This window comes from Oryza glaberrima, chromosome 5 (assembly GCF_000147395.1).
Source record: "Oryza glaberrima chromosome 5, OglaRS2, whole genome shotgun sequence".
NCBI lineage: Eukaryota > Viridiplantae > Streptophyta > Magnoliopsida > Poales > Poaceae > Oryza > Oryza glaberrima.
In genome coordinates, this window is record NC_068330.1 from 16,479,167 (window position 1) to 16,548,601 (window position 69,435).

At 41.1% G+C, this 69,435-nt stretch overlaps 7 protein-coding genes across 8 annotated transcripts; 5 read left to right on the forward strand and 2 right to left on the reverse strand.

Moving 5' to 3' along the window:
• Window positions 1-3,409: 3,409 nt before the first annotated feature.
• On the reverse strand, window positions 3,410-15,496 carry LOC127772531 (E3 ubiquitin-protein ligase KEG). Its single transcript, XM_052298464.1, has 15 exons — window positions 14,626-15,496; window positions 12,593-12,943; window positions 12,286-12,516; window positions 11,926-12,051; window positions 11,520-11,853; window positions 11,288-11,445; window positions 10,884-11,041; window positions 10,412-10,533; window positions 10,129-10,263; window positions 8,815-8,939; window positions 7,644-7,748; window positions 7,287-7,520; window positions 6,113-6,446; window positions 5,396-5,584; window positions 3,410-5,293 (listed from the first exon to the last, which is right to left on the reverse strand). The coding sequence occupies exons 1-15, from the start codon at window positions 15,387-15,389 to the stop codon at window positions 3,740-3,742; spliced, it is 4,920 nt and encodes a 1,639-aa protein (XP_052154424.1). The 5' UTR covers window positions 15,390-15,496; the 3' UTR covers window positions 3,410-3,739.
• A 3,651-nt stretch (window positions 15,497-19,147) lies between these two features.
• LOC127774093 (NAD-capped RNA hydrolase DXO1) lies at window positions 19,148-26,766 on the forward strand. The gene is made up of 13 exons (XM_052300366.1): window positions 19,148-19,687; window positions 20,729-20,961; window positions 21,044-21,109; window positions 21,244-21,322; window positions 21,918-21,997; window positions 22,082-22,105; window positions 22,235-22,356; window positions 23,396-23,603; window positions 23,695-23,748; window positions 24,453-24,499; window positions 25,407-25,491; window positions 25,785-25,848; window positions 25,981-26,766. The coding sequence occupies exons 1-13, from the start codon at window positions 19,285-19,287 to the stop codon at window positions 26,100-26,102; spliced, it is 1,587 nt and encodes a 528-aa protein (XP_052156326.1). The 5' UTR covers window positions 19,148-19,284; the 3' UTR covers window positions 26,103-26,766.
• A 2,430-nt stretch (window positions 26,767-29,196) lies between these two features.
• Window positions 29,197-31,584, forward strand: LOC127772875 (uncharacterized). Its single transcript, XM_052298860.1, has 8 exons — window positions 29,197-29,593; window positions 29,810-29,923; window positions 30,013-30,081; window positions 30,232-30,251; window positions 30,357-30,409; window positions 30,508-30,538; window positions 30,621-30,702; window positions 30,931-31,584. The coding sequence occupies exons 1-8, from the start codon at window positions 29,380-29,382 to the stop codon at window positions 31,143-31,145; spliced, it is 798 nt and encodes a 265-aa protein (XP_052154820.1). The 5' UTR covers window positions 29,197-29,379; the 3' UTR covers window positions 31,146-31,584.
• A 477-nt stretch (window positions 31,585-32,061) lies between these two features.
• LOC127774034 (cyclin-dependent kinase D-1) lies at window positions 32,062-38,216 on the forward strand. Its single transcript, XM_052300304.1, has 7 exons — window positions 32,062-32,414; window positions 33,129-33,427; window positions 33,495-33,603; window positions 34,291-34,416; window positions 36,635-36,870; window positions 36,963-37,283; window positions 37,443-38,216. Exons 1-7 carry the CDS (start codon window positions 32,295-32,297, stop codon window positions 37,504-37,506), a joined length of 1,275 nt encoding a protein of 424 aa, XP_052156264.1. The 5' UTR covers window positions 32,062-32,294; the 3' UTR covers window positions 37,507-38,216.
• A 3,401-nt stretch (window positions 38,217-41,617) lies between these two features.
• On the forward strand, window positions 41,618-47,371 carry LOC127773833 (SNF2 domain-containing protein CLASSY 4-like). 2 transcript variants are annotated; one of them, XM_052300023.1, is made up of 5 exons: window positions 41,618-43,923; window positions 44,472-44,624; window positions 44,713-46,684; window positions 46,776-46,945; window positions 47,072-47,371. In XM_052300023.1, exons 1-3 carry the CDS (start codon window positions 41,671-41,673, stop codon window positions 46,648-46,650), a joined length of 4,344 nt encoding a protein of 1,447 aa, XP_052155983.1. In that variant the 5' UTR covers window positions 41,618-41,670; the 3' UTR covers window positions 46,651-46,684; window positions 46,776-46,945; window positions 47,072-47,371. The 2 variants fall into 2 exon arrangements, with proteins under 2 accessions (XP_052155983.1, XP_052155981.1); XM_052300021.1 differs by having other exon boundaries at window positions 46,842-46,945.
• A 7,768-nt stretch (window positions 47,372-55,139) lies between these two features.
• On the reverse strand, window positions 55,140-58,925 carry LOC127774539 (peroxisomal adenine nucleotide carrier 1-like). Its single transcript, XM_052300799.1, has 5 exons — window positions 58,480-58,925; window positions 56,824-57,055; window positions 56,587-56,733; window positions 55,742-55,908; window positions 55,140-55,623 (listed from the first exon to the last, which is right to left on the reverse strand). The coding sequence occupies exons 1-5, from the start codon at window positions 58,632-58,634 to the stop codon at window positions 55,332-55,334; spliced, it is 993 nt and encodes a 330-aa protein (XP_052156759.1). The 5' UTR covers window positions 58,635-58,925; the 3' UTR covers window positions 55,140-55,331.
• A 5,172-nt stretch (window positions 58,926-64,097) lies between these two features.
• On the forward strand, window positions 64,098-69,278 carry LOC127774970 (leucine-rich repeat receptor-like serine/threonine-protein kinase At2g14510). The gene is made up of 8 exons (XM_052301264.1): window positions 64,098-64,859; window positions 65,257-65,705; window positions 66,293-66,428; window positions 66,514-66,585; window positions 66,651-66,719; window positions 66,808-66,879; window positions 68,698-68,769; window positions 68,869-69,278. Exons 1-8 carry the CDS (start codon window positions 64,216-64,218, stop codon window positions 68,909-68,911), a joined length of 1,557 nt encoding a protein of 518 aa, XP_052157224.1. The 5' UTR covers window positions 64,098-64,215; the 3' UTR covers window positions 68,912-69,278.
• Window positions 69,279-69,435: the final 157 nt, after the last annotated feature.

The window sequence follows — 69,435 nt, forward strand, 5'->3', positions numbered from 1 at the left end:
GTATCTAATTCGTTTTAGGTGATTAAAAAAACCCTCAATTTCTTCTCTTCTTGTCAAAAAGAGGACCTAATGTGGCCTTTAAACCAAAAAAAAAAAAAGAAAAGTGTGTGGTCATGAGTGCAGTTTCATATCTATTATATACTAAAAGTCCATGAAACTTCATACAAATGCTCCCAAGCCGCCACGTGGCGCTCTAATAAAATAGAGAAAATCCTATAAATTCTATGAAAAAAAGCAGAACATCTATCCCTTGATTTTCACTTAAATTGGTAGGTCCAATATTATACACCGTTAGATAAAATTGATTTTAAAACAAACTAAATACCATGGGTCCCACCTATCCTCCTCCCGCGCATTGGCAGGTGGAGTATATACGTACGTTCCTCCCCCCTTCCCCCCCCCCCCCTTTTTTTTTATTTTTTCTTCTTTCTTCTTCTTTTTTCCATTTATATATATAATGGATATATTTTTAAATAATTATAATTTTACAAACAAAGAATCTACCATCATATAACTTAAACCGGTTTACTTTGTACTATTATTTTCAAATAATGCACTATTTTAAAATAAATTTTACACAACTATATTGTGTACCTATCAAATAAATAATATCTATATTAAATAATTTATACGTGCACTTAAGTGCACTTAAACTGATGGCCCCATTATATAAATCATCGGATCTACTTTTTATTACATTGATCTATTATTCTCAAGTAATGCACTGTTTCAAAATAAGGTGCACACCATGTGTACCCATTAAAATAACAATTTAAAATATATATTAACTAATTTACACTTACACTAGATCTGGTGGACATATTATTATAATCATCGGATCTATTGTTTGCTTATAAATAAAGCATCCGAAATTCTCTTTTTGCCCGCTGCACAATGCACATCTGCACCTTTGCCTTTCACACGTGTGACAAAGCGTAGTATCTGAGACATCTAAGGTGATCACAACCGATGTAGCGCTACCACTTTGCCACATATCAAATCATATATGGAGATGATTAATTTTGTTAATAACATGAAAAGAAAATTAAAGGTGTGATGCAGCGAGAGAATAATTAAGTACCATGGCTTATGTTTTTCTCAACACTAATTAGCTCTATTTAAGTTGAAATCAAGAATTGATTAAATAATAATTGTAATGTATTTGTGTTATGTCGTATTTGGATTTTGTACTATTTATTCGTACAGGTGAAAGGAATCATTATGTTATAAATGTGAGCGTAATATTGACGAATATCCATAGAACTCTTACTACGACAAGGGTAATAAATAGAGTTTAAGGCCCTCTCCTTTTTTTCCCCGATTCTATATTTTGGATTTTTGTTTGCACGCTTTCTAAGTTTCTAAATGGTGTCTTCTTTAAACAATATTTTAACTTTTTAGAAGCCAATTCATTCGTTTATACCCTCAAATAGCTATCACATAAATTATATAATTCATCAATTTCATCTATCCTAAACCTTACTATATATTTTTTCATGCAAGTCATGGTGATTAGTAAATTGGTGATCAACGGATCATCGAAGTCGTAAGATAAATATGTAAGAGTTACTCTGAACAATTGTAAATAGGTATCAAAATTAATTGCTATTAATTAGACATCTAATGGTTTGCTAGCCACAAAATTAATTTCTCTCTACATGTATATAAACATGGACGAAGCTGGAACAAATACTACCATATGTCCCATACATATATATTGCGCAGTTAATATTCTAATTAGTCATTTAAAATTTCTTAAAATGCTCTCAAGCTACCACGTGGTGCTCTAATAAATTAGGGCAAATATTAGAAATTCTAAAAAAAATCAAAGTATCTATTACTTAATTTTCACTTAAATCGGTAGGTCCAATATTATAAACCGTTAGATTAAATTGATCTTAGAACAAACTAAATACTACAAGGTCCCACCTCAGCATAGGTGCGTACCTACGTGCGCGGGTTCGTACGCCTCCCCTCCCTTTTTTCATTTTTCTCTTTCTTCTTTTTTTTTCCCATGCATATGCTTCCCTCTGCATATGCTTCCCTCCCTTTATTACTATATCATGCACTTTCATAAGACGATTTAATCAAAGAATTTTGAGTATCTTGCACTCGCATTTTTTATTTGCAGCCACACTACATGATATGTATATAGATGGACTGCATGATAATTAACTACCAATAGTCTCTTATTTACTCGAGAAAAAAAAACATGATTCAAAAGTTGTAAATACTTAATTCATCTCCTACTCGAAAGTTCGTACTCCTACTCAAAAGTTCGTAAATGGTTTTCTAAGATACCTTAAGAAAAATAGAACCCTTAAATTATTATAAAATAAAATTATCTAAACTTTAGTTTGTCCTAAATCTATGAGACAAAATTTCTGAACAAATAATAATCTTACCTTTCAATAATATAAGTGCCTGCGCACATTTGCTAGTGATTAGGGTGACAGGAATCAAATACTAAGCAGCAATTAAATGGGATAATGCATACGAGCACATATCTGCAGGAAAGCGAGCGGTTCAAGGCTCTTCTTTTCAGGTCGAAAGGTCCCTTGCAGATGAATTGTCTTCCCCTCTTCAATGCACATATGAAATCATGAGCCAATCATGCATAGGATGAATACAATAGGTCTACAATTCCACGCAGTGTGGTCAAGAACAAGTCGGACCTTATCGGTTACTATAGTATCAATTCCATGTAGTGTGACCAAGAACAAGTCGCACCTTATCGGGTGCTTGCTAGTATGGCAATGCTCCTAGGAAGAAAATAAGTACCATTTTTGAACCATGTTTTTTTACTGTGTCAGATAAATCTAGCATACTAGCTGCCGATTACTATTTCCCACTTCTTGGCAAAAATTTGACGATGAGATGAACTAAGAAATAGTGTACGTTGCCTTACCTGTTCAGAGGCCCTTTTGTTAATGTCCATCCATCCAACCTGCAGTGAAGCAAATCGTCCACAATGCCAGAAACCTACTGTTACACTGGCACATTACGTAGCAAACCGGGGTCCAACTAGAAGTACTTTATTTTTGTACAGGTAAAAGGAACTGAAGTACTGTATGGTATACTGGGCTACTGGCCCGTTCCTAAGAGCACAGAGTTTTTTTTTTTTCTCTTGGCAACCAAACTGAAGTTTCGCATAGCTTGCCATGCAACGCATAGCATTACAGTCTGGAATGGCCGGTAAGTACCAGAACTGCGCAACCGGAGGCAGCAGCAGCAGCAGCAGCAGCTCGGAAAAACACACAACAGCATCAGATCTGTATCCCAGCAGGATGTAGACACAGGGCACCTCCTGGACATGGGGCACAGGCTTGGCACTCCACAGTCCACACTCCAAACTCCAAACTCAGCCAGAGAATGGAGAACCTATCAGCACAGCCGCCAAGAGGAAGAGTAAAGATCCAAGGACACTATCAATTAAATTAATGTTCAGGTCCAAACCTGTACACGGGTAATATGATACAAAAGGAGTCAGGCCCATAATTATACATGTAAAAAACCTAGGTGGTGGTTATCATGTCTATTTCAAAGTTCTTTTTCAGCCTTCATTTCGTTCTTTTCCCCCTGCTTTATCAACACGAAATACAACCCGCCATGCCTATGCGATGGTGCCTATGTGCAACTTGCAACTCCATTGCATGATTGGGACCTTACAAAATTTGAAATACTGCACAATGGAAGGGAGCAAGAAATCAGGTAATGGGGTCAAAAGAATACTGCGAGACTATGAACAAAAGCCATTAGAAGCCTCTGTCAGTGATGGGATATCATCAAGAACGATATCGGCAGGATCTCCAATCCAAAGCCCATCCCTCCATCTGAACTTGATCCTCAGTTTCCCATTTGCATCAACGCCTACAACCTCACCTTTACTCTCATATGTCTCCTCCCCCCATCCCCAACGTGGGGTTACAAGGCCAGGTCGTATCCGTACTCTGTCCCCTAATCGGAATGGCCTCACCTTCTCCACTTCCCACCTTTTGCACAACCATTGTCTTTCACAGAAACAGAAGGCAACCCAAAGTTCACCATCCTCGGCCCGGTGGACTACCCCTATGCTATTATGGTTCACGTCACCCCACTGATATGTGGGGGTCGCAACACAATCCTTAACCTTTACCCAGTCCCCGACACAGACTTCTTCCTCTTCCTCCACCTTTTCAACCTCCGCTGGGTCTATCAACCAAGCTCTCGCACCAGCGGGTGTATGAATCCTAAGCTTCCCATCAGCATCAATAGATGAGATGGTCCCTATACTAGAATGATTATGATTAGACCAGCCAAATCTTGGCTGGCGGATACAGAGTTTGACCCGCACGCGCTGCCCAACGACAAACTTGCTGACTCCTTCAAGCTGGCTTGAAGGCCCTATCCACCTTTCCTGCTCACCACAAAATGCCACATGAATGGTTCCATCCCAGACATCATCTTCATATCCAATCCCATGTACCACGCCAATGCTACCTGGTTTGAGCGACTTCCAATCATCTGCATTATTTCTCAGCCTAACCCATTCACCCACCTCATAAACTTGCTCAATCTCAAGATCTGCAGGATCACCTTTCCACAGCCCAGGCACACCAAAGAAGGCTACTCTTACTTCTCCATCAGCATGGACACCAGCAATTATGCCTCTGGAATCAGGCTTTGCATCTCTCCATCCCCATCTGGGCTCTGTAATTCCAGCACGGAACCGAACATGATGACCAATCTTGAGAGGCTCTACTTTATCAATTTCTGTGTTATGAGTTAACCATTTCCCTTTCCTGAAACAACCAGCCAACTCCAGGTAACCAGAGTCTTGAATGCTATGAACTACTGCAATACTTATTTTCCCAACACTCCAGTCATAAGTAGGCCTGCTCCCAATACTAGATTTCAACCGCACCCAGTCTCCAACCTCAAAAGCCGAAAGCCTCTCAGCATCACCTGGAGCTACCTTCCACAAGCTATTTCTGCCAGACACCTTGACATTTAGAGTCCCATCCATGTCTATCCTTGAGATAGCCCCAATGGTTGCTGCAGTTTCATTTGACCATCCAAGGCGAGGCTGAGATATTGAAGGTAACACATGAATTTTTTCTCCTACCTCAAAAGGCTGTGCCTTCTCCACATCTGCAACTGAGCAAGAAAAAGGCTTGCTTCTGAAGCAGAAAGCAACACCCATATCTCCATCTTCTTCTAGACTATGAACCACCCCAATACTGCTACGAGTCACATCCTCCCAGCCATATTTAGGGGATGGTACTGTTGCCTTCACTCTAACCCAATCACCGACCTGCAAATAAAATGATAAATAGAAAATGAGAGTCCAATTAATTTGCTGTGCTCCAAGCAGAGCAAATGCTGGTTTGAAAGGAAAACCCAGTAAACTTCTAACCTTAAACTTTTCTATCTTTTCCATGTCTGATGGATCTGCCTGCCAATGTACAGCCCGGTTAGGAATATCAATTATGAGTAGCCCATCACTCTCAATGTCAATTATTTTTCCCACGCTATGATGGGTTTCACCACCCCAGGCATATCTAGGCTCTGCAACAGACCTTTTTACGCATACTTGGTCACCAATCTGGAAATTTGAAGAAACATGAGCTTCACACTAAACAAAACAAAAAAGCAGAGCAAACAAGCACAGATACATGCAAGGACAAGTTCATAATCACTGTGCCATGGAATCTAATCAACTACAAGAGTTTACAAAGTTGAATAACCAATTCTAGTAAATAAGAGGCTATCACATATTAATGTATCTGAAAGTCCAATAGAACCCTCAACATTCCATCATCATCAATACAGAATGCTACTCATGACTGACCATACCATCCAAATCTGGGAACAGAGGATTTTATATGTGATTCACATTTCTCCCACAATAATTGATAACCTACTAAGATGAGTGAATTTTATTTTTATGAGACATTCCTCAAACATTGGTATATTGATGGTAAGAACTTTAACATTCACATGCAAATGGCAAATCCCAAAATCATATTTTAATTTTGCTTTTTGCAGTAAGCAGAAGAGCAACTTCAGACTTATAATAGGTAAACATATTAGTACAGGAAACAAATGGTAAGAGTAAAAGAAACAGAACTACCTTGAAGGGATCAACATGTTCAACCTCCTCTGGTTCACAAAGCCATGGACTTGACAAATAGCAAAGTCCCAATAGAAGACTGCTGTCTGGCCTGATTGAGTAGACAATACCAACACTTCCAGGAGTAATAGATTCCATGCCATGTACAGCAACCGTTAATGAGGGACGAATCCGAACCCAGTTACCAACCTTATATTCTTCAACCCTTACAATTTCAGCAGGATCAGCTCTCCATCCCCTAGAAGCTCCCGGAAAACCAACCCTCAAGATTCCATCATCATCAACACAGAGAACTGTCCCAATGCTATCTCGTGACTGACCACGCCATCCAAATCTGACAACAGAGGATTTTATATGGTGATTCACAATTTTTCACATAATAAATGATTACCTACTAAGATGAGTGAATTTTTTATTTGATCCATGAGACATTCTCCACAAATCTTCGGTTAGTATATTGATGGAAGGAATTCTAATTAACATTGACATGAAAATCAGAACAGTGGCTCCTATTATCAGCTTTTTAAAGTTTGCCTTTTTGCAGTAGGCAGAAGAGCAACTTCAGATTTTGAAAAGGTCAAAAATCAGAAGCAAATCACCATTTGCAGCGAGCATCATTTTCTTTCTTTGGGACGACCAGGATGCCATCATTTTTGACAACATCCAGTACATCAGTGTAAACTTTTAAAACCTTTTAACAGTCAAATGCAATTGCAAGTCACTGAAAGGACAGATCACCTCCCAGGTTTTGGGTCAATGGATCTTGGAACTTCAACTTACAATCATGATCAGCACAGAGCGAAACCTAGCATGGGCTGCATGGCACACAGAAAGTATAAACTATAAAGTAGAGACGAATTTATTAGCTGTATCAATAGGCCTTTCACTTGCAAGTATCAATAAATACATGGGCAGACATCTAATCCAGTAAACCATGTATTTATGTCAGAATAAAGTAGACATAAGTCCCCATTACTTTTATAATCTCGGTGTCCAGATGAATCAAACAGGCTAATGGATTTACTGACTTGGTAATGCAAATCGTTTAAGACAGTCACAACTTGCGAAGTTGTTTTTGCTATGTAGTAAGAACCACATTCTCCACTTCATAGAAAGGCACCATGCACAAAAGAGAGTTCAGTGATGAGAATATGAAGGATTAAATTTCACTTACCTAGGCTCCAAAACATCAGGTTTGAGCTGCACATGTTGGCCCCTATTTAATGGAATGACTTTGATAACTTCACTCGTCAAAACGCGGGCTTCTCCAGAACAAAATGACACAACAAGGTGGTCATGGTCTACAACAGACTGAACAAAACCAATGCTTCTGGGTCCTGCACCTTGCCAGCCAAAAGCTGGTTCAGTAACTGTTCTTCTAAATTTCACCCAATCTGCGAACTCATATCTGGTAACAGCATCAAGTAAACCATTCAGATAACTTGAGGTCCAAAGCAATCATAATTCCAGCATGAGATCAAATACGGGACAGCCAAAAAATATCGACAACATTATGCCTCGAGTTCCTTACATGGTTGGGGTGAGATGAACTCCTTTTTCTTCTAAAGTTTCCATCAGTTCTTCAGAAATCCATTCTCGTGGGAGCCTCTCCAGAAAATCTCGCAATGTCCAGCCTCTGTAGTTGATAGAAACAATACCGAACATGTAAGTATGTAATAAAAGAAACAAATTCTGCACTGCACGAACTAACCCATGAGAGAGTTTTCAAGCAGCCTTGCAATAAAATGAGAGAATACTCGATAACCAAAATTTGCTTGCTATTTACTTCTAAGATACCATTCAATCATTCTACATTCCTGGCAGAAGGACCCATCTGAAAATTTAATGAGCAAAATACTGGCATAATACACTACCTAAGAAGAGGAACTAAGAGAATCTTCACTCAATCAAACCTCAACTAAGAATCACTGATACATCTGCCAACAGCTATTCCCGTACACATAAGGAGTATCAGAATATCTATACCACTTAAAATGTGTGTAGTGGTGGTGTCCATTCCCACACCATCTCTACCACTGATGTGTGGGCCCCACAATCTATACTATTACACCACCTTTCAATGAGTCCTCCCCCATTTCACTGTTGGTTCTCCCCAAATTTTAAAATCACCTACTGGTTTTAATAAGAAAAAACATAGTACTTGGACTAAATAAGTGTTTATTAATTGATTTAATAGGTTAGAAACTCAAATTGTTGTCCGTTGCAACGCACAGGCTCTTGGCTAGTATTGAAGCATTTAACATTTAAAATTAAGTAAATTGCCCATTGTAGTGGGTAAATCGCACCCTGTTTTGCTTTGCACAAGGTTTAGCACATACCTTTTACTTTGCATCACGTTGTATTGAAGTAAGTTTAGCTTAACACCAGATAAATCATAAACCTTATAGAAATTTCACGTAATTCACAAAACATAAACAGAACTCCATGAAACAATCTAAAAATTTAGGGAGTATCATAAGTTTCACTCATATTTTACAAGAATTTCCTCCATTTTTATGACACAGCCTGGTGCAAAGTGAAATTTATTCGAGACGCCCTGGTGCAAAGCGAAATAAGGTACACTTTACCTGGTGCAAAGGACAATTTAATCGCTGTATCAACATGTCCTAATATTTGGAAAATTCTGTATTGCAGTACCGGCATCCTATATCAGTGAAACATAGCATTCAAGAATTACTTGCCTGTGGTTTCTCACATCAACAGCCGGCGATGGCTGTTGTAACATTTGAACAATCCATGAGAGGTTTTCACGTATCATTTTAGCCGCATCAGCAGCTATGTGGAAAGCGTTATCGCCGTCGTCATCCTGGATAACCAAATAGCACAACATTAAGCACATAATAACTTGGTCCTGACATACAATGGAAATTGAATAATGTTCGAAGGAAATAGGAGCAGTGACAAAACAAAATGAACGCATGGATTTTAAGTTATTGCACCATAATTACAGACCTGGAACAAGTCCAGCAGCCAACCCACCATAACACCTCATATCAGACAAATTAGAAGGAAGAATAAAGGACAAATTGCAGAACAGGCCTTCCTATTCATTTAAACTTAACAATAATAATTTGAGGAAATGGAGAATCTATTCCTCCTGATGATCTAGAAAAGCATGCTGGGGCCTTATACTTTATGGTGAGATAATACAGTAGAACTTGATAAGGTTCAGGGTGCAAAATCACTGGGAACTACAATAAAGCAATATTGTTGGGCATGACACATTTCAATTCTGAAATATCAATAGATACCATAGCGCCTCCTGGAAGGTTTTTACGTAAAATAAGCTATTGTTAAGAGCTGCAGAGGTCTACAAAAGCAGAGTTTTCCCTCTTCTGGGTAACTATATCCCAGTGGTTTCATTTTTTTCATTCCCATTCCTGTTTTTTGTTCTGCTATTACTATCCATTCTACAGTTGATTTTGTTTCAAGTATATACATAGGCTCCCGCTGCCCTCCACAGTGGCTCCAAGTAATGAAATGAAAACTAAATGTTTTCTTAAGTATTTCAATTCTCAATAACAACAAAAAAATTTCTTATCATGCATCAATACACAACTATGACAGTGCCTGACAGCAAATTGATATCATGATGACTTTTAGGATTTGTGCACATCATAAGAACAGGAAAAAACATATTGTAGCCGGATATCGAGAAAAAGATTATTCAAACATAAAACATCTGGAATCATAAAACATTATTCAAACATCACATTATCTTGCTATCTCAAAAAAAATATCACTTTATTTTATTTATGTTTATATATATATGCTTCATGAGAAAACATGATGACAATTGCATAAATCCCCACAAGTACAAAATAAATATAAATTACTAGTAAAGAAATGAATCAGAATTCAGAAGGATAACAGGATCAGACAGGTTGACAGTTTACAATTCCTAATACCCAGTTGCACAAGAGATCATGTTACTGAACTATGCTTTCAGACCAACACACTGCTATCCTTAAAAATGATCAATGAAGCCACAGTACCTGTAGATTGCAGTTTGCTCCAGCAGCTAAAAGCAAACCAACACAGGAGTTTGCACCTCTGTTCAGTGCAACGAGAAGTGGTGTTGTATTCTGAGCATTTCTTATATTTACATCAACTCCAGCTTCCAAAATAATCTGTCAAAGAAAATATAACAAAGGGAATAAAGCATATTTTCATATAGAATTAAAGCAGAAACAGCAGAAAAATGAAGTAAAATTCCAACCATCAGACAAGAACAGAAAAGCAAAGGAAAAATAATAATAATAAGTAGATAACCTTTACCTTAACCAATTCTGCATCATTGATCATTGCTGCAGTATGCAGTGCAGTTCGACAGTGTGGGTCATCTTGTGCTGTGGGATCAGCACCAGCAGAAAGCAATACCCGTACTAACTCTCGACCCTCTGTCACATATATATGTCAATATTACTATTAAAACAGACACATTTTCCAGTAGATAAAAAAAAATAGACTTCTGTCCTCATCCTTAGTGAACTAAAACATGTAAGTTTGTTTGTGCTAAGTGTGAATGAGATAAATATGAATTAATCTCTAGGGTGCCCATGTGAATCGCATTTAAAATACAACTCTCGTTAGTGGAATAAGAAGCAGAGTTGTGAATATCAAAGTTCTCTTCTCTAACATGATGCTTCTTCTATAACAGCATTCAGTGGATGTAAAGAACCAACGAGATGGCTCTTGATATTTGACTATTTGTAAGTATGGATGTGACATGAACAAAGTCAGGAATAACCTTTCTCGTGCTCTTTTTTAAGAGCAGCTGCCATGCACAAAGCAGTCCCAACAGGGCTAGGTACATCAATTGCTTCAGCTATCTCCTCTTCAGATGCAACTTCAACCCATCTTTTCACCACATCCGCATTCCATGTTTCAATACATAAATGCAATGGCCTGTGCACCATGACAAGAATGAAATATCAGTTGATGAATCAAGCAGGTAACGGATCCAAAAGGAAATATTTCATGATTCCACAGCACCAACAGCATAAGGAAAGCCAATAAGCCATATAATAGAAGAAAATATTTCATGATTCCACAGCATAAATCAACCAATAGAAGGGCGCCAACAGCATAAGGAAAGACACATCAATAGAAGGGCATCAACAGCTTGCCATTTCAAACAGAAATCATTCTTACGTTTTATTCACAGAATTTGGTATGCCCATAGACCTGCAACCACCATTTTCCAATAAGACGATAGCACAATCAGTATATCTCTTGGCCACAGCAATATGCAGGATAGATTCGCCTTCTCCGTCTACTGCATTAGGATCAGCTCCAGCCATGAGCAATTCCTGCATGAGACACAGAGAATTTAAATCTAGGAACTTGCAAGCTGAAGTCATGAAAGGTGAGCATAATAACATACCCGCATGCACTCTGGTTGGCCATGATGAGCACAAACATGAGCAAGAGTAGGACCAAGACCTTCTCTAAGCCTCGAATTAACATCAGAAGATCTCCTTACAAGTGCGCGAACACACTGTGGAGAGCCAGCAGCCATAGCAAATATTATTGGAGGATTTTCATTCTTATCTAACAAGTCCACATTCTCTTGATAAGCCACAATAGCTTCAACAATTTCTGCTGAGCCTCTTCGGCATGCTAAATGTAGGGCAGTATATCCATCTGCATTCTGTGCTTCCAAGAGCGAACGAATTAAACGGCCATTTCCATCTGAGGCAGCTTCTGCAAGAAGATTCCTGACAAGCAAAGGTTGTGTCAGACAGTATAGGCTATACGATGCAGCAAACAAAAAGTTGTCAAAGACTAACCTAACACCAGCAGCATCTCCTTCACATACAAGATGATGCAAAGCATTTGGATTGTCCTGGACCATGTCCAGAACTGAGGCTGGCGGCACATCCGTACCGTTGGGCATGCTTGCATTTGTGAAATCACTGCTTGAGCAAGTAGTGCATTAGAATCCTCTGTATCAGCAAGTTTGCATACTTCAAAAGAATAAGTTGGGGAAAATAACATGCGCCTTACTGCAGTTGATATTATAGTAAATCAGGTTAACTCAAATATATTTCACTATATGTTTTATACACTTTTAGCTAAATTTCTACAAACCTTAGTTCCATTTATAAAGCATTGTAGTTAACTAATGAAAAATCAGGTAAGAAAATTACTTTTCAGGACTTGCAGGTGGGCTCCTTGGTATATCTAGAAGATGCCTCAGAAAAGTTTTTAGCATGTCCTGGAAAGATGGTCTTCTTGAAGGTTTGAACTGCAAACAGTCACCAATCATCTTCCAGAGCTCCCCAGGAAGTCCTACACCGACTACCCTTGAATATTGAGGCGGTGGCTTCCTCTCTTTTACAACAGACTTACAAATTTCCTCTGCACTTAGCCCAGCCCATCTGCATTTCAATTAGCATCTAACCACACCATTCGAGGAGCATTAAGAAACACAAATGAAATAATCAGGCTACTTACGGAACAGCACCAGTACACATTTCCACAAGTGTACATCCAAAACTCCATGCATCTGACTCTGGTAATATTCCATTTGCACTGTCCCAAAACAGATTCATTGACTTCTTCAATGGCACCCAAGCCTCAGGAGCTGTATAATTGGGGCTAAGAAGTGTAGCATCCAAGCCAACCATGTTGGAATCATCAGACACTCTACGACTAGTGAGGTTCTTAAGAATGGCCGAAAGACCATAGTCGGAAACAACTGCATGCCCATTTGTATCCAAAAGGATATTTGACGGCTTTATACTCATACAAACAATACCTGCTGCATGGAGTTCTGCTACTCCACGAGCAATATCTGCTCCATATCTGCAAAACTCACGCTCGGAAAAAATATAATCAGAAGATATAAAGACTTGAGTAAACAAAAGGGAAGGTCAAACATAATTAGACTGATGAAAAAACTAAATCCTTTTGATGTGCTCAAGAATAATAACAACAGTATACTAGGAAAAATGAGGTGGCAACTCTTATAATGGAAAAATAAGTAAAGAAATTGGCATGCTGACAAAATAAGTTATTTTTTCCCTATGTATGGCATGGGCTATTTCATGCACTTAGTACAGAAGCAATTCGCGCCATGTAGCTACCAGACAAAAGAGAAATCTGAGTTCAGAATTTTATGAGTTATGAGTCATGGACACTTGTGATTGTATATCACTTTCTATTAGACAACTACAGTTCACAAAGTTCCACCAAACTATAACAGAAATACAGGATGCTCAGAAATTAATTTGCATGGTTAGTTTGACAATGTGCTGATGAACTTTGACCCACATTTGTATTGGCATTCGCATCAAATGCTAGCAGAGTGTGTTGAGACAAAGTGCTTCTTGTTAGTAAAGCTAACTAGCCCGATTCGGCCATTAACTTATGTGGCACCAAACTCCCTTCTTCAAAAAGAGTAAAAACATGTATCAAATTGTTTAGATCACAGGATAATCATTTCTTATTCTTTTTAACCCATGGACTAATGGTACAGTTATTTGATATCCGTTGCAGCACACAGTGAGTGTGCTATTATAGTAAGAAACTCTACATCAGGTAAACACAAATGAGTGGCCCACACTATTCCACTGCACAAAAGTATTCAACAGATCTTTGGAAACTAAAGTTTGAGTTGAGAGGAACAGAATTAATGCAGCAGTGAACAACCATCTTTGCTCCAATCCCTCCATTCTAACAGCCATATGAGTTATATCTTTTATGGAGAAATGTCCAGGGTGCCAAATATTACAGATATGAACCAGAAAGTGTTGGCATTTCATTCATCGCCGTCACGAACCTCACAATATTCTAGGAATTATAATTTTGGGAATAAACGATTGCACATTGTATAGTACAAATTCATAGCACATACAAGTGATCATTTTGTTCACAAATTAAAGAGAACTCAAGCTCCACATCTAGAATGATTGATGTGTGTTAAATCAACAAACCAATTGCAAAACAAAACTATGTTATTCACTGGACACTGAACTTCCTGAGCAGCCTGGCTTGAATTTTAATCGTAGTACAAAGAGTGATCTTTCATTCCTCCAAGCACTAAGTGTGATAATTGTTAATAATAGACCTAAGCACTATGTTACAACACGACAAAAGATGCAGGACAGATGGAATAACAAAGCTGCCGACAATCACCCAAACATTGCCGAAACGTACAAATACTACAAACTCATTGAGATCAAATTTGGCACTACTAATCGCAAAAACCGCTTTCCACGTCAGTACTCAAACTACAACATTTTCCACCTTTTATGATCCTTCTAGCTAGACATGCAGCTTAGCGAACCACCATTGAAACCCCATGCATTTGAACACATACAGTTAGCGGACAAACTGTCGTATAGCGCCCCAGCTCAACTGTATTTTTAGGGTTATCATATTCGGCGATCGATAGTTTGATAGCAGCAACTATAACCATACATGACTGCAGCAAATATAACCACGCAAATAAAACTTAGTATCCATGTTTGGATGCAATGCCACACCTGAGGATCTGCTCCAACGTTAGGCGACCGCCATTCTGTCGCATTTCTGTCTGCACAGACCCCGCGTACCGATCCATCACGAAGCAGAGGTGCCCGCCGACCCTCACAGCACCATGGAACGTGGTAACATTCCGGCACCACGTCGCGGCGCGCCTCAGCCGCTCCACCTCCTCCTGAACGCCCTCAAGCACATCCCCCGCGGTCACGGGCACCCTCTTCACCGCCACCGGATGCTTACACCTCTTGGCCCCACCTCCCCCACCACCACGAGACAGCGTGCCGGACCACACCTCCTGCCCCGCGGGGCCCGGCGGCCCGCTCCCGATGCGGCGGGCGAGCTTGAGGTCCGGATGCGAGGCGAGGTCGAACGAGGCGCAGCCGGCGGGCTGCAGCGACGGCGCCGCCGCCCCCGCCCCCGCCCCCGCGGCGGAGGATCGGCGGCTGGGCCGGCCGAAGAAGTCGTCGTCGTCGTCGTCGGAGCCGTCGGAGGAAGAGCCGCCGGAGTCGGAGTGGAGGAACGAGGGCGACGACGGGGACGACGACAGCAGCGAGAGGATGGGGAAGTTCTTCCGCAGCGCGGAGACGGAGTTGCCGACGGCGGTGGGGTGGCGGCACCGCGGGCACGCCAGCACGGCGCCCGCGGCGTTGGCGAGCATCCGGGCGAGGCACGCGCGGCAGAAGCCATGGCCGCAGTGGAGCAGCAGCGGCGCGCGCTCCTCCTCGTCGTACCGCACGTGGCACAGCGAGCAGCACGGCACCCGCATCGCGGCGCGGCGCGGCGCTGCCCTAGCTAGGGCGCCGCGCGGCGCGTCGGGGAGGAGAGAAGGGGTAGATCTGGGGGGGCGGTGGTGGTGGGGAGCGGCGGTGGGGAGGGGAGGGGGGGGTTTGGGAAGGAGGAATGGGATTTTTTGATGGGGGGGTTGGTGATGATGATGCGGTGGGAGCCTAGGAGGGACGACAAGCAAGGCTCTCTCCTCTTCGCTCTTGGGAGGGGAGGGGTGTGCGGTGGTGTGTTGGCCGTTTCTACTTTCTGTTCCGGTTTTGTTGAGTGTTCTCGCCTTCTCGGGGGGATTTTGGGCGATGTTGGACTAAGTTCTCCTCTTTGGTTTGGGATTTAGTACTTGAGGCTTGTTTAGTTTGATGTCATTTTCAATCTTACCAAATTTTAGTAAAGTTATCAAAAAAAAATAGCTACATTTAGTTTACTGTCAAATTTTGGTAACTATATAAGAAATCCTGTCAAAATTTTGGTAAGTTGCCAAAATTTTGACAAAATTTTTTTTATCAAAGTGAATAGGCCCTTGGTTAGTGTAAATGAATAACTAAAATTGCTTTGTTATGTTCTCTTTTTTATTTTCTTTTTTTTGGTGAGCTAACTTGCCACACCGATCAAGAAAGGGCTGAGCCGACGGATAGACCGGTTTGGAGCTTGCTTGTCCTAGATGTGCTTCCCCGCAACGTGCCCGTACACGTTTCAGTGATATGCTAACTTTTTTTTTACCGATCGTTTGGTCCACGGAGTGATATGATTCTCTTTGTTGGTTAGATAGGTATAATGGTCAAATAGGCAAGATGTTGTTTTGATAATTATTTTTTCCAATGTATGGCCTCATCCTTTGCCCTAAGGCTTATAAGCTAAAGCCAAAATTTGAATTTTAAAACTTGATTTTGAATTTGATTTTGATTCTATTTTAACATATTTTTTTCAACTTTGGCTTTTCAATCGGTAAGAACAATATATAAAACTTTTACTCGCATATTATTTCTTAATCGTTAAGAGCAAGCTTAATAGTATAGCTAACTACTAGCTCCAAATCTTCTATAGCCAATGTAATAGACAATTCATACAATAGTTGCTTACTACACTATTAATACCTGGTCTCACCTGTCATACACACATTACGTCTTGGAGTCCGTGTTGCAGCTGGCTACAGATCTATAGCCCACTTCCTTATCTCTCTTCTTTTATCTTTTTAAAATATGTTTATAGCTAGCTTATAGTCTGCTATTGTACCTGCTCTAATAAGCCGTTATGGCTTATAATAAGACTAGACCAACCGATGGGGACCGTAGTTATTGTAAGTATAGGAGTAAAGCCAGGTATAGTATTTTCAAACTTGAGGAAAAAAATGTAAAAAAAACGTACTACTAAGGTTGTGTTCGGTTCTATGGGTTGGGAACCCATCTCGCACGCACGTAAAACGGAGCGGTCTATTAGCGCGTGATTAATTAAGTATTAGTAGTCTTTTTTTCAAAAATGGATCAATATGATTTTTTAAGCAACTTCTGTATATAAACTTTTTGCAAAAAAAAACGCATCATTTAGCAGTTTAAAAAGCGTGCGCACGGAACACGAGGAATAGGAGTTGGGAACATCCGGTGCCGAACACAGCCTAAGTGTGTGGGCGCCACCATCAATCGTGAAAACTGTCTTCACCTATTGTAACGCACAGATATTTTTCTAGTACAATAAAAATAAAAATATCTTGTTTGTGGCTTAGCTTTACCGTATCTTATATTCGGATGAGTAAACTATACCGACTATCCTTAAACTTTTATATGCATGTTAGAGCCCATAATCTAGCTTGGGCTACTAGGTCATTTTAAAACTAGTCCATGCACATGCATGTTCGATAAGAAATCATGCCAAAATACACCATATGAGACGAAAACATGTAACTGTAACAATGAAGTTTTATACTAGGTTTACTGTAGCGATCTACAAATAAGGTTGAACAGCAAAAACAACAAAATACTATAAACCGGCTATAAAATTAAGTTCTGAAATTTAAATTGTCTACTGCTTATTTAAGTTTATACTACTTCTGTTCTCATTTACTTATAATTGCTTACCACAAAAGTTATTTGCAAATACTTGTCACTACACGGATCCCAAAGCAAAATTTTCCATTTCACCTTTAGAATTAATAATTCCACTCCACTCAGTCATACTTATTGTTTCTAGAGAGTACTCAACTATATTGATGGTTCGATAGCAAAAATCTGACAAAACCCCCTTATGTGAATTTGGCTGGGGAGGCTAGTCACGTGTAAACAATATAGAAACGAAAGAACCGATGAGTTCATTAGGATGTATACAAGCTCGGAGGTACAATACCCTATTCTTATTATTTGTAGGATTACCCCTATCTGTTATGAGGATCTTACAAGTCTATTGATTACTCAAAATAATTATGCTTCCTCTCTTCTGGATTTCCTAAGAACCACACAAAATGTGATGAAATCTCTTTTCTCTCACTTCCAACCCTCCTCGCTTGTCCTGGTTCTCCCCATATATCTTCACCAGGGAACACCTGATGATAAAAGCTCGAGGAAAGATATTGTTTTTCTTTACTAAAGGAAATATATTGTTCGTATCGGGATCAAATATGGTAAGTCTTGCCAGGATCTCCTCTCATTGCCCACCCCGCTGCCCTTGGGTATGTCTTGGCGGGGTCCACCATGAACGGGATATGGTGAGAACTCACCATGATACCTAGCTCAATCCATCGTGGCCTCGGGTAGCCCGAGTAGGGCTCGATACAAGTAGCGTGTGGCGGTGGCTTGCCATGCACCCCTACTCAATCCATGCAAGCATGCGAGGAATAGGGTTCTTCACGCATTGTTGGTCATAGGGGCCCACCTATCAATGTTTGGTGAATGGCAGTTAAAGGGTAGGGATCCCAACGGGGTCATGATAGTCAACCACTCTCTCCCAGTTCCCCACACTCGTGTCAAGGCATACATGGTTAAAGTAATGGGCGACAATTGCAACAGTTGCCGCCATGTCTTTCACGCGCCTTGCTACGGGGTAGACATCCTTCTTGTCGCTAATAAATCATATGATGTCATGGGCCCGAGGCATCTCGGGCTACGTTGTTTCATGTCTCTGTTATATAAATGGCCACAGGCTACCTTAGGGCCCTTGCGAAAAATATTCACGCGCTGTAAGGTTATTTTTTTGAAAGCATGGGCAATCCCTTGAGGGCCACCCTTTAGCACTTTGAGGTGGATTCATGTGTCATCTTTGATCAGCTATATGTTTAAGTAATTATAGTAAAGGTCAAATTATCATCTTCTATAAAAGTTATGATTCCCTATTTTTTTCTCCCTAGTCAATAATAGCAAATGAAGAAAACTAGTACTTCCTCCGTTTCACAATGTAAGTCATTCTAGCATTTCCCAGATTCATTAACATCAATATGAATGTGGAAAATGATAGAATGACTTACATTATGAAATGGAGGGAGTAATACATATGCAGTATGATGCTGAATATCAATTATTTGCCTTTGTTAGTTATACTTTATAAGACTTGTTAGTTTCTACTTTATGAGATTATTACTGTTTTAGTTGTTTTAGCTGGCTGATTACAAGATATAAGTATCATCAACAGAACAATACACGCAAAATCCACACGATACCCTCGTGTCGTGCCCACCTTGGATCTAATCTAAAGCCCGGATCAAAACCAAGCCAAAAGCCTAGTGAGCCCAGCTCGCTCCCGTTGATCCGGTGAGCGAGCCCTAATACTTCCAGAAGCTCCTCTTCTTCGCCGTGCCGAACACTCGAATCGCATCGCATCGCACCACAAACCCTCCCCCCCGACCAGAAAGCCAAGAAAGAAACCTTTCTTCGTCGGTCTCTCTCTCTCTGCCCATGGACTTCTCGGAGCAGGACGTCGAAATCTTCGGCGAGGACTACGACGACGCCGAGGCCGGCGGCGGCGGAGGCGCCTCGTCCGGCTCCTCCTCCCCGTCCTCGTCCTCCTCGTCGTCCGCCGCCGGGTCCTCCTCCTCCTCCAGCGGCGCCTCCAGCAGCAGCGGCGGCGGCGGGGGCGGGGGTGGGGGCGAGGACGAGGACGGGGTCGACCAGGGGGACGCCAGGGGGTACGACGACGACCCGTTCGACGGCGCGCCCGCGAGGGCCGCCGGTGGGTACGGTGACGAGGAGAGGGGCGAGGGTGATGCGGAGGAGGAGGAGGAGGAGGAGAGGGATTTGTTTGGCTCTGACAACGAGGATTACGTCAAGACCCCCGCGCGTAGCAACTACCTAGTCCCAGGTCCGCCTCTAATATTTGCTAAATTATCGTGCACATTTTGGGTGACAATGATCAGTCTCTAAGCATATCTAATCAGTAGAATTAATTAGGGCATTTTTACAAAATCCAACCCAGTTCTTTTGGTTGCGGGTAAGCTGATCGTAGGGTTTAGGGGATTCAGTGAGCATGTAGAAAATTGCGGGTTTCACATGTATGTATGATGAATAATTCTTGTTCTGGACTTTTTAATTCTTCCTTCCACTTTCGATAGGCATATGATACGCACAATGTGTCTTATAAAGTAACAGTACATCATGGCTACTGTCTTCTGCTTGCAACTCACTTTTAAATCGCAAGAGATGTTTTACAACACCATCAAGCATAATTGTTGGAGAGTAGCCATTGAACACTGCCTAACGATAAGTGTTAGGGGCTATTTGATTAGCTGATAGTTACATTGCACTATGCTAGTATGTTAATCTCCCGTTTTGATTATAGGTAGACTACAGTTGAATAACATCTATCTGCAAACGAATTTGAAGTATAATTGAAGTGAACTCTGCAGTAGATTACAGTTATGAAGAATACTGCATCTGATCTGATTTCCTCTGTAGAACATTTTTTTTCACATTCTTCTCAATCTGCCATCTAACTAGAAACATAGAAGTTTGAACTTTGAAAGATCAAAGTTGATAATAAAACATGCATAATTTATTGAAAACCTTCAATATATGCTAATCATATTTGTGATAGGAAGCTCCCTAAAATCAATACGCTATTTGTGATGATTTAGTGCTGGAAGGAATGGAGATCATGCTAATGCTTTATGTGTAACAACTTGATATCTATTGTTGGCATACATTTTATCAATCTACTAGGTCTCCATTAGTGATTGGTAATGCCCATGCTTGTGGTAAAGATTGTAACTGGGTTATTTTACTGGCTATACGCTTGATATGTTGGTGCGGGGCTTGGGGCAGCTAGCACTTTAAAATGTTTGAATTATCTAGGAGGGAAGGTTAAGCTTCAACACTATATTTCATTCCATGCCTTCCCTTATAGTGCTACCCTCAATACGGAACACCAACAATCATTCTCGGGGAGGATATGGGGGGCGGAATGGCAGAGGTCCACCTCTTCTTCCAAGGCCAGGAGGCCATCCAGGACGGCATAACTTTGGATATGGTGGGAGGTTTTCGCATGGAAATGGGCGTAATGTTGAAGGTTTTGTTTCAGAAATGAAGCTTAATAAGAGTGAAGAAACTTTATCTAGGAAGTTTGTTGCTTTTCAGGAGGTGAGTAATGATACCATATTCTTTTGATTTTTATATATTATCTCTGGTATCTATGTATCCAAATCCTTTCCTATTCATGCAGCCTTCTGAGATTGCATGCTACAGCCGTATTGAGGGTGGGGATGTATATTTTGATGACCGCAGCTTGGTAAGATCACAGAATTGCTCACGATCAATTTCACTTTCCCTTTAGTTCGCCATTTCCTTAAAGTCTGTCTATGTAGTATTACAGAAAAGTATTGCTATAAATTTGCTGCTGTACTAAACATACTGTTATTTTAGAGGCTCTTCAAACGTAACATTTGCGACTATGTTGGTGAAAATCTCAATAAAGGATTTGAATCTTTTATAGAGAAAAGAGGTAATTCCATCAAAAACTCATGTTTTCTGTTTTTATGTTCTGGAGTACTCCCTCCGTCCCATAAAAGGCAAACCTTGTACGAGATGTGACACATCCTAGGGAGACATGTCCAAATTCATAGTACTAGGATGTGTCGCATTCCGTACTAGGTTTGTCTTTTATGGGACGGAGGGAGTAGTTGATATAAAGAGTACTGTTAAATGTAGAAATTGTTCTTATCTCTGGTATTGCAAACTTCTGTTTCAATCATCCTGGATTAACTTGTCCACATTTATAGAAAGTTCATGACAGCATGGCACCTTCCACTAATTTTACTTGGATAATTTATTCTTCCTTAAAAAATGGCATGAGAGAAAATACATAACTACTAATTAGAGGTTCTAATTATTTCTCATAGAGCCAAAAGAGAAATGAAATAAATTATTGGAACTAATTAACCCAGAAGTTCTTTTTTTTTTTTTGGAATGAGTTGAATCCTACATGTGGATCCAGATAAACAGTAGTTCTGTTATTTGGAAGTTGTTCTTTCCTTTTGAATTTATTTTCATTCAAGGGGACTGTTTCATGACGAATGTGGTTTATTTGTCAATATCAGATTTGGGTTCAGAAGGATTTGGTGATCTTCTTGCATGCATAAGAAATTCAACTGTACCTCTTCAGAACATACATTTTGTGGTAAAATGCTGCTGTCAACCTTCCGTTTTCTATTTTAGTACTCTATGCATGGCACGCTGATCATGTATGATGCTCTTCTTGCAGACATACCGCAACAATCTTAACAAGGTATGATCCTTCTAGTTCGAACTATCTAAAACAAACTGTCTTCCCCTCATTTTTGTAGCATATACCACTCGTTTTGTTCAATATGCTTGTATGTTTATAGATCGATATAACAACTAATATTGTTACCAGATATTGGCCACGGCTTATCTAAGAGAACCATGGAAGATGGGTGTGCACAAAAGAAATGGTGTTGTATACCTGGACGTCCATAAGCTCCCCGAAAGACCACAAAGTGAGGTTGAACGCCGGAGGTGATTCTCTTTCTCTGAATGCTTCATTAAGTTGATGTATATGGTGATGGTAATACTGTTAGTGATGCTCGTTAAACGCATTTATGTTGGGTGATAAAAAAAGTTGATATCTGGTATGATAAATATATTAATGTCCTTAGTTTATACTTTATACGTGAGTTGTCCTATAGAGATTCTACTTTCACAAGAAAGATAAATGGAGATTCTCTTTTGAAAAGTGTTCCTGTTTATCCACCATCAGTTATTTAGGGTCTGTTTGGATGCTACCCTGAGAAGGATCAGCCTGGCCTGAGATATGCTAGAGAAAAACTGGAATGTGTTTGGTTGATGCCCTGAGACATTTGTCTACTGCCTGACCTGAGCCGTCCGGCACCGTGGTTAGCCTGGCTCAGGCGACCGAAAAAGGAGGCCTGACCTCCAGGCGTGAGCTAAGAATGTGATTAGCGAGTAGCACGTTTCCTGTCCGCAGGTAGTCAGAGCTTTGAATGGCTTGGAAGCCATGTTTGACTTGTCGATGCGACAGTACATGCAAAGGATGCATGCATAACTGCTAATTAAGTGGATTAGCTATATTATAACAAAATGTCAGTGCTAATTAAGCACGGTTTTGCTTAATCTGTTTTCCTCAGGCGTAGAACTCCAACCAAACAAGAAAAGCACAGGCACGCCTCATCAGGCAACTTCATTCTTTGATTTTCTTCCACCCAGGCACGCTTTTTTCTCAGGCATATCACTCAGGTCACCAACCAAACAGCCCCTTATATCACAAGGATATCTTGTCCAATTTTATTTCTTTATGCTGTTTTAATTCACTGGCAAACTGATGTAACAAGACATGCGTAACTGTTAGATTCCCTGGGAAGTTTGACACATGAGATTAGCTGTATCTTCACTCTTGCTCTGTGCATGTATCATGTTGCCTTAATGTTTATAGTCAATTAATCATATGCTCAGTGTTGTTATTATCGTTACATGGGAAGAATCTGAACCATAATACTTTTTTTGTGTGCCTTGTCTTTATCTCTATATTTACTCTCAGATGTTATTGGGGATATTCTTTTGAAAATCTTGCAACTGAGAATTCCATTGATGAGGATGGAAGAGGTATTGATGCAAATGTAGAGTTCTGTGCTGTAATAAAAACGAAATTGGGTGCACATCGTATTATCATGGGTGCTGAGATGGACTGCTGTGACGCAACTGATGATGGTAGGCGGTTCTACGTGGAGTTGAAAACAAGCAGAGAGGTTAGCATTACTTTTTTTTTTGTGATTTGCTTTAGTTTGGGTACCACATTTATTTGAAATACTCAGTTTTTGAGCCTCTGGCGTGTAACAGCTGGAGTACCATACAGTGGAAAAATTTGAGAAAGAGAAGTTGCTTCGATTCTGGGTAAAATTTTAGTCCTGCTGTATTTCTTATTCTCCATTCAATTCAATATCATTTGTAACTTACTGCTCTGTCCTGCAGTGTGAAAGTTTATTTTGTGTTGTGGTTCATTCTCTTAGAACTCTTTTTTAATCAATGTCTAACGCTGCTATTTGCTTTCGTTAAGCACTGATAAAAATCACTCAATTGCATTGTAAAGCAATAATGAGGGTAGGGATGCGTATCTGTTGGCCCATGGGTACCCTTTGGCTCAATGGTGGAGCCAGGGAATTCTTAGAGCCTGAGTGAATCTAACTATGTTAGATATTTGTTACCAAAAATCAATTTAATTCCTAGAGTAATATAAAAAGTTAGTGTACGTTTGAGTTTTGATGATGAGAGTGGGCTGCCGCCCGGCGCTGGCCGCTGGGTGGTGGCTCCGCCACTGCTTTGGGCCATTCAACCCAGCCATTGGTTGCACTTCAATTGCTAGTTCATATTAGGTACAAAATGTAAACCAAATGAATTAGTGTTTAGCTGATGGGTATCCATGGTCAAGTGGTCAACCAACTTGCATCTTTAACTGAGAGTAGATGATAAGGTAGCAATCTTGTTATGACTCTGTCTACCATGAGTCCATGATCCACTTAGCTGCCTTTTATTTTTTTCAGAAAGTATGCATATTTTAACTTCTAACATTAACTTTTTTTCTTTACTAAATATTGCAGATTCAATCATTTATTGCTGGTGTTCCATATGTTGTTGTTGGATTCAGGTAGTATTCATTCTTTATTGTTTTCCCTTACGCCATCCATTTTTTGTAGTCAATGTGATGAGCTTTCTATCACCTGACAGCTGGCATTTTTGCAATGGAAAATGATTTTCGTGATAAAATGTTTGCTGATACAATTTACATGTTAAAGAAGCTGTGCAATGTTAGTATTGGGCCTTCTGCTTGGCTAGGAGATTGACATGCTGGTTATCACAAATCAGTATGCCACTATGGTTGTCCTCTACAAGGAACAAGAGTAATTTCATTTACACCTGGTGTCATCAACTGTGTACGAAGCAAGCTCATATTTGTGATAGTCAGTCGTTTCTCATGGATGTCCTGTTGCAATAAATAATTGTGCTGCCTACCCAACTTTTGTGGGGCTAAAGGCTGCTGGTGCTATTACAATAAATATTTTATTATTTGGTACTAAGGTATATTTTTCCCGGTACGTGTATGCTCATTTTCGAGTTAATTTTGTCTAAATAATTACAATACGATTTCATCTTCGGGATACCAAATCTTTGTGTAGTAAACTAGAGGTTCATGGAGACATGGACTATTTCTGGTAATATACTGATATGTCTCCATTTATTGATTGTAATAGGCATAATAACTTAAACACATACTTGATTTTCTAGATTCTTCATTTCAATTTGTTTGACTGCGTCACATGTACTTGATAAAATCGTATGCTTATTTTTAATACAATGTTCTGATTTGGTGTGGTATTTTGCTCAACATTTAACCTACCCCATATGATGCAAAAGAAGGCTTTTACTTTTTTAACTTCGACTTTGTCCCAATTTTACATTGATTCCAGTGGCTTGTATTTGTAACTTGAACTAGTACCCCTCAGCATTTTCCTACTAATAAAGGAGTTTCAACCATATATTTTTTTTACCTGCAGGAATGATGCTGGTGTACTTATACGGACTGAGAGACTAAGAACCAAAGAAATAACACAAAAGGTGAAAGCGAAGAACTACTGGCAGGTAATCAAGCTTTCTTCCTAGCAATTTTAAAGGACACATGCCTAGATAGACAACTATAATTTAGACCTATCAGCAGGTTAAATACTGGAAATGTGAATCATCTGTAACTCTAGACTCCCAAAGGACGTGCTTCCTTTGCAACAATTTACCTGCTATGTAAAATATGTGAGATTAGATTGTCTAAATAAGTAGTTCTCAATTAATTTCCTGCCACGTCAAGCATAAAAGGGATAAGAATACAATGTACTTATCTTGAAAATAACAATAATATCTGATATCCGTATGTACTTCAGGGAGGTGTTTGCTTGGCCTTCGCTGATGAGGTCTTATGCTGGTTGTATGGCACTGTTAGAGAAAGTAAGTTCATTTATCATTCTGAATATCTAACTAGTTGCATTTTCTCAAATTTTTAAATCACGGACTTATTGGCACTCATAATCATATGATACTCTCTGTACGCCTGACATTGCTTTTTTCCATCTCTTACAGACGAGGACTACATCCTGCAATTTGTACATCCATTCAATCGCTTGGAACTTCTACGTGCCCAGTCTCCCTGTCCTGATGCCATCACTCATCATGTGGAGCAGCTCTCTGGTACAGCAGGCTAGGTTAATTCGTACACACAACTTCGGCAAGTAAAAGGGCTGTTTGAGGTAGATCCGTGTTGAAGGATTCTATTCTAGGGGTGCTGACTCTTAAACAAAACTTCGGCAATTATATAATGGTTGAGCTGACGACTTACCCAGCCAAGCAACATAGGCCGACGACTAAATGGTTTGCTCTTCGAACTGCCAAAGAGATTTTGAAATTGTCAAAACCTTGTGTTTCTCCAGTAACATTAAGTTATAAATTAGGGAAATGGAGAGCTATGCGGCAATGCTACTACTGGGTCATGCCACCGAGGCACCAATGATGTAACTCTCTACCAGATACCAGTACCAAGGGAAATGATATGAATTCTAGAGAGTTTCTGAACTAACATGTGGTATATAGCTTTATTTTGAAATGCTATAAATTGAGAATATTAAATCGTCAAGAAGTGAGAAACCCATCTGCACCCCAGCACTCCCTAGAGCAGAGCATGACATTTTTTTGGGTTAGGGCCTGTTTGAGGAGTTTATGTCAGCTGAAGCTTTTTCCAGAAATAAAAGTTCTCACAAACCAAACATTCTAGCTTCTCATCTAGATAAGGCCTTCTCATCTAGATAAGGTCGTGCTTAGTTGCAAATTTTATCTTCAAACTTTGAACTTTTCCATCACATCAAAACTTTCTTACACATAAACTTCAAACTTTTCCGTCACATCATTCTAATTTCAACCAAACTTTTAATTTTGGTGTGAACTAAACACAGTCTTACGAGAAGATATGAGAAGTTATAGTAAAATGAACTTATAAGCTACTACAAGCAAGCTAGTTATTTTAGCTTCTTTACATTTTCAGAAGCTGCCTACTAGATGACGCAATTGACTTAATTGTCTTTTTATCAAACGTTTGACCATTCGTTTTATTTATAAAATTATGGAATTATAATTTATTTTGTTGTGAGTTGTTTTATCACTTAAAATATTTTAAGCATGATTTATATATTATATAATTTCCTAAAAATTTGAATAAGGCGAATAATCAAACATGTGTTCAAAAGTCAACAGCATTATCTATTAAAAAATATAGGGGGTACTTATCAGCTGCGTTCTATAATTTATCTATTAAGGGGCTGTTTAGTTCCCAAAACAAAAACTTTTCATCCATCACATCGAATGTTTGGACACATGCATGGAGTATTAAATGTGGAAAAAAAAACCAATTACACAATTTGCGTGTAAATTGTGAGGCGAATCTTTTAAGCCTAATTGCGTCATGATTTGATAATGTGGTGCTATAGTAAATATTTGCTAATGATGGATTAATTAGGTTTAATAAATTCGTCTCATAGTTTCCTAGCGGAATCTGTAATTTATTTTGTAATATTACTACGTTTAATATTTCAAATATATATTCATATATCCGATGTGACAACTAAACCCAAAAATTTTTTCCAACTAAACAAGGTCTAACCAGTCATTTTTCAGAATTTTAAGAATTTTAAGCTCTCCTAAAAAGGTTCTAAAAGCCTTGTATTCCAGTTGCGCGTCTGTCGCCTTGGCAGGGAAGCAAATCTAACGTTCGCTTCAGTTGGATTTTCCAAGAAGTATTTTGCCCTATTTTTGTGTTAAGGTGCCACGAATGCGAGATTTCCAAACGGGAAACATCTTGATTCCCACAAGATTGATAGAAAAGAAAAGTCACTGATCTACGCATCTTGATTCCCACAAGATTTAAAAGAAGAACAAGTCGTTGATCTACAGTATATATAGTACTGCAAATTTCACAATTTCACGGGAAATATTTCAGATCCCAAAAAAATGGGGAAACTCAGCCATCGCTATACGCTCTTATTATGTTGTAAACAGGAGCATTGTGTTCAAACCGCTCGATAATTCAACCATGTTTTTCTTTAAAAAAAAATCTACTAATAATTTATTTAAAATCTACCAGTTTTCATGGATGACTTAAGGGTTATTGCGGTTATTGATAAAACCATGAATATGTTCATCGTAATCTTTAACTTGTTATAGTTTTGATTGAGGGGTTGTTAGAAGATTAATGGTTTCCATAGGATATAGGGTTGTTTGGTTAGTGTCTAAGTTTACCACAATAAACCTTAGACCAAACGTGGTACGACGAAAAAATAATAAACCCATGAAATAGTTTGTCATAAGTGTGACAATGTTTTGCCAAAACAAAATAAGTGAATAACTTGCGATGGGGGAGAAGCTAGGATTTGGAGATTAGGGGGACAACCACAAGGAATGTTCGTGTGGTTTATAATCCATTTTATGCCCTCTTTGTTTAGGCTTAGGCTTATTGGTTTAGACTTTTAAGTCAGCTTATTGGCTTATATGATTTATAAGCCAGTGAATTTAATGTCCTAAATTTAGTGGTGGAGTCATACATCTATCTCATATAAGCCAAAAAAAGCTTCTCTAACCTAGCTTTTGGCTTAATAGTGTAAGAGTGGCTTATGGCTTCAAAAAAAGCCAAACGAAAAAGCTGCTTGTTTGTTTAGGTTTAGACTTTTTGGCTTATAAGTTGGCTTATAAGCCTAAACAAAGAGGACTTTAATGCGATGTACTATTCATACTCTGCATTGATACCTCTAAAGCAGAGGATCTGAATTCAATGGTAATGGCTTCTGATGATCGCTATATATTGAAGGGTATTTAAACACACGGTTAGTGCGGTAATCTTACGGTATACCTAGCTGATTTCAACGAATGGCTTTTGATGATCGCTATAACTGTGCGGTTTTCACGATAACCGCTAAACCGTGGGTGACGATAACCACACCCTAGATCACATCAGATTTCTTACAGTTGTAAATTCTACTCTTTCCATCCCTAAATATACCAAATTTTAGTTAGATTAATATATTATAATACAACGAATCTGGAGAGAAGCATCCAACCAAAATCCCTTATCTGTGTGTTTAGTTCACGCTAAAATTAGAAGTTTTATTGAAATTAAAACGATGTGACAGAAAAGTTGAAAGTTTATGTGTAGAAAAGTTTTGATGTGATGAAAAAGTTGGATCTTCAAAAGTTTGTAACTAAACCCGGACATATATGTAGGGACAGTACTAAATTATATCGGGAACCCTTGTCGCAAATTGCAGTGCTAGCTGCACTAGGAGTACAAACCCCTAGTACAGCGTAGTACTCCAGTCGCCGGCTCGCCGCACACCATCGCCCATCAGACCCTGCCGCCGCGATCTCTTCTCGAGGCCTCCCGTTCCCTCTTCCCGGCGAGCTAGCGCACCGCGCGGGAGAGAAAGGAGAGCAAAAAGGATGGGCGGCGGCGAGTGCAGGAGCAACGACTACGGCGCCGCCGCCTACTGGGACTCCCGCTACTCCTCCCCTTCCCCCTCCTCCACCGCCACCACCGGCGGCGGCGGCGGCGCGTTCTTCGACTGGTACCAGGCGTACCCGGCGCTGCGGCCGCTGCTCCGCGCCCGCCTCCCCGCCTCCTCCCGGGTCCTCATGCTCGGGTGCGGCAACTCCCGTACGCCTCTACTACCTCTTTTACCTGCGTGCCTTCACTCACACTAGCTTGAAACTATCTGCGTACTCAAATTCAACGATTTCGGCGCTAATTCGTCGCGCGCGCCGCATATTTCTGGGAATGCACTGGAGTAGTAGATTACCCTGTTGCATTGTTATACTAATTATACGGTCACACCTATCCGTTGCATGATGCAGTTTGATCTTATTTTGGCAGTTTTGTCGGAGGACATGGTGAAGGATGGGTACGAGGAGGTAGTAAACGTGGACATTTCATCCGTAGTCATTGAGCAGATGAGGGAGAAACACGTTGATATTCCACAGCTTACATGTAGTGTTTTCATTGATAATTTCAAACTCATAGTTTGTGAATTATGGTTTCTATGCAAGGTCTATTTACTTGGTGTCTTGTGTTTTAAGATTTCCAGATGGATGTTAGGGACATGAGTTTGTTTGGTGATGGAACATTCGATTGTGTCCTTGATAAAGGTACCTTAAGAATTTTATTTACCGAAGCTTGCTAACGCTCTTGTGGAATACTTTTTTATGGAATTTACTGAATAAATTCATTTATGGTATTTGTTTATTTTTCACCACTACACTTACCTTGTTATGACGGAATTATGGAAATTTCTGAAGGTACATTGGACGCTATGATGGTAAGCTTTACTTGTTGCACAAACAACATTTTAGCTTTCTGATCAGGCATGAAATGAAAAATCATCTGACCATTATTGTTGTTGCATTTGATCTTACTATTTTAGTGTGGCGATGATGCTCCTCTTGGTGCTTCCAAAATGCTAGCAGAAGTGGCAAGGTGTCTGGCATGAAAGTTTATCCTTTTCACTCTTTTCAAAACTAGTTGGTTCCCAATGATTCAGTATGTTTCATGTTGAACTATTTTTCCCCTTGCAGGATTCTTAGGCCTGGTGGGATCTACATGTTGGTACATCCTCTAAATCTAAACAATACAGTGTGTAATCATTTTGCGTGGGATGATCTTATGGAGCGATGATGTTCTTTTGCAGATAACATATGGTTGTCCTAAGGAACGAGTGCAACTTTTGTACCAAGCTGGAAGCCACAAAAAAATTGAACTGTACATTATGCGTAAGTATTTTTCTTATGCTATTTCTTGATTCATGGAGCTGGACATAATTTGAATTTCCAGAAGGAAACACTGAATAATGGGGAGATTCAGGTTTGACTGATTCCAAAGGGAAACATTGGTTCCAAAGATTGGTTGATTCTAATGGGAAATCTTAAAACTTTGATTTGACGCTATGCTTTTAATTTTTCAGTTGGACCCTGATAAAATTTACTGTTATCATTTTGCAGCCACACCTGGATACCAGTTGAAATGGAGCAAAGGTGTTTCACTTGCACAACCTATCATGGAGGAAGTTTCATTGACAGTGGATGGTCAATTACCACCTGACTATGTTCTTAAAGATCCAGAGTCACATTTTATTTATATTTGCAAAAAGCCAGATGCCGCTAATGAAGCTAATTCTGTGGTTGCTAATGAAGGGGAAACCATAACTTCAAAATGATCTTTTGTATCCTTAATTTGCATTTTGTTTTGGGTTGCTGACGAGCCTTGGATAGTATGTGCTCATAATAAATTTTGTCAGATGTTACTGTTGGATGAAAATCACGACCCTCTTTAGCCGCCTGGGGCCCCAAAGGTTGCCAATATGTGCTCGATATTTCTTCTCGGAACTTGGAAGATGTGACACAAAATTCATATGTATTTCAATATGCTTTGGAAGGGGCCAGCTGAGTTGTGTTAAGTTTGTTTAAAACGACTGAGTTCCTCTTTATATCGACACCCATAACATCAGAGTGATTTTGATGTGATCTTGTTATTCTGAGATGGATCATGGAACACTGCATGTCTGTATGCAGTGTATATGGAACGATATTATGGCTGTGTTTAGATTGGCCCAAAGTTTGCAATTTGGCTGAAATTGGAGACGATGTGACTGAAAAGTTGTGTGTATGAAATGTTTGATGTGATGGAAACTTGGAAGTTTGGAAAAAAACTTTGAAACTAAACACACCCTATGCAAACTGAACTCCCTGGGCGATTAGACATTCCCGACTAATGCTCGGTTAATCCCCGATAGGAAGGAATCAGAAGGGATTGAGAATTTGAGATCCCTCTCAATACCTCTCACTTCTCCACTAGTTACGGAAAACGAGAGCTCATCATGGTATACATTGAAGGGGAGCGAGTGCTTTCAAAAGTACTTTAAAGAGAATCGATTTTGAACTTAAATTTTGTTACAAGATGAAAGGAGCATAGTACTAGTATGTGAGATCCTGGTTTTTCTGAAGGAGGTCCGGTGCACGCATCCGGTATTTCCCTTTCCAAAAGGCCCAATGCTGTACCGTCGAACTCGAACGGTCGGGAAAAAAAAAAAGAAACAGAAGAAGGCCGAAATAAATAAAGAGGATGAAAAGAAAAATAAAGTAAAGGAAAAAAAAAAGCGCACACAAGGACCTCCCCTGTGCCAAGCGGCCGCGCATCGCAGCCGAGACGAGCCGCCCCCCGCACCGCACTCTCCGCCGCCGGCGCCGCGCCGACCTCTCCTCCGCCGCGCCGCCTCCCCGGCGCGCGCCCCCGTCACCCTCTCTCGCCTCGCCGCCGCCGCCGCTGCCTCCTCGTGAGGGGGGAGGGTGGTGGGGGCCTCTGCCGTATGGCGAGCGGCGACGGCGGCGACGACGCGGGCGTGAAGCGCGTGGCGGACCGCTACCTGAAGCGCGAGGTCCTGGGAGAGGGAACCTACGGCGTCGTCTTCAAGGCCGTCGACACCAAGGTCCATCTCATCCCATCCCATCCCCCCCACTTCTCCCGCTCCTAAAACCCTCACCGGTGCACATCGTCGCGCGCGCCGGGGGGCGCGCTGATCTGCCGCCGCCTCGAGAAATTTAGTCGCCGGCCGGCTAGTTCGGGCCCTCCGGCTCGATCCGACCGCCCGGTGGAGAGGCGGGTGGTCGGGTGATTTGAGCTTCAAGGGTTTTGTTCCCGGATTGTGAAATTGCGTCAGTGAACGGATGGCTAGAGCTGTTCTTTCTGCAGGGGCAGTCTAGGTTGGCCACCCATGAGCCGTGGTTGAGCCCATGAATGCAATTCACCTGGTTTTGTTCACTGCCGTGTGGATTGAACTGGAGGTGTTGACACTGTGAGGGTGTTTGAGCTGTGGTTATTGTTTTGCCATCTCTTCTTAAGCAAATCGCAGTTTATCCACTTTGATGGGAGGGGATCTGTGGGATAGCAGGGTTTGTTGTGTCGTGGACTCATGTATCTTTGTATTATGATAGGCTATATGGTGCCAGCCTTTCACTCTACAGATTTTGGGTGTGCTCCTAGTGCTTTTAAGTTTTAAGTTTATTACATCAGCTGTTTGGAATGTATTGTCGTGGAATTTTGCTTCTTGCTTTTGTTAACTTTTATTGATATCATAAATGTTCTTCACTTTGTTTGAGTTAATGTTAGGGTTATTGAACTTTTACATGTTCCTTGTTTTCAGACTGGGAATACAGTCGCAATAAAGAAAATCCGGCTAGGGAAGTACAAGGAAGGTGTCAATTTCACTGCATTGAGGGAAATTAAACTTCTTAAGGAGCTGAAAGATTCTAATATTATAGAGCTGATTGATGCTTTCCCTTACAAGGGAAACTTACATCTTGTATTTGAGTTCATGGAGACTGATTTGGAAGCTGTCATACGAGATAGGAACATTGTATTATCTCCAGCTGATACAAAATCTTATATTCAGATGATGTTAAAAGGTTTAGCCTTCTGCCATAAGAAATGGGTGCTACACAGGTATCCACTAATAATCTTGCTAAATTTCTTTTAGAGAGAGTATCCTTTGACACAATCTGTGCTGTAGGGATATGAAACCAAATAATTTACTCATTGGCGCTGATGGGCAGCTTAAGCTTGCTGACTTTGGTCTGGCGCGCATATTTGGGAGTCCAGAGCGGAACTTCACTCATCAGGTTCTTTTTTGTGGAATTATATTTATTAGAATTTAATTCTCTGTATAATCTAGTCGATTGTATACTTGGAACTTCAGAATCTTGTTGCTGAAACAAATATGCAATGAACATTTCTTCAAGTGTATTGATGTTTCTTTTGTATTTTTTTAACTCGGTCGATATTGCTGTTTGATGCTTCGCTGTTCTGTTTATCAAAAAGAACATCCTTGTGGATATTTTGCGCCCTTATGCTTTACCCTTTTTTCAACAACAGTAGGCACCTAGGAAGTAGAAAAGCTTAAATCTTCATGGATGGAACAAAATGCATGTGGGGAAGTTCTTATGTTATTTCCTGGACATTTGAGTTGGCAGAGTTGGATTTTGAATAAATGTCACAGGATACTGATTTCGGAAGTATGTGTCCTTGAATAACCATTTTCTTGGTAAATATTAATAGTGTTGGAATGACTGTTTCATTCTGAATTATCTGTGCTGATTTTCAGTCACCATCATATCTGGAGGTTCTCTTAAACAATCTTTTTATCAGTTATGTTGACGATAGTCAAGGATCAATGCTACACTTATTACAGCAATGCTGTGTGCTTTGCTTAAATGAGTGTTTTTTATTTTTTATTAGTTTCACTTTGAATCATATTATCCTGATGCTGCTGGGCACTTCAGTTTTGAATTTTTTTTCTCAACATATAGGTCTTTGCACGATGGTACCGAGCACCAGAATTATTATTTGGCACCAAGCAGTATGGATCTGCAGTTGATATTTGGGCTGCTGGTTGTATTTTTGCTGAACTGCTGCTTAGGCGACCGTTTCTCCAGGTTTAACCGACTCTTATAATTTTATGTTCTGTGTAATTTCAATCTATTTATAACTAAGCACTTTTTATGCTCTGAGAATGTTGCATGGCTAAGTTTGCTGTTCCTATATGTTGTGATAACTGCATGCGTAAGTGTGTTACCTCAAAATGTTGTTTCCAAAGCCAGATTGGACTTGTAGTTTTCAACTGGGGAAACTGGAAATGGTCAGGCTCTGGTGAGGTGATTGAACTGAACCTGTAAATGATTTAAACTTTGGGTTTAAATTTGACAAAGTGTTTCAATGGTAACAGTAAAAAAATTCCTCTGTGGATTTGAACCTTTGTCTGTAGATTCTGGAATAGAAGAAGCTAGTTCCTCTGTGCATGTAGTTGATATTAGATTTATTTAATGAGCACGTTATAATAGTCTAGCACTGGTAGGTTCACGCAAATTAAGCCTCGCTCTAGTTTTAGACTTCAATATAACAAAATTATGTATGTTATGTGGGGCTGCATGTGCAGCCGCCTGTGCATGACAGTTGCCATGCTCTTCACAACCAACACACCAACTATGTTGGCTCCTCCACAAGTTTAGTAGCTAGATCATTTCCACTGCTAGTTTGTTTGTTTCCGTAGGATTAAATTATTTAAGGGCTTGCCTGAGAATATGATGCAAGCTGAAAGTTGTCCCACGATCTCTCTCCTAACGCCATGGTGTTGGGCGACAAGGTGTGTCACGCCCTTGTCCTCTTGCCATCCATCAGCACAGGTATTATCTGACTGACTCCCAAGAATCCCCTGAACCATGTGACAATGTACACCTTCACAATAATGTTATTTAGAGAACCAGTTAGATCAGTGAACAGACGAGTCATCGTATTGGCTGGGTCGATGCCTGCAAACGACCAGTTTTCATGCTTAAGGTCATTGTTTACTATATGTGAAATCTGCCATTAGTTGTTTACGAGTAGTTTTGGGTAAGGAAGCTACCCCTAGAAATCTGTGCATGGGGAGAAAAGGGTTGGACTTTCTAGATTCACTAGGGTATTGTTTGTTTCTTTCCTTTTCTATGTTTCTTGGAAGGTAGATTTTGTGGCATGTGCTCTTAGGCCTTACTTTCAAGTGATAGATCTGATTATTCTCTTCAAAACTATTTTAGGTAGAAAAATGTTATTCCTTTCTCCAGTCTTATGGGATATAGGCGCTTGTTACTAAGTTCACGGGTTTGTGCTTGATTTTAAGCTTATTGCCTGAGATTTGGTTACCCTGGCTACTTGTTCTGGCCATACATATTTTGGCCAAAGAAGGGTTTTCAGGTTATCACAACTATAATGTTCTGATTACTGGTGGGGTTCTTTTAGCATTGAAAATTAAAACTGCAATTCCTTGTTATTGTTTTACTTGAATTTTTTGAACATGGTGTTTTTTTTTTTTTGGATTAGACGCACGGAGAAAACATTAATGCACATGGGAGGCTAGATAACATGAATAAAATATGGACTTGTGGTCTTGTGCTAAATGTGCATAATTCTTTTTCACTCAACTGAAAGCCTTCTTAGGCCAGTTGTAGAGGTTTAATTTGTTGCTTCTGGTCTTGCTGCAGGTCCTCTTGAGTTTCCTGATTTTTTATCTTGTGTATTCTCCAGAAATGTGGAATCATGGAGTTGAATATTCTTGTGTTGATTTATTTTTTATTGGTTTTTTTATTATAAATTTGTGTTCTTTATCTATACTTACAAGTCAAGTTCTTAGATGCAGTAGAGGTGTTAATTCCATTTTAAGGAATTTTAGATGCTCATCTAAATTTTTCATCATGTATGAAAGGCTTTTCATGTCACTATCCGTGGTTTTCTTTGTGAGAGGCAGCAATTGGTTGAAAATATTTTGATCTATATCTAACTATGGTTCTCTATTTGATTTTCAATAGACAAGTTGTTTGCTTTCTAGGATCAGATCTGTCTGCAGCTCTAAGTAAATGCTTTACTGTCACAACTTCTTCATTTCTTACAAATCAAGTGATTTGTAAACTTTGGGTTTATAACCTCTTAAGAGAGCATTGCTGCATATGTATTTTGTAAGCGTTGTTTCATCAGTATGCCTGATCTTTTTGCATGTGTGCTGATAAGAGAAGGTTGGAAAATGTGATATGATATTTAACAGTGGGCAGCAATTTTTTCATTTGGTAGCTATACCTTAGAAGCTTTAACGGGCACCCAAGTCACTAAATGTTAATGTTGCAGGGTTCTAGTGACATTGATCAACTTGGGAAGATCTTTGCTGCATTTGGAACTCCAAAGTCTTCTCAATGGCCGGACATGGTTTATCTTCCAGATTATGTTGAATACCAATTTGTCTCTGCACCTCCACTTCGCTCATTGTTTCCAATGGCCAGTGATGATGCATTGGATCTTCTATCAAGAATGTTTACATATGATCCAAAAGCAAGAATTACAGCTCAGCAGGCTCTAGAACACAGGTATGCCTTTGTTACTGATCAATAGAACATCTGCTATCTATCTCTGTTATTAGTACATGCCATATAAAACCATGTTTATCTTTCCTATTAAGGTACTTTTTATCAGTACCAGCGCCAACAAAACCATCACAGCTTCCAAGGCCACCACCTAAGGGTGATTCAGGGAATAACAAGATACCAGACTTGAACCTGCAGGACGGCCCTGTTGTTCTGTCCCCGCCAAGAAAGTTGCGCAGGGTGACTGCCCATGAAGGGATGGAAGTCCATATGCATCGGGCGGATAGAACAGAAGAGCATCCTTCAGGGGCAAGGCACATGGATGACATGTCCAGCCAGAGTTCTAGAATACCAATGTCAGTTGATGTTGGAGCTATTTTTGGGACACGACCTGCTCCTAGACCAACGTTAAACAGGTAAACGACACAAACCTTGACGAATGGAAATTTGGAACTCATGTCCTTGTCTAAATGACCAATGAACCTAATAATGGAATAAACGATGCATTTAGGATTGGGTGTGCTCAGCTCGCCCATTCTGTGGAATAATTGAACATATTTATTTCCATTTTGCAGTGCCGACAAGTCTCGTTTAAAACGGAAACTTGATATGGATCCAGAATTTGGATACACAGAGTAAATCACCATTTTTTTCATACTGGCTTGTTGATTTTTAAAATATTCTTTGGGGAGATAGTTCCACTATCTACCAACAAAAGAGGATTGTGTCGAAAGCCATAAAAACTTCACTGAAGGGCGCTGACAGGATGGCACAGCCAACTATGCTGTTATCGTTTTTGACTACCAAAGCCGGCTCAGGAAGAGGAAACTGAAGAGTTACGTGTTACGATGCTAATTTACACCAGGACGTGCACATGCCATGTCAATTTGGCTGGCATACATAAATCTGTAATCTTTATTGCATAGATGAGTTTGCTTGTGTGAGCATGTTTCTTCCAGTGTTCGCAAAGATTATTATGAAGTTTATGTCTCAAGTTCTTTCTGGTGTCAATTTTCGTTCACTTCTTGTATGGACATTGAATTTTGATTGTTGTTTAGTCGGTCATCTTATTCTTAGGTACAGTAATTCTTGTAACCAGGAGCGGCTTATATTACCTGAGTATTCTGACACGTCTTCCTGCAATACGCTGTAACAATGCATGAGTGAAAAAAAAAAAGAGAAAAATAAGAGCAACTTCTTTTGTTCTTACGATGAATTATTATGTGATTACGATATCTACGGCTTTCTAATGTGAACATTTTATTATCCATTCTTTAGATGTCTTCTATACTGAAATTTCTGTGATTTATATTTGTGGAATGGGTAAATGGAATGAAAATGTTTCTTTCGGACTTCTGGCTTCAGGTTTGCAAATTAGCGCAAATTCTGTGAAGGCTCAGCATTTCTGCCGTGTAGTGAACCGGGTGTACAAGAATTGTTTCATTCTCTTTTTTTTTCTTCGAAAAACAGTAAAGATGCTCATATACACGTGTGGTAGCTTCAATTTGCAATTGATTAAAAACATTACATGTTGAGTGTTCAACGCGAGGATCAAAATTCAAAATTCATTGAACCTTAGAGAGTTGTTTTTAAAGCTGAAATATATTAGCGTTAATCGGCTTGTTACCTCCCAACATCAACCATGTTTAGACAAGCATTAATGTTACTCGGGCGTCGGAAGTGATGGCACAAACAAAATAGAAATGACGGTCCATAGGACATGGGTTTCGAGGCATCTCATATGAAAAGTCCATACGCTAGAGGACAAGTTGCCATGTGAAATGGACACTTTTGCTAACTTTACAACTGCTATAATAAATAATGTGTGCAATATATGCATGTGAACTTGTGATAGTAAATGTACCTAACTAAATGGCGCGACATGTGGCTTGTACTTGAATCCATATTACTTTATTTATCTATTATATAGAATGTGGCATGTACTCGAATCCATATAATATCGTACAATATTGGTTATTTATGGTATTCCATGTGTATACTATGTTAAATTACTGTAATAAAAAATATTTTCTAATTTTACAAGTTGTTATTTATTAATAGTAGTTAGAGAAAATACCAACTTTTCTATTTTTGTATAAGCATGAAAAATAGTCTAACCATACCCTAACTACTATATCCATCCCAAAATAAGTTCATTTTTCATTCATTTTACACAAACCAATAAAAAAGACTATAATACCCTTCGCTTTTATCAAATCTCAATGCAACTATATCTTACTTTATCTACTATCATTTTTTTTTTGCTTTTACAAACTCGGATACAATGATTACTCAACAATAAACTTATTTTGGAATAAATGGGAGGAGCTAAAAGTAACTTATTTCAGAGACCTGGGAAGTAAGATTTTATGTCCAGTTCACTCTAAGGCGTAACCGTAAGAGTTGTCTTAATCCTCCATATATAATCATCTACTCCCTTGGTTGAAAGAAAATAAGTGAATTCTTTGCATCTCGAGGAAATTTTAGTGGTGAGGAGAAAAGACAAAAGTAACCATTATATATGGAAAAGTATAATCGGTAGGTGGTGGGTAGGTAATATTAAGGGATAAAATTTCTTAATTTTTGGACTATAGTATGTATGAAGGTGAAAATTAATTTATTTTGAGACAAAATTTAAACTCTACAAACCAAATTATTTTTGACGGGAGGCAGTATTATAATTTTTATGAGTTAACAATAAATTTATTGAGGAGATAGAGGTTAATTTTAAGTCTCATGAAGAAAAAACAACTCTAGGTAAAAAAAAAAAGAGGAGAGAGGGACATGACGATGATGATTGGAGAAAATTTTATTTTAGATCCACAAGTACTCCTAGGAAATAGAAACAAAGCATTGATAAAGTACTACCCTTCTCATTTCATATTATTATTAGTTGCTTTTCCTTTTTCTCAGTGAAACTTCTTTAGATCTTAATCAAGTTTATAGAAAAAAATAGCGACATTTATAATATCAAAATAGTTTTATTAAATATTACATTGAATATATTATTGATAATGTGTTTGTTTTATGGTGAAATTGCTATTTCTTTTATATACCTAGTCAAATTTTAAATGGTTTGATTAAAAAAAATCAAAGTACCTTATAATATGAAAAGGGGTTCCCCTAGTGCACATGTAATTTTATCCATACTTAAAACATATTGTTTTAAACATATTTTTTTCAATCAAATTAGATACTCAAACTTAAACTGTATCATTTTATATATTAAGATTGAATGTGCTCATCTTTACCCAAAGTAACCTCGTACTCTTATAATATTTCTGGGTTTTATAACTATACTACTGGCATCGGTGTGCATTAGGTAGGTGTCATCAAGATGAGATGAGATGGACAATATGACTTAATTGACATGAAGAGAATTTATGTTCAAATCATAATTGACATGAGGAGAAGTAATACAAAATGTAAATATTACTATGAGATATTTGGGTAAGAATCGAACAACAAACCTCATCCATATGATCAGATAACTGCATGTATACAACAGTCAGTATTAGGTGCATTAACACTATTACTCCCTCAATTCCAACAGTCACTATGTTTATTATTATTATAATACATCTCTCTCGACTAAATTATTGTTATTATTTTAAATCTTTCATGCTCAAGATCTCTGATTCTATTGGATATATGCATTATATTTTTTGATTGATCCACATAATAAGAAGGTGATAATAATTGTTTCGATCTTTATGGATTAAGGGTGTAACTTATAATTTGTAACAGATGGAGTATGATATGATAGTTAGTTCTCTCCCCGTCCCCTAATGTAAGTCTTATATTTTTTTTATATGGTCTTTAGTGGCATACAGGGTGGATCTAGCATGAGGGCGACGGGGTCTCGAGACTCCACTACTGACGCGAGAACTATAGAAGCCCCTACGAATCCTCCACTAAAACTTTTTGCTATAAGTAGATGGGGAGAGGGCTATAGCTTCGTTTAGTTTCTTCAGTCCCTCATGTTATTTCTTTATCCATCACGTGTGGTCTACTTTGACCATTAATATATTTCATATTATGTGCCCAATGGATATGTAATTAGCATAACTCAAAAGTACTTCAAAATATAAAACGAGTGTTATAACGTGCATAATATTTAGTATAGATTTGGTTAGTATGATTATTAGTCAAAAGGTACCAAGTTTAATTTTCCTTAAAACGATAATTTGGGACGGAGGAAGTATCATTATACTCTTTATATTATATAAATATAAATAAATAACATCACTATTGCTTTCTAAATAAGCTACGATGAGAGCATAAAAACGCTTTCGACAATATCAATTCCTACCAAAAATGAACCGCAAAAAAATTCCATAAAAAAGAGAGCCATTCCTTATCGGAATCAGAACCCCCACTACAGGATTCGCGCTCCGCACGGGCGGGCAGCAGCAGGCAGGCTCGCTCGAGACCGATCGACACGATAACGACACACGGCCACAGTGCACCACCGCCCGGCCGCACCCGATCCCTCCCCTCCTCGGACTCCGCGCCCCCCCCCCCCCCCCCCCCGGGGCGGCCCCGGCCGCCGTCTCGCGGGCTTTACTCTCTCCCGTGCCGTCCACCCAGGGCCCCACCCCGCCCCCTGACCCCACCCACCACCCGGGCCCACTCGTCATTGCCCCCACCACTTCGTCATAAACCCTCCACTGCTATAACTGCGACTGCGACGCACTCGTCATATTCTCATATACTAGTAGTATCAACTACCCACCCCCCACCTCCTACGCCTCCGCCGTTGCAGCTAAACCCCTCTCCCTACTCCTCACCCTTCCCATCCGCATGGATCGCGCCGCGCGCCTCGCCCGCCGCCGCCGCGGCGGCGGCGTGACCGTGGCTGAATCCCGCATGGTGCGGGGCCGCCGCCGCGGAGGCGACGCGGGGCCGGTGGTGGTCATCGATGTCGAAGACGACGGGGAGGACGCTGCTGATGACTCCGCCGGCGGTGGGGGTGGAGCGGCGGCGGCGGTGAAGAGGAGGGTGGTGGTTCCGGGGGCCGTGGCGACGCGGACGCGATCGCGGAGGATGGCGATGGCGCAGCAGGCGCCCGTCACGCCGCCGGCTGCGGCGGAGGAGGCGCCGAGCAGGAGGAGGAAGAGGAAGGGGGCGGCTAGTGCGGAGGCGGGTGGCGGAGGGCCGTCGAAGCGCCGCGTGCGATCCTCGGGGTCAGCGGGCGGGCGTGGTGCGCGCAAGCGCAAGGAGGCGGAGGCGGATGAGGAGGAAGCGGAAGCAGAGGCTGAGGAGGAAGCGGAAGCAGAGGCGGGGACTCCCGCTCGCGGAGAATCGATGGAGGTGTCACAGGTTGACGGGGGTGGCAGCAGCGGGCGAGCCGATGACGCTTCGCACAATGGTAATGGCGAGTCTCGCGTGTGTAACGCGGATGGCATTGATCAGGCAAGCGAGGAGCGTCCAAGTGTCGCTGGTGGGGATCTAATTGAGGAGGAGCACTGCGGGAATGGGGAAGCCAGCGTCGCTGGTGGGGATCGAATTGAGGAGCACTGCGGTAATGTGGAAGCCGGTGTCGCCAATTCGAATCGAGATGGCGGTGAGATCATCGCTGGGGAGGGCACAGAGGATCGTGGGAACACGGAGTTAGCAGTGGTGGATCCAGTGCATGAAGAGTTGGCTTCCGATGAGGATGATTACGACGATGAAATGTTGGAGGAAAAGCTTGTCGGAGATGTCATTCGTGCTTACAGCAATGGCGCTGATTTGGATACAAATGGAGTGGACTGGGAAGCCGAGGATGAGATGGAATTTGCTGATTTGGATACAAATGTAGTGGACTGGGAAGCTGAGGATGAGATGGAATTTGATGATGATAATGATAATGATGCTGATGACGACGGTGATAATTTTGGGGGTGATGCGGATGAAGGTGACAAATCTGTACAAATGCATGACTTTTCTAAGGTGGAAACACAAGATTTGGTGAGCCACAATGTTAATGTTAGTGAAGTGAGGCCTCATGAGGATGAGGAGGCTATCAAGGATGAGATGGAGTCAAAGGGAAAAGGATCTCTCAGTTTTAATGAAGGGAGCTCCTATATTGAAATTCTTGACTCTGACGAGGAAGTCAAAGTGGTCAATGACACAGGGAATGCCTTGAGAAGGAAGCCATTAGTACCAGCGAAGCTACCGATTGTGCCATCTTGTGTTGCATGGAGAACTCGGTCATCATGGGGTATGAAGGAGGAGAGGATTTCTTACAATACATATTTCGAGGTATTGTCTGATGAGCCAAAAGAGGATGATGATGACACTGAAGTGGAATTGGATGATGAGGAGGACGATGAAAACGATGACGATTGCAATAGTGCTAGCTGTGATGAAGAAGATGAAGAGGAAGAAGAGGAAAGAGAGGAGGAAGAGGAAGAAGCTCAAAGGAGAAAGCAAAAGAAAGGGATTGACTCATCTGATGATGAGATGATTGATGATGCTGTAGATTGTGGCATTGATTGGGAGGAGGATTACCCAGAGGTTGATTTTACTCGGCCACTTACCTTTCAGAAAGATGGCAGTGAGGCCCCTGTGGGCAGCGAGGCTTTTACGGAGCAACAGAAGAGATCGCGATTTACATGGGAGCTTGAGAGGAGGAAAAAACTGAAGCTTGGCATGATGACGAATCATCGTTTGTATGAACGAGACCTGGAATCAGATTCCAACTCATCAGATTCTAGTCAGAATCGAAAAAATGGATGTCAAGGGAGTGGTGATCACAGAACTGGGAGGAAAAGGAAGAATCCATTATCAAAATCTGGTAAGAAATCCAGCCGCATGTTAAAGAGGCAGTCTCTTATGAAGCTTCTGATGGACAAGATGTGTAGCAATGATGATGGGAAGTCTACTCCTTTTGACCAGAAGCCCCAGATTGAGTATAGTTTCAAGGATTTGCATCCGTTGGTTTTTTCATTTGGGGACGATGATCCTAGTCCAACTGATAGGTCAGAGCAAGATGCTGCACTGGATATGCTATGGGCTGATTTAGACTTCACTTTAGAGTCAGAGAACATTGGGACTTATTATGATGATGAGGTACTTTTGCTGCATGAATTTATCTGACATTGCTGACGTCCTATTATTTTCCTTAATGGGGTTGATTTGATTATGGAACATGGCAACCCTATCTATATTACATGATTGTTGCACTTATCTTTGCAGAGAAAATAAGCTGGGTATAGACATAGGTTCTTGTTAATCATTCATCACCATTGCTGCCCAATTTGTTACATTCTATTTTACCACTATTTGTGGTACCAATATTTGGGAACAGCAGTGTTAACTTGGCGCAGCCAATTCTAAGTAGTGTATGTATGCGTATTTTGTGCCACTACCATATTGCACTCTTTAACAATGAACATATATTTATTTGTTTGGAGAATAAATATTCCTTTATGTTATCTCTTTATAACAGCAGAACACCTTTTGATGGTTGACAACAGGAGATTCTGGTCAATTTTAACTATATTATATTATGTAATTCTCCAAAATTTTCCAGTGTGACAAATTTGATGCTTTCATTTTTTTGGTGTCATCTAGTCAAGGCTACCATGTTGAAATGATTAGCTTCTGTTGTTTTGTAGGGCCAAGAGGACACTCTGCTAGATCATGCACTTGCTCCTATTACACCTTGTTCTAGAGGGAAGCATGAATTTATTATTGATGAGCAAATAGGAATCAGATGCAAATACTGCTCCTTGGTAAATCTGGAAATCAGATTTATTTTACCATTGCTGGTGAGTTTAGTATCTCTCAAAACTTCTGGCTTGCTTCCCACAACATAAGTTGATCAATTCCATTATTTATCTTGTTCTTCCATTCCAGGCCTCCAATTTTGCAGAGAAACCTGCATGGCGAAACAGCTCTTGTTTGAAGACTGCGTTGATGTGTCCTGATCTTTATGAACAAACAGGGACTGGTGATGGACAATCTCAAGATTTCCATATAAATGGAACTGTGTGGGATCTCATTCCTGGCGTCATTGCTGATATGTATCAGCATCAACGTGAGGCATTTGAGTTTATGTGGACAAATCTAGTGGGTGATATTAGGCTTAATGAAATAAAGCATGGGGCTAAGCCTGATGTTGTTGGAGGATGTGTGATCTGTCACGCCCCAGGGACAGGAAAGACTCGTTTGGCTATTGTGTTTATCCAGACATACATGAAGGTGTTCCCAGACTGCCGACCGGTGATTATTGCACCTCGTGGGATGCTGTTTGCTTGGGAACAAGAGTTCAAGAAATGGAATGTCAACGTTCCTTTTCATATAATGAACACTACTGATTACTCTGGGAAGGAAGACAGAGATATATGTAGATTAATAAAGAAAGAGCATCGGACTGAAAAGTTGACTAGGCTTGTAAAACTGTTTTCATGGAACAGGGGTCATGGTGTTCTTGGAATTAGTTATGGTCTATATATGAAACTAACATCTGAAAAGGTTGGCTGCACTGGAGAAAACAAAGTGAGAACTATTCTTCTTGAGAACCCTGGTTTGCTTGTTCTCGATGAAGGGCACACACCTAGGAATGAGCGCAGTGTTATTTGGAAGACACTAGGAAAAGTTAAAACCGAGAAGCGTATAATTCTATCTGGAACTCCTTTCCAAAATAATTTTCTTGAGCTTTACAATATTCTCTGTTTGGTGAGGCCTAGGTTTGGTGAAATGTTTTTGACTAAAACAAGAGTGGGTCGAAGGCACTGTGTCTCAAAGAAGCAACGGGATAAATTTTCTGATAAATATGAGAAAGGAGTTTGGGCTTCCTTAACTAGTAATGTAACTGATGATAATGCAGAAAAGGTAAGATCAATACTGAAACCATTTGTTCATATCCATAATGGGACTATTCTTCGAACTCTTCCGGGGCTCAGAGAGTGTGTGATAGTTCTGAAACCTCTACCGCTTCAAAAGAGTATCATTAGAAAGGTAGAAAATGTTGGATCTGGTAACAATTTCGAACATGAGTATGTTATTTCTTTAGCCTCCACACATCCTTCACTTGTAAACGCAATTAACATGACGGAAGAAGAAGCTTCCCTTATTGATAAACCTATGCTTGAAAGATTAAGGTCTAATCCTTATGAAGGAGTAAAAACAAGGTTTGTAATGGAAGTTGTTCGTTTGTGTGAAGCATTGAAAGAAAAGGTATTGATTTTTAGTCAATTTATTCAGCCATTAGAATTGATAAAGGAACATCTTCGTAAGATTTTCAAATGGAGAGAAGGAAAAGAGATTCTCCAAATGGATGGGAAGATCCTCCCGAGATATCGTCAAAATTCAATTGAGGTTTTCAATAATCCGGATAGTGACGCGAGGGTGTTACTTGCATCTACAAGAGCTTGTTGTGAAGGGATTAGCCTAACAGGGGCTTCTAGAGTTGTTCTTCTAGATGTTGTCTGGAATCCAGCTGTTGGAAGGCAAGCTATCAGCAGAGCATTTAGGATAGGACAGAAGAAATTTGTATATACATACAATTTAATAACTTATGGAACAGGTGAAGGTGACAAATATGATAGGCAAGCAGAAAAGGACCACTTGTCCAAGTTGGTCTTCTCTACAGAAGACGAGTTCAGTAATGTTAGGAACATGCTTTCAAAAGCTGAAATGGAGCACTGTTCTAAGTTGATATCCGAGGATAAGGTTCTGGAGGAAATGACTTCCCATGACCAGCTGAAAGGCATGTTTTTAAAGATTCATTATCCACCAACTGAGTCAAACATTGTTTTTACTTACAACCAGATTGCTCCTGAGTTAAGTTAATAATGACTGGCATCAGATGGATTCATTCTTTAAGGTGGTGCTCTCGAACTTTTGACTTCTTATTGTTGTGGCTAGTTCTAGAATGATCAGATATTGATGGAATGCGATGTGCATGTGTAATGCAGCTGACTAGCTAGCGTGAGGACAGTGAGACTGAATACAGCATAAATTTTCAGCTGTTTTTGTTGCAGATGATGATTCATTAATTATAAGGTGAACCCTTGTGTAATCGCACTGGAAGAACATACTATTGCTATGGCATCCGTGGTCCAGAGTTAAATAGTTCTAGTTGACTGTAAGTTTGTTCCACTGACTTCATCATGTTATTCAATTTTATAAAGTTGACTTGCATACAATTAGTAGTCAGGTGGCTGCTGATTTCCATTATTTTCTTTTAATGGACAGCTATGTGTTTCTGTAGGGCATGCACTGAGAAATTCCTGATGCAGCAGGCTGTGGTATCCCTATACTCTATCAAATAATGGATCTTGGGTTGCATTAGGTCACGCATGATCAAATAGGACTAGTCAGTTCTTACATAATGGGTGCAAAGCATCAACAAATCTAGAATCGGCACAAGGTCGCCGGCTGAAAAATCTTCTTGTGTATAATAATGAATCTCCAGATGCGATGTATAATAATGCTATTGGTTCATTTCTGGTGGTCCAATATTTGTTGAACTAAACACAATCTTAATATGAATAAGCGGACTAGTTTCAGCTATGCTTCAGTTTTCGAATGGAATCGTTTCTGTTTCTGTTCTTGCCCATGCCATATGAGCATGGCAATTTCGCCTACATAGTTATGCATTGCATATGCGTTCTTGTTGAGAGGTAGGTTTATACAAGTGTTTGCAGTTTTTAATTTTAAATCTGTGCAATGAATATGTTCATTTAAGGATCAGTGCTATCCTGCCTTCCTATCTTCATTGCCAGGAGAGGAGTATATATTTTTGTTGCAACAGCAAATCTGAAGGGTCCAACCGGAGCCTGGAGGATACCAAGTGGTGTCAACCTATGGAACCTGTTACCTGTTTAGTACCTAGGGTGTGTTTAGTTACGCCAAAATTGAAAGTTTAGTTAAAATTTAAACGATGTGACGGAAAAGTTGGAAGTTTGTGTGTATAGAAAAGTTTTTGATGTGATGGAAAAGTTGGAAGTTTGAAGAAAAATTTTGTAACTAAACTCGGCCATAGTAAGCAAAATAATCACTATCCTATGAGAAAACTATCTGACTGTCAGAAAGTTGTAAAAGCAAGGTGCTAGATGGAAGATTCAAGATTCTCTTGTACTGTTTGTACTGCTCATCGTATGGCACCATCAGGTTGTAATACATGACATCACACTGTCAGATTATTACTACTATTTGTTTTATATATATCTACCATAACTTGTGATGTTATTACGTGCAGGATTAATTGGGACATGACAGGTTTTGTTGTTATCAGAGGCTCACCTGTGCAGTTTAGTTGATGAGGATGCTTCAAATGATATAAGGTTATCTTCAAAACCAAGGTAACTTATTTGGACAATTCATACGGAAATAAAACCACTAAAACTGGAATTATCGAAGGGCAATAACTGGAATTATCGAAGGGATAATTTCTTTGCTTTGTGTGCGTTGATTTGCTCTGTTCTGTCTGGAGTAGTCCCCCTTTTTTTTTAACAAACTCATGCTTAATAGACTCTCAATTTGAAGTTTGTATGTTAAATTATAGTGGATTAAAATTTTATATTTCATCTAAAAAGAAAATAAAATGATTCATCAAATCGCAGATCCATATCAATGGATTTGTGGAGCTAGCAATACCTAGCTTCATAAAATCTTGGATCCGCAGTTGTGCCAAACAAACACTTGAGAAATCTTAAGATACTGAGGCTGTAAGACGGCCGTGATGACAGGGGAAGAACGTTAATAATCACAATCTGGATCAGCTGACCACTGTCTTGTGCAGTAGGGTAGAAATGATGGAAACAGCTGTGACATGACACCTCTAAACTTGCTTTGTTACCCGTAATTAGCAGTATTATTGATTTATAATCCTATAATTTCTTTTTAATCATCTGCAGAGATGTTCATCTTAGGGGCCGTTTGGAACAGTTCGGAGACAGTAATTTTACAGGAAACAGTTCAATTCTCGTAGGATTTATGAAAAAAAAAATCTGCATTTCAAAAGGACCTTAACTGGTCATTAGTGCCTTTTTCGAAATTTATCTCTCTCCACTCAGCAAACAATGATATTTTGAATGTTGTACTGTGTTTTGGCGAATAGACGCTCAATCTCACAGGATCCTAATGCAAACAGGACAATGACATATGCATTGTGTTTCAACAAACAATCTACAAAGTCCAAACTAGATATGCAGTAGCAAGGTTTTCTTTTTTATAAAAATGTGCAATGGTATTGAGAAAGCTATCGATGTTATTGGTGTGGTGGTGAAGTTGTGCATTAGTGTGGTGGTGAAGTCGCATGACTATACTTACAAAGGATCAAATCTTTGTGCTCATATATATTACGCATATGTAGGTGCAATTTTAATAGATTTTTAGTGATTATAGGGATCGGTTGCTAGTCTATGTTTCTTTAAGCATGTGAAGCACACTCATTGGCATATGAGTGCGCATCTTCCATTAAATTTTATATATTAAGAATATACAGACATGTACTCCCTCCAACTTAAATAACTTCATTTTTCACCATCTTATTTGTTTCAAAATATTTTTTTTCAAACAATTATTGCATTAGAGTTTGTAAAAATTGGGGACAAAAGCATTGAGGTTAGATAAAGTGGAGGTGGACATTTATAAAATGAGTATTTCTTCTTTTTTTTTTGTATTGGTAAGGTGTAGGATGGGTGAAAAATGAAGTTATTTTTGGGACCTTTTAAGCGGTGTGTGCATGTGTGTCTTCTATTTAATCAATATAAAAATATGTAATGGTTCTGTCTGCATTAGGATTATTTTGTATATAGGGTAGCTGTTAACACATTGATCTAATGGTTAATGCTTGGAGGCAAGGTAGATTTTTTTAAAAGCTTATTTCTTTCATCGGGGTAACATCTGCATTCTGAAATCGACGAAGTAGGTGACGTTCAGTACGTAGGCCTTGTATGGTTGGGGAAAATTTTTGGGTTTGTAGTCACATTGGATATTCGGTACACATTTGAAATATTAAACGTAGTCTAATAACAAAACAAATTATAGATTCCATCAGGAAACTACAAGACGAATTTATTAAGCCTAATTAATCTGTTATTAGCAAATGTTTACTGTAGCGCAACATCAAATTTCTTGATTAAGGCTGTGTATGGTTCCCTTCAAACTTTTAACTTTTTCGTCACATCAAATGTTTGGACACATACATGGAGCATTAAATGTGGACAAAAAAAAATCAATTGCACAGTTTGCATGTAAATTGCGAGACGAATCTTTTGAACCTAATTACACCATGATTTGATAATATGGTGCTATAGTAAACATTTGCTAATGACAAATTAATTAGGCTTAATAGATTCGTCTTGCAGTTTACAGGTAAAATTTGTAATTTGTTTTGTTATTAGTCTACGTTTAATACTTTAAATGTGTGTCCGTATACGATAAAGAAAATTTGGACGGGGAACTATACACGCCCATTATCGTCAACTTGCGCTCCCAGTGTCAGTCGAATCTTTGGGGTTGAAAAAAAAAATGCCTGATGGTCCTAAACATTGTGGCAGGCTAGCAGGCGAACCTCGTCAATGCCAAGCCAAATAATAGATGTCACATCACTGCCTTATCATAAGGGCAGTAGTAGTGCAAGGCACGTATAGCGTGTCTTCGGTCCTAGAAAAGTGAAAGAAGCTAAGAATTGGCAGGAAGGACACACTCACAATGCAAAGTTTATATTCGAGAAGGTAATCGCTTGGAGTACTTCTAACAGCCTCTCTAAATTTGACTAGAACAGCCTCTCTAAATTTGACTATTTAAATATCTATTTAGCTAGTTTTTTAAAACTATTAAAGAGTGAAATTTGACTTTCACTCTAATATTCTTATTATTACACTCTCCAATATGATAGTGGGTTACACATATCAATCTTTATATTCTTCGTCTTCCTTCCTTCCTTTAGATATTTTCCCCCTCACCATTTTTTCTCTCCACCCATTTCTTTCCATGCCGCTTGGTAGTAGGTGGTGGACAAGGCTAGCACAAGATGCACAGGAGGTGACGGCATGGACGAGGCGAGCATAGAGGCTGTGCGGGAGGGCAGGGAAAGGGAGGGAAGGGCAGAGACACCTCCGTCAGGGAAGCCATATCCACACAGGGGGCTAGCAGGGTGATGAGCTCTCCGACCGCTGATGCCACCGCCTATGCCTTCTTCGCTAGATTCGGTATCGAGCTCACCTTCCCTCCCTACCTCATGCAGATCGACACAGAGGACGAGCTTGACAGTGCTGGAGAGGGGACGATGAAGGGAGAATTTGTTGGCGGTGACACATGAGGATGATGGAAGAGGTGTGGATCTTGACGATTGTGACATGACAGTAGATGGGTTTGACTCTGTGACATGCAAGCTTTGATGGCGGCATCACCATTATAATTGTCGAGCTGCTCCTCGTCGTTGCCATTGTACACCACCGCTTAAGGTCGTATCCTATGGGATCTACAGGCAATGGCCCCTCCATTCGGTTCCAGCGGGTGGCAGCGGCGGAAGGGAGGCAAGGAGGGTTGATCGTGTGAGCCCACGGATGGCCAACGATTTTGGCTGGCCAAATTTTAGTAGTGCGGAGAGGATAATTTGGCCAGCCATTTGAGAAGACTATTGGAGGGCCATTTTTTCTCAAACTTACCAAATTTTGACTTGAGAAGCCATCTAGCAAGGTTATTAAAGATGCTCTTAGACCTTCCTCTAACTCAACCCGGGTTTGACAATGTCATTGTAACTAGGATAAAAGACATTAAAAGTGATTTACTTTCATATAAATGCTACACACTCTGTATAAAATAATATAACAACGTAATACTGAATTAGACACATCCTAGTACTAACATGTACTCCTATCTAATTCAGTGCTATGTGCTTGTAGATAGATTGATCAGTCCGGTTCTTTGTCCTCGGATCGTGTTATGCCCTTGGACAACATCTATGATCAAATATAGGGGGGTTTCAGAGGTGTTACCGTTGGCGCCGGTGGGGTTATTCGTTGAGCCCCGCGGTTTTCTCCAGATCAAGTGGCAGCGACAAGCCCCATGGGCCATGGCGGCTTGATCTCTAGATCCATAGTGACATCCTAGTTCTTGACTTTGGGCTTTCTTCGATGGTGGTGGCCGTACACTAGTCTGTCAATGCTCAAGCAGACGACAAGGGGACCTTGGGCCTGCAACCCTCCCCGTAACACCAACTGTTATTAAATTTATTTCTCTTTAAGAATGGTTTGGTAAATCAGTTTTGTTTGTTGTTAATAACTGATACTATCATTTTACTCCTAACTCGATTGTTAGAAAAAACATACTAAAGATCATATAGTAATTCTCGTAGTAAAACGTGGGAAGCACACTTAGGAGAAATCGAGCTGTGTTTGGTTGGAGGGAGTGGAAACGTGTTTGTGGGTCGTGTGTCCTTGATGTACCCGCAACAATGAGCGCTCACACATTTTCATGCTCTCCTCCGTACAATACAAATAAAATACAAGCATGGTTGATGACGAAAGATTTTCTATGAAAACGTTCACATCATGCTAGATTTTGGATGTGCTTGTTTGGCTTTATCATTTGAAACATATTATTTATTCGATTATTGTCATGAATTATCTACTTACTATTAAAGAGAGCAATCTAACATCTTAAAAACGGTTTAGCTTAAATTATGGCGACACATGTTACACTATGAATTTTTTAGCAACTTGATCCTCTCTGCAATTCGTGTAGGAGCAGCGTTAAACTGGCTAGCTAACTAAAGCTACTCAAAAAGACTCAATTCTTGGGTTCCAGTGTTCAACGTTTGACTGTCCGTCTTATATGAAATTTTTTTATGATTAGTATTTTTCATTATTGTTAGATAATAAAACATGAATAATACTTTATGTATGACTTATCTTTTTAAATTTTTTCATAATTTTTCAAATAAGATAGACGGTCAATCGTTAGACACGGAAACCCACAAATTGAGTTTTTTTTTGAGACAGGGGGAGTAGCTAGGTAGGTAGTTATTTATATATTTATACAATTTTACACGGTAGTTACAACACACTTACACATCAGTTACATATGTAAACTCGACTTACACATCACTTACATATGTAATTAGTATGTAATTTTGGGATTTACATATGTAATTTTAGGACTTACATATGTAATTTTGGGAGTTACATTGTAAATATAATAAAATTACATATGTAATTTTGAGACTTACAATAGAAATATATGCCGACTATTTTTTGGTAAAAAATATAGCGCCATAAATATAGCTACTCCCTCTTAAAAAAAAAGCTTAGGAAATAGCTTAAAATAAGTGGTTTAAACAATAGTATAATAGAAGAAAGTTTTCTTAAAAAAAGTTTTTTTAAAACACAGAACAAATAATATGTGGCAATAATCTTTAAATAAGCTGAAAAGAACGGGTAACACAAACTTTAGATGTGCAACAAATTTTTTCAAGTATCTGTCTGGTTTACTGCAACTACGGTGGTTAGCCATACGTTTTAGTCATGTGACATTATGGATTAGAGATTTTCTTTTTTTACTTTGTTTAAGGTGTGCCTACTTTTTCTATCAATAACCAAAATAAATATAGTCTTTATCATGTCTTTTTCATTCTTTATCACATTCTCCTTCCTACTAGTAGTATCTTCCAATGGTTATTGCTAACTTCTAATTCTCTCATGAAGCCATCATAGAGCCCCAAAGACAAGCTAGCTGCCTTGAAAAAAAATTGACTTGCACATCATGTTTAATATTTCGTCTTGAAAATTTCTTAGGCTAGCACGGAAGCAACTGCAACTAGGGGCTTGTTTAGTTGTGGAAAATTTTTAGGTTTGGTTGTCACATCGGATATACGGACATACATTTGAAGTATTAAACGTAGTCTAATAACAAAATAAATTACAGATTCCGCCAGAAAACTGCGAAACGAATTTATTAAGCCTAATTAATCCGTCATTAGCAAATATTTACTGTAGCACAACATTGTCAAATTATGGCGCAATTAGGCTTAAAAGATTCATCTCGCAATTTACCCGCAATCTATGTAATTGGTTTTTTTTCCTACATTTAATACTCCATGCATGTGTCCAAATATTTAATGTGATAGCGTGAAAATTTTCGTTTTAGGAACTAAACAGGGCCTAGTTGCATGGATGTTGTTATGTTGCATAGATGGTACGGAGTTAGCAGTAATCTTCAGCAAAAATGTTACGGAGAAAAAGCCAGAGGCCAGTTCGAATTTGCAGTTCGGCTCGGAAACATGATGGATTATTAGCACATAATTAATTTTGTATTAACTATTATAAATTATATATATATATATTTAAAATAACTCTACATAGAAAGTTGTTATACAAAACGCACTGCTTACCGGTTCCAGAAATGTGCTAACCTAAAACGAGTTTAAGAAAGAAATTGCTGTTTTGAATTATTGGAAAGAGGTAGACACGTATCCTTGCAATTATTGTTGATGGATCTTATTTCATAGTAGGTTTGTTATTGATGGATCTTATTTCATGATAGGTTTATTTATTTTGATGGTTTATTATTGATGGATCTTATTACATAATACTCCCTCTATTCCTAAATATAACGGATTTTGGTGGGATGTGACACATCTTAATATAATAAATCTGGACATGCTTCAGTCTAGATTCGTTGTATTAGGATATGTCATATCCCACCAAAATTTTTTATATTTAGGGATGGAGATAGTAGGTTTGTTTATTTTGATACGGATGAAGTAATACACACCTTGCCTAGTATCCCATTTCGCTCAAGATTCCTTTATTTTCATGAAAACAACAGTGTGTCCACGTTTTGGTATGGACTGCAAACAAATAAAAATGGATTTTTTTTTACACATAGAATATACAAAAAACAAATATTCTCAATTGTAAAAATTGAACAGAAAGATTACATGGAATCAATCAATTGCTACTTATTCCCACGTGCATCATTTCTTTTCTTTTACAAAAAATCCTTCAATTACCACTCATGTCCAACAAGTGTTTGCCACAAATACCACCACTCCTGCAACTGCAAGAAGTGTAAACACCATCTTTCATTTTTTTTTTGGGTGCACATACAATGCCTTCGGCTGCTGAGTTCTGGCAGAACTCTAGTACTCTACACTAGACATCTGACATTACAAGATAAATTTATTGCAACTGATTCATTTCCAGCAAAGAAAGAAGGAATATGAACAGAACTGATATGTTTACACGCTACATACTATACGTAGTCACTACAACTAATTCGATCTGTGGAACACCTATTTCATTTCAATAGCTGTAGACATTCAGGGGTAAAAGAAGAAACAAACGAATTTATTCAGAAACATTCCCTGACGCTATTAAAAAGACCCCACATGTATGACGTGATGTTTTGCTTTTCTGTATCTGTTCCTTATTCCTGAGACTTATTCTTTGGTACAGGATCTCAAAATACCGCAATACCACATGGATTACATTTTCTTTACGAAGGGATAATGATAAAAGTTATGCACTCTTGATTCTCTTCTGAGAAACAAAGAGATATCGCCGCAGGGCAAGCAGTGAAATCCAAGTAAATCTTGAAATCTTCTCCTTTATCATCAGCAGCAATGCAGAACTCAGGACAGTCTTGAGTATCTGAGCATGTAATCCTTTGAAGAAGCCTGGGATGCCTTCCTTGCTCCACATGGCATGCAAAGCGCCCAACATTGTTTTGGGAGATTTTGATTTTCCTGGCCTTTCAGATTCATCGTCATCATCCTCATCAGGGTCTGCAGCCTGAATCATGACCTTGCACCTGTTTGATAATGATGTCATATAATTTATATGGTGATAATAATTTATATGTAGCATTGGCAAGCAAAATCAGGTGGAAAGGTCCAGATGTACATCTTCTGAGAAAAAAGAAGGTTCACCTGATTAGTGGGTAGGTTAATATTGTAGCAACACTTTTTGAGATGGCACCAAGGAGAAATGCTGAGAAAGCAGAAAGAGCAACTGGTGAAGAACCACCCCCTGCTTCTGCATTTTTACGTCTCTGTCTCTGAATTAGCTTCTGCTTGAGCTGATCAAATACAGTATACTGCAACAGACAGGTAATGGCAACCATAAGATAATTGTCAATTGGTGCGTGCAAAGAATAAAAGTGAAGCTAATAAGTCCGAAATCCAGTTCTAGGTGTTTCTTAGAGCTTATTTGTTACAAATTCCACACAGACATCAGCCATGTCATTGAAGTGATCTTATATTAGAAATGTTTTTTTTATAACACGTTATCTTGTCTGCAATTTTTAGGCAGATAATATATACATGATACTTGAACTAAATGAAGTTTCTTCAATTACAGAACTAGAATAACATTTACAACTGAATCAGATAGGAAGAAAGTTTAGTGCAGGCCCACACATCATTTTTGTAGTAGTAGTTAGCTATACTCAATTCTACTAGTAAACAAACTTGAAGCAGCTCACACATGAAGTTCTGCAGTTCCTCCATTGTTGAGCTCAGGATATTCTTAATTATTAAGTCAAAAGGCACGAGAGTTGCATTTCATTTATATGCAAATACAGTATAGTTCACAACCAGTCAACAGTAAAATAGTTTTGCCCCTTCCTGTGTTTTTCAAACAAATGAATTTGTGACTTTCACTAAAGCTTGCAGATAAATGACTGTATAACTGCCATTTTTAAAAGCATCTCAGTACATATGTTTCTATACATACAAAAAAAAGAGAGAATTTGAACAATGCAGAACCTTTGTACCTGAATAGAAGGATTACACGTTAGTATAAGAGAAATTCCCAAGCCATCAAATGCCTCAAGCCAAGTGCCTTCGGCAAGAGTTGCCCGCAGCCCTTTGGACTTTCCAAAGGCACTTGTTTGCATTCTAGAAGATGCTGTATCTAGTGGCTGAAAACACAGGAGAGATGAACACATAAAGGTCAGCAGGTAAAAACGATTTTCAGTGAATGGTAGCTAATTACTTATGGCGTTAGTTACCTGAGTAACAACAACTGTGCAAGCACCAGCAGCAGCTGCAACTAACAAGTTCGCTTTTGTGCCGATAGACTTTGCTCCACTCTTCTCCAAGTAGAGTCTTTTAAAGTAGCTATAGCCATAAAAGTAAACGAATTGTGAAATGAAAGATTGGATGTTCTTTGTCTTAAGGCCCTGATATAGGGATAGAATTTGTCTTTTCTGAACAGCTTCCCAAAAGACATCTGAAAGATTCCTGGAAAAAAGAAACACGTGAGGTCACTTATTGTATGAAACAGAGTAACTCAGAACTTCAGAAGAGATGGAACACCATGAAGGCCTGGATGCCAGGACATACATCAAACGCTGGCAAAAATGCATGACACCCAAATCAATTTAACTTTTTTAAGAGTATAAAGGTGCAATCAAGTGAGGTACCAATATGTGAAAATGTCAAGGTCAATGCACATCCCAAATGCTACAAAGAGTTAGCTGGCAAAACCTAATGAATAAGGAATTAACTGGACCATATCATCCAGGTGGATGTTATGGAAGAGAAAAATAACATGTACATGCCAAAGTCCCTCTACAATCTTATATCTTGTGGTGGAGCGATCGGTAAACAAAATATGGAAAGGCAAAATACCTCTCAAGATTAAGATCTTTGCATGAAAATTATTTCTTAGTGAGCTTCCTACTGATGTGGAGGGTAGTGACCTTGAATAAAAATATATAGCTTTTGTGGTATACTGGAGGTTCAAGATCATTTGAATTTTTCAGCGCTCTATGACCTGCTCTGTATGCCTAACTAACCTGCATGAACTAAATGCTGGCTGCTGTTGTCTTTTGGTAATTTCTCTTTGAATCTGGTGGTGTCTCCTAATATGTACTATATGTTGCTTTTAGTGCCAGAGATGCTCCCAACTCTATTCTCTTTCATATTATCTCCTGAAAAACTCTGGCTTTCAATACAAGCAGGTATTGGACCCCTTTGGTTCAGGAAAAAATTACAAGGTATTTCCACCCACTGATTATTATTTTCTTTTTCATGACTAGTCCATTGATTGGCCACAGAAAAAAAATCTCTATATGCATAACCCTTCTCTCTCTTTTTTTTTCTCTTTGTGGGGTGCATAATCCTTCCTATTTGGTTAAACCATTCTATAACCAACACCTATTGGTGGGCAACTGGGAGCTGAACCAAACAATCTCCAACCAATCAACATAGTGCCAACATACTATACGATTCCAGATTAAGTGAACTCCTTGTGAAGTGTGAGCCTAATTCAGAGATATAATGCAAACACTAGGTCTAAAGTTCCTTTCCCCCCTTCTAACAACAAAGCTGGCGAAAGGAGACATGGCTGGGTTTTTCTGCATCCTTTGGCCACCAAATAAGAAATCAACGACAGTTCTATCCCAGGGAAATTATCAACTGGCCTATGCGAAGATCACGACATCCGCCGCTAGGTTATCCACGTCAATCGGACCAGTGCATCACGATCAGCCCAAACACTGAATCAGTAGCAGCCAGATCCCAATTCCGACGGGTCGCCTGCCTCTCGATCGAGAACCCGGCGATCTCCCCAGCAAGCTCCTGACAAGGGGATCAGCAATCCACCACATGGCGAAGAGAGGGAGAGAGAGAGAGAGAGAGGAGCCGCTGGCTGAGCTGCTTACCTGTACTTGTGCGCGCCCGGCTGCGTCTGGAGCTCGGCCTGGAACTTGGTCTTGCAGGTGTCGAGCGGGTAGAGCACGGTGGTGCTGACGAGCGCGCCCACCGCCCCGGACGTGGCCTCCGCCACGCTCTCCCAGTCCACACCATCCCCCGCCATCGCTCCTCCCTCTCCCTCTCCCGCCCGCCCCCGACGAGATCGATCCCTAACTCGCGAGCGGCGTGCGGCGTGGAGAAATCGCGCGGGGATCGAGCGAGCGAGAGCCGAGAGGAAGAGTAATAAGAGGAAGAGAAATCGCGGGGTAAGTAGCAGCGGCAGCAGCAGCAGGAGGAGGGATAGAAGATGGAGACGGCACGGCAGCGGGCTGGCTGGCGGGCGGGCGCGCGCTGTGGTGTGCGAGGGGACGGGGATGATGTGGAGAGAGGACGAGATGGCCGCCGCGGCGCGGAGTCGTGCCCGTGCAAACTCGTGTTGGCTTTGGCTGGCGCTAGTACTTGACTACTGAATAGTTGTCGTGCGCCACGAGGGGTGTTCCCGCGAATCTGCGATGCGTTATCTGGCCAGTAGTCCGCGCGCGCGGCTGTGTACCGTGTAGTGTAATCCCGGGTCGCGTGCAGAGCAGTGGTGTGGTCGCGTGCGCGTGGAACGGTGGGGGAGTCGCGGCGGCGTGGTGGGTGGGTGGGGTGGGGGAAGTGACCGAGGGAGTGGTGGGCGGAGGGTCGGGGACGGTGAGGACGGGAGTCGGAACGGGGTGGCGCGACCGGAGGAGACCGCGAGACCGGTCCGTCGTCGTCGTGCAGGTGCAGTCGCTTCGCTTCGACACGTGAAACGCGTGCCCGGCGTGCGAGTGCGAGAGTTGCCGGTTGGCGGCGCGGCGGTCAGCGCGGATCGTGTTTTTTTTTATACTCTTCTCCGTCACGTTCACGTTGGGATCTTCGTGACAACACGTCGGGGTCTTCGTGACAACCGAGAGATACTCGTAGTCATAGGCCCTATTTAGTTCTAAAGTTTTTTTTCAAACTTCCAACTTTCCATCACATCAAACTTTTCATACACACAACTTTTCAGTCACATTATTCCAATTTCAACCAAACATCCAAATTTTAGTGTAAACTAAACACTTCTATACTGGTGGGGATAACCCATCGGCAAGATCACATCTGGGATATCTGATCAAACTACCGATATGCATTTGTGCGTGCATTAGTTGGTGCATTGGTGGAGCACCCGTTCGCTGAGATGTGATGTTCGGTGTGCCATGCTGATAGTGAATCTGTGAATGCTGCGTTGGTCAATTGCCAATCAGCACAACCTCACACCGGCTAACCTATGCGGACGCAGCAATTTTGCCTGCATAAGCTAATGAAAGATCGCGCTCAGAGTTGCTCGTGCATATTATTTGAGAAAGGGATTGCTGGTCCCAAAAATTGACAGCAATTTTTCGTTCTTGCAACGGGAAAGAGTAACACCCTGTACGCTTCGTGACTGCCACATGGGCGTACAGAAGACAACCTGTCCGTTCACTGTACTCTCTACGTCTCAAAATATAGCAATCTAGAATCGGATGGGATGTATCCCAGTACTACGAATCTGACAGGAGACATGTCCAAATTTATAGTACTACAATACATTACATCCAATTCTAGATTGCTATATTATGAGACGGAGGGAGTAGCTACCTGTGGTGGTCTGTGCCTCCTTTTGCTACCTTCCGACAATCCGACGAATGGTTTGGTGCACGAATCACGATCGACAGCTCACAGGAGGGTAGGACTTCGACCGGAGCTGCTCGCCAAGACGCCAGCCGGCCCACCTTTTTGCTAACCTTGGCTCGCAAGCCCAGAGTTTAGGCCCAAGTGCATCTCTTTTCCTTCGAGTGAAATTAGGCTTACACTAGCCCATTCAACGCAGATTTTTCTATTGGGGAAAAGTACACCGAAGGTCCCTCAACTTGTCATCGGGATAAAAAACGTCCTCAAACCGTAAAACCAGATATTCGGGGTCCCTTAACTATACAAAACCAGTCACCCGAGGTCCTTCGGCGGTTTTGATCCTGGTTTTAGTCTACGTGGCGGTTGAGTCAGCATGGGACCCACGTGGGCCCCACGTATTAGGATGCCACCTCATCACCTCTCTTATTTCCCACTCTTCTCCCTTTCTCTCTCTTTCACTTTTCTCAGGCCGGCCATGGGCGATGCTGTGGGGAGGAGGCCGCCGGGGGGAGGGGAGAGGAGGAGGTCCGGCGGCCGGCGTCGCGCCGGTGGAGGAGATGCCGCCGTCCGCATCCAACGCGCGCACCGGCTGCTGCCACACCTTCCTCCTCCCCTCCACCTCGCCGCCGCCCGAAACGGCATCGGCTGGGGCACCCGGCACCCATGGTGGAGGTGGCCGGATCCGGCGAGGGCACGCCGGCTGGCGTCGTGCTAGCCCCTGGAAGGAGTCGAAGGTCGTCGAGATGGCCGCGGGCAAACGGTGGGCAACGTGCCGCGGGCGACGATGGCTGGCGGCGGCATGGATGACGACGGGTCTTCCGCAGCGGAGATGGAGGACGCGGAACCGTGCCCGGATCTAGCCGTCCCATGGCCGGATTCGAAGCTCCCGCATTGAATCTTGCCAATGGCGGCGCGGCAACAACGGCGTCGGCGGCTGGACGGCGGGGAGGCAGCTAGCGCTGGCGGCGGGGCTGAGTGGTGGTGCCGGAGGTGGCGGCGGCGGCGGCGTCTGCTGGTGGTGGTGGTGGTGGCGGCGGCGGCGGCCGACGAGGTCATGGTTTGAGGCGGCCGGATCCGTGCTCACGCTCATCCTCCTCCTCGTCCTCTTCACCGTCGCGGCGCGGGCGCAACAGGAGTACGAGGTCACCTCCTCCTCGTCCTCCTCGCCGTCGTGGCGCGGCGCGGGCGAGGGCCATCGGCCGCCGCCTCGGGCGAGGGCCATCGTTCTGCTCCTCCCCACTGCTCTACGCCTCCGCCGTCTTCATCTCCAACCTCCTCAACGTCACCGCCACCGCCGTCGACTCGGTCGCCCCTGTCGCCGCCGACCCCCTCGTCCTCACGTCCGTTGTCGGCGACCTCATCCCCACCGCCGGCTAGCCTGCCCGAGAGGAGGAGAGAGGGAGAGAGACACTGAGAGAGGAGGAAGGGAGGAGCGGCCATTCACGTGGCATGCTGATATGGGGGGCCCATGTGGGTCCACGCTGACTCAGTCGCCACGTGGGACAAAACCACCGATGGAGCTAAAGTAAACGGTTTTGAAAGTTAAGGGACGTCATGGTTTTGCAGTTAGGGGACCATTTTGTAACTCGATGACAAGTCGAGGGACCTTCGGTGTACTTTTCCCTTCTATCGGCCCTCTTCGGCCTGTTCTAGGCTGTGGCAATTAGGGCTTGAGCTATGGATCTGTCTAGTAAATCTATTTTAAATCCTATACTGATTTTGTGGAAAAAAAGTCCAAATCACCCTGAACAAACTGATGTGGCAAGTGGCAACCACGGAGAGTTCGAGTTCCAATACAATACAATTAACCTTTTTCTAAGTAAAATGACCCAGCCCTATGTTGTTGAGGTATGCAATTCTAAATGCATACGTTAACTGAACATTACTTTAGCTCCACAAATTAAGAGTAAAATGGAAATATTTTCAAATTTTCAAAAGTGGTGAAAACAACGAAGAAGCGAATTTCAAAATATAAGTATTTTTTAGATTGGTACGAATATTTAGAAAATAGATAGAAATAATTGAAGAAAATTTATGATTGGTTGAGAAAAAAAGTTGGTGAATAAACTAAATGGATAATTGTTACGATTGGTTGAGAGATAAAGATCGATAGAGAAACAACTTTATTCAAAATAAGGTGCTATGTTAAAATAATATCTATATTTTGGGACATATTAAGTAGTAAGTTGGTTTCCAGTATTTTTTTTAATAAACTGCACCAGGCACTCGTGTTGTTTCATTGAATGGAGTAGGAAAAAACACAAGGCTAAAACCCTGGAAAGGCAGTAGCCAGGAACGGAAAAAAAAACACCACCGTGCACCAATATTGCCTACACACAAGTACACAACAACGCTAGCACTGGACTAGACGCCACTAGACCAACAACGAAACTACCGCTGAACCACACTAAACCAAACCCTATCAACCGAACACCAAACTCAAACTCTATTCACATCTTCGGGATTGAAGGGGAAGAGGGTGAAAGAGAAAAATGGATCCGCTCTCCCCCACAAGGCCCGCCAATATGATCAACTTGCAGAATTTAGGGTGTCGTGGTAAGAGGACAAACATATAGAGAGAGTACACACAAGTTGTCAGAGAGAAGTTTTGGTAAGGAGGCCTCCTAGACGACATCTCCAGGAAGAAGAGTGACAATGAGCACTGACGCCACCTTCCCTTGAGACCTCAAGGAGAACCAAGACATGGTTTTCACCAGGAACGACTTGAAAACGGCCCTAGGAGGGAGAACGACACCAGAAGCGTTGTCATTGCTTGCCCGGCATGGCCGGGCTAGGTTTACACCTGCCGCTCTCCCTAGTCAATTCGCAGCTATTGCTCCACCACCAACTATCCTATCTCAATGCGTGAACACTGCTGTACCGATGACCCCCGCCAACCAGCCTCCGCATACCTTTGTGGCACACTGTCGTCGTCGCCCTTCTTATCATCGCCGCGTTGACCTCCGACGATGTCAGCCAGGGCGGCCTCCTTGCCGTCGCCTGCATTGACCTCTTGACGCCAATCTCCAACTGTTGTCACCTGCGCCGATGTCACTTGCGTCGTCCTCCCACTGTTGTCGTTGTCTCTACGAGCCGGCCGCTGCCGCTGTCTATGTCACGCTAACTCTGGCCAGATTTGTCGTGGGGGGTTCAGAAACGGGTAGGGGGGTAGATCTGGGCACGGCCATGCCGAATCAGCGAACTCCATCACCGCTCGCTGTCCATGCATGGATGTGTCCGACTGTGCCATCATTGTCTCCGCTAACGCCATTGCTCCCTACCCCTTCCTGTCACTAAGAGTCGCTGTACAGGGGGACGACCTCCCTTGCTAGAGAGGCCAAATCCCGACCCGGGGAGGAGGGAAGAGGCACCAGATCTGACGGCTTCGTGCGTGGTGCACACCCTCTGCCCTGCCGCCTTCTCTCTATCTTATGCTGCCTTTGTGCTCTCCGTCCCGGCATCGGCACGACACCTCCGCCTTCTGAGTCGCCTCAGTACTCCCATCCGATATGGCGTCCTCAGAGAAGAAGCATCATACCATAATCGTTCTTACACCGTTTAGTTTTGACTACAACACTTATGTACCGATCAGGTGGAGGAGGAAGAAGAGAGTGGCGACGGCAATGGCGGTTGGTATAGTTGTTCAGGCCATCTTTTAGGTGGGACCAACGCGGGCGGTCTCCCGTACTTGGGAGGTTGGAGGTATCGTGCATCCGAACGACAGACTTCACCCGGTGAGTTCGGCCTCGTGGAACCGGTACGGTTGCAACACCACCGAAAAGCGCCCGCAAACCCGCGTCGCGTCACCATGCCAAGCTGTCCCAACCGTACACGCTCCCGCGACACCCCGCCGACCGCGTCCATCCTCAACACCTCTCGTGCTCTTGACCGCGCCCACCTTCTCCGGCCCGCGCCGGCCGAGCCGGAGTCAACCCCGCCCGCACAACGCGAAAACACCGCGTTTCCCCACCATTTCCGCCCGAAATCAACCGGGCCAAAAAAAAAAAAAACAGCACACCGCCGACGAGATGCGCGGCCTTCTCCTCCGCCTCCACCTCGCCCTCCTCGCCGCGCTCCTCACCGTCGCCGGCGCCGCCGCCGCCGCGCAGCCGCCATTCCGCGGCTTCTACTACCTGCTCGACTGCGGCGCCGCGGCGTCCACCACCGACAGCCGCGGCCTCGAGTGGCTCCCCGATGGCGGCTACGTCACCGGCGGCGAGCCCCACCAGCTCCCCGACCAGGGCCTCCTCGACCCGGCGCTCGCCACCCGCCGCGACTTCCCGCACGAGCCCGGGAAGAAGTTCTGCTACGAGCTCCCCGTCGACCGCAACCGCCGCTACCTGCTCCGCCCCACCTTCTTCTACGGGGCCTCCTCGCCGCCGCCGCCCGTCTTCGACCTCATCGTGGACGGCACCTTCTGGACCGCCGTCAACACCACCGACGACGTCCTCGCCGGCAGCGCCTCCTACTACGAGGCCGTCTTCGGCGCGAGCGGCAGGAACATGAGCTTCTGCCTCGGCGTGAACCCGGACTACACCAGCGCTGGCCCTTTCATCAACGCGCTGCAGGTGATCCAGCTTCACGATTCGGTGTACAACGCCACGAACTTCACTGCCAGCGCCATGGGGCTCATTGCGCGTACCAAGTTTGGCTCCACCGACGATGTTGAGAGGTGAGTGCTCGATCACTCTTGCCTTCACTATTCTGCACTTCTGCAGTCCATTTGGTCCTCTATTACGATTAGCTTAGTGATGAAATGTTGAATGGGGATTACATGATTCGCTACAAGTGAGTATGTTTATTGACTGCAAAGCTGAGCCAATCTTGATATGATGGACAATGATGTGTATTCGCAGGTTATAGGGATAAATGAAAATTTTGAAACAAATAAGTAATACTCTTTGGATCATATCTTTTGATGGACTGAATAACTCAACTTGTTAGGTTATCTTCTCACGGGTTAATGTGGAGTGATATGCTGTGTTATATTCATGTATTTATTTCTTGTGTTTGTAAATTTCACAAGATCTGTATAAACTTTTGATCTGTTTTCCTATATTCAAACTTAGGTACCCTAATGACACCTTCAATCGGTATTGGCAGCCATTCCCAGACAGTAAACATGCAGTCAGTAGTACCCACAATGTCACATCGGCTGATTTTTGGAATCTTCCACCTCCTGGGGTGTTTAATACAGCTTTGGTGGCAGAACAAGATGCACCCTTGGTGTTGCAATGGCCTCCAATACCTCTCCAGAATGATAGCTATTATGTTGCTCTTTATTTTGCTGATACAGTCTCTGAGAGTTCAAGGACCTTTAATGTATATATAAATGATTACAGCTTCTATGAAGGTCTAACAGTAACATCAGCTGGTCTTTCTGTCTTTGCAACACAATGGAATCTCTCAGGCTTGACCAGAGTTATTTTGGCTCCTGTTTCTGGCCTTCCTCCACTTATCAATGCTGGTGAAGTCTTTGGACTTTTCCCACTAGGAGGATACACATTTCCTCGGGATGGTATGTCAGTCGCTACATATATTTTTTCTTCCATTTGTATCTTTTTTCGTAATAGGTTAAACTAAATGACTACAATTTGTGGCAGTACGATCCAATACAAGCTATTGCTAACCAAATAATTAACTTCTGTATTAAGCCTTTGCTGGCACTTATGTGGCCGACACATCATCATTATATATGTAGCAGCAGGCCATCAAAATATGTTTTATGGAAATTTGTTGCTACATATCAGGTCATGGGACTCGCAAAAAAAAGGGCCACAGTACATTTCACTCTGTAACTCTGTGAGGTGTTAATGTTGTAGCATCACCTATATTTAGATAATGGAAGTATTACTTCCAGCCTTTGCACCAACTAGGATCCATACATCCATATTTGTGGACACCAGAATTTGAACCTTGGTGGGTGGATTCATGCACCCATGACTCCACCACCACAACAATGGTGCTTCCTTAAGTATCTGTATTGAACTATTGACTGATTTTTTGGGTAATGCACCAAGTTGCTGTTACTTGATTACCACCTTTGAATAGTCTGCATATGTATATTTTTATTAGATTAACGTATTAATTACTCAATTTCTGCAGCACGTGCCCTGGAAGCTATTAAGAGAAGCCTTCAAAATATACCTGATGATTGGAATGGAGATCCATGTATGCCTCATGGATATGCTTGGACTGGAGTTACATGTGATAAAGGCCAAATACCACGTGTCATCTCACTGTGAGTTATCCTCATGGTGCTTATATTATTTGATTTGATTCTTTTCCCCTTTGTAGTAACAATTTTCTGTATTGGTTTACACCAGGAACTTTTCAAGTATGGGCCTCTCTGGATATCTTTCATCTGATATCGCAAGGCTCACCGCCCTGACTGATATGTAAGTTCTGCTGCATATATATCAAACTGAGTGAATGCCAAAATTAACACTATTTCAATGAACAGATCTTTTGCAAACAATAGCTTGTCTGGACCTATTCCAAATCTCAGCAACCTGAGGAATCTCACACGACTGTAAGCTATTCCTTAGCTAGTCAATTCCCAAACTATTTGAATAATGCTTACTTATCCACTACTTAGGAAAAAAAACTCTTTTCTGTAGGCACCTGCAGGACAACAAATTAAATGGAACAGTACCGCAGACACTGGGGATAATCACATCTTTGCGTGAACTGTAAGTTGACTTGTATAGCTTTTCGTTTATGGTTTGACATTATAATTTCATACTATGTTGATTGTGTCATTTTTTTTTCATTTGAATACAGTATATACAGCTTCTGCATTTTTTTTTTGAGCAAAGGGCGAGAGCCCTCCATTTCCATTAATAGAAATGAAAAAGTATCTACCACAGTCTAGAGAAAGAATGATATACAGCTTCTCCATAGCATGTTTATAATTGTCTTAAAATTATACTGTATTCAACATAATGTTATTTCTTGTGCGTTTGAAGAAAACAGTGAAGTTGACACTCAATGCAAAGGAGGGAGCGTTAAAAAAGAGCTCTGCCATTGCTCATCCAGTGAACTACACTGGGAATTATTCTATTTACTAGATATATATGTGTGGTGTGATGCTAGGAAATCAGCCGCCGCTTTCCCTTTAATGGCCTTCTGCAATACAGAACCTTTCATTAAATTAATGTTATTAATTTGCAATGCACTACCACGTGGAAATACAGAAAGTGAAATGACACAATATAAATTTCCAGTACTTCATTTTTAATATATAGGATCTTACATGACATGCTTCCTCCAATTTGCAATATCTTCCTATGATTTTGAAGTGGGGAGAGATGAGGCTTTGGATTAAGTCCTTCAATAGAGGTAGCAATAGCATGGTACAGCTGTATTTCCATTTTGCTTGATACTTCTATTGCTCTGTGCATTGTACACACAGGTCATTTTTCCTTTGTGTATTTCTCCCTTCCTACCCTCCCTATGCATCTTCATTCTCCTTTTCAAACTCTAAAATTGGTGCAATTGGGGCCAACTACCTCTTGACAGTCTACTTTCTTTTGATTCTCAATTGCTCAAAGAGAGTGGTGCTGTTCAACACAGTTGCCCTGATTCACAATTTAATGTTTTTGAAAAGTGAAAATGGAGTGATAAAATAGCAAATCACCTGTCACAATTAGTTAAATTATATGCATATCTAGTGAACAAAAAGCATTGATAGATTCATTTCAAAGTGCTTTTGAAACATATCTGTTTTGTAGCCATTGATGTTAGCAAGTTATTCTTGTCTCCTAGACTATTGTACCTGCGCCTTGGGCTTTGGCTGCAGCCATGCGCCAGCCTAGGCACTTGTGCTGTTTAGTGTGTGTGTTAATTAGGCCTGGGGCTTCCTAGCTTGTGTTCACACCTTGAACCCTTGAAGTCCCCTGCCTATATAATGTAATCTCCTCTAAACTGTGATTCAATCTAATACAATACAGAGTCTTCCTCACTTACAATTGAGAATATATTGCAAGAGAAAATAATGGTCAAGTATAATTCTGAAGGCTATGCCAAATCAAAATATGCCCTATAAAATTGGACAGAGGGATTAACACTTGACTGAAAAAAGAAATAGGGTACCTGCATAGTACTCTCTCTTCTTTATTTTAGGAAAAAGTCTACTTGACCCCTTGAAGTATGACAGCAGGCATCTTTAGCACCAAAGGTGTAGATGATGTTTACGCTTTCTTTTGTTAAAAAAGATGGATCAAAGCATTAGGTTTTCCACTTTCTTGATTCAATTTCCTGTTTAACCTGGCCATGCAATTTAACCTGTCCAGGACATGCTTGTACCATTTTATGTGGTTTCATCGAGGTTTATGCTTGTACCATGTTATGTCAGTTTCATGCTTTATTCTTTGGTGCAATATGATATTGTCAACAAGATGATCTTGAATGTCCATATATGCTTATTGGATTTCATAACCAACATGATGTTTCACCACCTTGTTAGAACAGCCATTTGACAATCTGTTAAAATGTTTCTCTTCATTCAGATTCTTGCAGAACAATGAACTGGATGGAGCAGTTCCACTGAACTTGCTGTTGAATCAAGGATTGACTTACCAGTAAGTCTCATTTTGTCTCTAGCTGAAAATCTGTATTACTAAGGATCATATGTCCATACTCCATAGGATGCCTCTTAATTTCATTCGTATAATTGGTAGGTTTCTTCCGGGGAACAACTTTTTTCCAAGACCACCTCGCTGACAATCAGGCATTTTATTTGCAACCAATTGCTCCTAACTGTACTCAACAGAATTCAAAACTAGGAGGACAGTTTGTCGATTCTTTGGGTGGCTACACCAAGATTTTGTTGCCGTTCTGTACATGAAAGCAAGTTTACAGTGTCAGATGATTTGGACCTAGTCAAAGCCGTTTCAACGGCAGTGAATAGTAGAACTGATTGTACAGTTTGTTGTAGGTTACATTGTCAATATATTCAGGAGGTTCCGGGTTGTGATACCCAAGAAGTGTTTGATGATCTTTCGGGACATTGCCCTTGAAACTAGAACCGGATACTGTACTGTGAGGCTGTGAAAGGGGACACAATATATATGGTCTCCGTCTTTTTTTTTTTTTGGTGCTTCAAATTATGCCATTTGTCATTTTGCCGACAACGACAACAAGTTCTGAACAGATGGTGCTTCCAGCATGAATTGATCTTAGAAAAAGCTTCAAGCAAAGGCAATAATCTCCCCTCCCTTTGTCCAAACACGCAAAAATCTAAATTC

What these genes read in the sequence shown, in the direction of transcription:
- LOC127772531 (XM_052298464.1), bottom strand. Translation starts at nt 15,389, where the DNA reads ATGCGGGTGCCGTGCTGCTCGCTGTGCCACGTGCGGTACGACGAGGAG. An exon ending in ATGTGTACTGGTGCTGTTCC is followed by an intron (nt 12,517 to 12,592) that starts GTAAGTAGCCTG and finishes ATTGAAATGCAG; the next exon opens with ATGGGCTGGGCTAAGTGCAG. An exon ending in CCTGATGTTTTGGAGCCTAG is followed by an intron (nt 6,447 to 7,286) that starts GTAAGTGAAATT and finishes CTCTGTTGTCAG; the next exon opens with ATTTGGATGGCGTGGTCAGT.
- LOC127774093 (XM_052300366.1), top strand. Translation starts at nt 19,285, where the DNA reads ATGGACTTCTCGGAGCAGGACGTCGAAATCTTCGGCGAGGACTACGAC. An exon ending in AGAAGTTGCTTCGATTCTGG is followed by an intron (nt 23,749 to 24,452) that starts GTAAAATTTTAG and finishes TAAATATTGCAG; the next exon opens with ATTCAATCATTTATTGCTGG. An exon ending in GTATGGCACTGTTAGAGAAA is followed by an intron (nt 25,849 to 25,980) that starts GTAAGTTCATTT and finishes CATCTCTTACAG; the next exon opens with ACGAGGACTACATCCTGCAA.
- LOC127772875 (XM_052298860.1), top strand. Translation starts at nt 29,380, where the DNA reads ATGGGCGGCGGCGAGTGCAGGAGCAACGACTACGGCGCCGCCGCCTAC. An exon ending in GTACATTGGACGCTATGATG is followed by an intron (nt 30,252 to 30,356) that starts GTAAGCTTTACT and finishes TTACTATTTTAG; the next exon opens with TGTGGCGATGATGCTCCTCT. An exon ending in ATGCTAGCAGAAGTGGCAAG is followed by an intron (nt 30,410 to 30,507) that starts GTGTCTGGCATG and finishes TTCCCCTTGCAG; the next exon opens with GATTCTTAGGCCTGGTGGGA.
- LOC127774034 (XM_052300304.1), top strand. Translation starts at nt 32,295, where the DNA reads ATGGCGAGCGGCGACGGCGGCGACGACGCGGGCGTGAAGCGCGTGGCG. An exon ending in TCAAGGCCGTCGACACCAAG is followed by an intron (nt 32,415 to 33,128) that starts GTCCATCTCATC and finishes CCTTGTTTTCAG; the next exon opens with ACTGGGAATACAGTCGCAAT. An exon ending in CCTAGACCAACGTTAAACAG is followed by an intron (nt 37,284 to 37,442) that starts GTAAACGACACA and finishes TCCATTTTGCAG; the next exon opens with TGCCGACAAGTCTCGTTTAA.
- LOC127773833 (XM_052300023.1), top strand. Translation starts at nt 41,671, where the DNA reads ATGGATCGCGCCGCGCGCCTCGCCCGCCGCCGCCGCGGCGGCGGCGTG. An exon ending in GGACTTATTATGATGATGAG is followed by an intron (nt 43,924 to 44,471) that starts GTACTTTTGCTG and finishes GTTGTTTTGTAG; the next exon opens with GGCCAAGAGGACACTCTGCT. An exon ending in GATTTATTTTACCATTGCTG is followed by an intron (nt 44,625 to 44,712) that starts GTGAGTTTAGTA and finishes CTTCCATTCCAG; the next exon opens with GCCTCCAATTTTGCAGAGAA.
- LOC127774539 (XM_052300799.1), bottom strand. Translation starts at nt 58,634, where the DNA reads ATGGCGGGGGATGGTGTGGACTGGGAGAGCGTGGCGGAGGCCACGTCC. An exon ending in CCGGGCGCGCACAAGTACAG is followed by an intron (nt 57,056 to 58,479) that starts GTAAGCAGCTCA and finishes TCTTTTTTCCAG; the next exon opens with GAATCTTTCAGATGTCTTTT. An exon ending in CGTGTAATCCTTCTATTCAG is followed by an intron (nt 55,909 to 56,586) that starts GTACAAAGGTTC and finishes TGTCTGTTGCAG; the next exon opens with TATACTGTATTTGATCAGCT.
- LOC127774970 (XM_052301264.1), top strand. Translation starts at nt 64,216, where the DNA reads ATGCGCGGCCTTCTCCTCCGCCTCCACCTCGCCCTCCTCGCCGCGCTC. An exon ending in CTGAGGAATCTCACACGACT is followed by an intron (nt 66,720 to 66,807) that starts GTAAGCTATTCC and finishes TCTTTTCTGTAG; the next exon opens with GCACCTGCAGGACAACAAAT. An exon ending in ATCACATCTTTGCGTGAACT is followed by an intron (nt 66,880 to 68,697) that starts GTAAGTTGACTT and finishes CTCTTCATTCAG; the next exon opens with ATTCTTGCAGAACAATGAAC.